This window comes from Pleurodeles waltl, chromosome 11 (assembly GCF_031143425.1).
Source record: "Pleurodeles waltl isolate 20211129_DDA chromosome 11, aPleWal1.hap1.20221129, whole genome shotgun sequence".
Classification (NCBI taxonomy): Eukaryota; Metazoa; Chordata; class Amphibia; order Caudata; family Salamandridae; genus Pleurodeles; species Pleurodeles waltl.
In genome coordinates, this window is record NC_090450.1 from 555,337,491 (window position 1) to 555,409,579 (window position 72,089).

Here is a 72,089-nt window from a genome sequence, read left to right on the forward strand (position 1 = left end):
GGTAGATATGCTCACTCAGTTCGAGGAATCGCTTTGTACGGCATACTCGGACACCCCCAACTTGCATCCACAAACTGGAAGGAGTTGAATTTAGCACAGTGAGTGCATTAAAGGCACATGAAAAACATGTCTTCCTGAGCCTCAGGTTGCTGTCATGGGAGTCATTAGTAAAGGTTCGTTACGCAAGCATTCGGTAATGTTAAGGAAGAAGGAGGCAGTTACTTGACAGGTGGTAAAATGTAGTTAAACTTATTCCGTTCTGTGGCGTGTGAATGTGATGGGCCCTTGTCTGGGAGCGGTAAGTTAATGTGAGTGCAGTGATTGGTTGGATTGGGTCCGTGGCCGGTGGTATGAAAGGGTTGTTTGTTGTGCGTGAATGGTGTGTGAATGGACCATAAACAGGTTGGTGCCTGGACGTGGCTTTATGGCCCATCTTCGGAAGGGTTGGTTTCAATATTCAGATACTTTGATAAGTATTCATACTTTGAAACCATACTTTCTGGAGGTGCTAAAACCAACCAGTGTGAATGGTGGGTTAACTTTAACAAACTACAGGGGAGTCCAAGGGTGCACAACTTGCGTGGCTCTCACCAGTTTTCCTTCACCCAGAATCCCCTTGAAATCACAAAATTGGGCTTTAAAAACACTTTTGCCTTGCATTTCAATGAGCAGAAGTCCAGGGGTCTGCAGGCAGCCACAAATTTTCTACCACTCAGTGTTCCACTAAGTCTCCAGCGAAAAACTGCCTCACTTTAGTGAGTGGGCAAATGACCACAACAGGGAAGTACCCAAAACGGATTGTGGAGACATCGAAATTAGCTACCAAAAAACAGACTCGTTTGTCACCTAAGTATTTGGTCCTGGGCTCAGCAGCCATGTAGGGAAACCGACCAAACCCAGACATTTCTGAAAGCTAGACACCCAATGCAGTCCACGGAAGTGTGGCTTGTTTGGATTTCACAAAGTTTTCTTACCCAGACTACCCTGCAAAAGTGAAACGTTGATTAAAAACACTATTTTTCTTTTCTTTTTCATCACAGAAACTACAGGAATGTGCAGGGATCCTCAAAATTCCTACCACCCAATGTTTCTCCACTTGTCCTGATAATAACACAACCCCACTTGTGTGCCTGCGCCTAGTGCTGCGTCAGGAATGGATCACTCCAGGGTTAACAGTAGCCCTCATGCAAGGACTACTATTGACCCTTGTGTGATCCATTCCTGTCGTGGGCACTAGCCTACCCACACAAGTGAGGTACCATTTTTATTGGGAGTCCTGGGGTAACTCTGTGTATGAGGAAATATGTAGCTCCTCTCAGATTCCAGAACTTTCTTTCACCAAAATGTGATGGAAAAGTGTTTTTTTTGTGCCAAATTTTGAGGTTTGCAAAGTATTCTGGGTAACAGAACTTGGGGAGAGCCCCACAAGTCACCCCATCTTGGATTCCCCTAGGTGTCTAGTTTACAAAAATGCACAGGTTTGGTAGGTTTCCCTACGTGCTTGCCGAGCTAGAGGACAAAATCCGCAGCTAAGCACTTTGCAGAAAACAGATCAGTTTTCTTTTGGAAAATGTGATGAGTCCACATTGTGTTTTGGGGCATTTCCTGTTACGGGCAACAGGCCTACCCACACAAGGGAGAAACCATTTTTATGGCGAGATGTTGTGGAACACTGGGCAGGAGGAAATTGGTGGCTCCTCTCAGATTCCAGAACTTTCTGTCACCGAAATGTGATGAAGAAGTGTTTTTTTTGACAAATGTTGAGGTTTTCAAAGGATTCTGGGTAACAGAACTTGATGAGAGCCCCACAAGTCACCCCATCGTGGATTCCCCTAGGAGACTAGTTTTCAAAAATGCACAGGTTTGGTAGGTTTCTTTAGGTGCTGGCTGAGCTAGAGGCCAAAATCCACAGCTAGCACTTTGCAAAAAACAGATCAGTTTTCTTTCGGAAAATGTGATGTGTCCACGTTGTGTTTTGGGGCATTTCCTGTTGCTGGCACTAGGCCTACCCACACAAGTGAGGTACCATTTTTATTGGGAGACTTGGGGGAATGCTGGGTAGGAGGAAAGGTGTTGCTCCTCTCAGATTCCAGAACTTTCTGTCACCGAAATGTGATGAACAAGTGTTTTTTTTGCTAAATGTGAGGTTCGCAAAGGATTCTGGGTAACAGAACTTGGTGAGAGCCTCACACGTCACCCCATCCTGGATTCCCCTAGGTGTCTATTGTTAAAAAATGCACAGGTTTGGTAGATTTCCTTAGGTGCCGGCCAAGCTAGAGACCAAAATCCACAGCTAGGCACATTGCAAAAAAACAGCTCTGTTTTCTGTTGGAAAATGTGATGTGTCCACATTGTGTTTTGGGGCATTTCTTGTCGCAGGCACTAGGCCTACCCACACAAGTGAGGTGCCATTTTATCGGGAGACTTGGTGGAATGCTGGGTAGGAGGAAATTTGTTGCTCCTCTCAGATTCCAGAACTTTCTGTCACCGAAATGTGAGGAAAAGTGTGTTTTTTGGCCAAATTTTGAGGTTTGCAAAGGATTCTGGACAACAGAACCTGGTGAAAGCCCCACAAGTCACCACATCTTGGATTCCCCTAGGTGTCTAGTTTTCACAAATACGCAGGTTTGGTAGGTTTCCCTAGGTGTCGGCTGAGCTAGAGGCCAAAATCTACAGCTAGGCACTTTGCAAAAAACTGGTCAGTTGTCTTTCGGAAAATGTGATGTGTCCACGTTGTGTTTTGAGGCATTTCCTATGGTGGGCACTAGGCCTACCCACAAAAGTGAGGTACCATTTTTATTGGGAGACTTAGGAGAACGCTGGGAAGGAGGAAATTTGTGGCTCCTCTCAGATTCCAGAACTTTCTGTCACCGAAATGTGATGAAAAAGTGTTGTTTTTTTTGCCAAATTTTGAGGTTTGCAAAGTATTCTGGGTAACAGAACTTGGGGAGAGCCCCACAAGTCACCCCATCTTGGATTCCCCTAGGTATCTAGTTTACAGAAATGCACAGGTTTGGTAGGTTTCCCTACGTGCTTGCCGAGCTAGAGGACAAAATCCACAGCTAAAAACTTTGCAGAAAACAGATCAGTTTTCTTTCGGAAAATGTGATGAGTCCACATTGTGTTTTGGGGCATTTCCTGTCACGGGCACTAGCCCTACCCACACAAGTGAGGTACTATTTTTATGGCGAGATGTTGGGGAACACTGGGCAGGAGGAAATTGGTGGCTCCTCTAAGATTCCAGAACTTTCTGTCACCGAAAAGTGATGAAGAAGTGTTTTTTTTTGCCAAATGTTGAGGTTTGCAAAGGGTTCTGGGTAACAGAACTTGATGAGAGCCCCACAAGTCACCCTATCGTGGATTCCCCTAGGAGTCTAGTTTTAAAAATGCACAGGTTTGGTAGGTTTCTTTAGGTGCTGGCTGAGCTAGAGGCCAAAATCCACAGCTCGGCACTTTGCAGAAAACATGCCAGTTTTCTTTCGGAAAATGTGATGTGTCCACGTTGTGTTTTGGGGCATTTCCTGTCATGGGCACTAGGCCTACCCACACAAGTGAGGTACCTTTTTTATCGGGAGACTTGGGGGAACACTGGGTAGCAGGAAATTTGTGGCTCCTCTCAGATTCCAGGACTTTCTTTCACCAAATGTGATGAAAACGTGTTTTTTTGGCCAAATTCTGAGGTTTGCAAAGGATTCTGGGTAACAGAACTTGGTGAGAGTCCCACAAGTCACACCATGTTAGATTCCCCTAGGTGTCTAGTTTTAAAAAATGCAGAGGTTTGGTAGGTTTGCTTAGGTGCCGGCTAAGCTAGAGGCCAAAATCCACAGATTGCCACTTTGCAAAAAAACAGCTCTGTTTTCTTTGGGAAAATGTGATGTGTCCACATTGTGTTTTGAGGCATTTCCTGTCCCAGGCACTAGGCCTACCCACATAAGTGAGGTGCCATTTTATAGGGAGACTTGGGGGAATGCTGGGTAGGAGGAAATTTGTTGCTCCTCTCAGATTACAGACCTTTCTGTCACCGAAATGTGGGGAAAAGTGTTTTTTGGCTAAAGTTTGAGGTTTGCAAAGGATTCTGGACAACAGAACCTGGTGAAAGTCCCACAAGTCACCCCATCTTGGATTCCCCTACGTGTCTAGTTTTACAAATGCGCTGGTTTGGTAGGTTTCCCTAGGTGCCGGCCAAGCTAGAGGCCAAAATCTACAGCTAGGCACTTTGCAAAAAACATGTCAGTTTTCTTTTGGAAAATGTGATGTGTCCACATTGTGTTTTGGGGCATTTCTTGTCGCAGGCACTAGGCCTACCCACACAAGTGAGGTGCCATTTTATAGGGAGACTTGGGGAAATGCTGGGTAGGAGGAAATTTGTTGCTCCTCTCAGATTCCAGAACTTTCTGTCACCGAAATGTGAGGAAAAGTGTGTTTTTTGGCCAAATTTTGAGGTTTGCAAAGGATTCTGGACAACAGAACCTGGTGAAAGCCCCACAAGTCACCCCATCTTGGATTCCCTTAGGTGTCTAGTTTTCAGAAATGCACAGGTTTGGTAGGTTTCCCTAGGTGCCGGCTGAGCTAGAGGCCAAAATCTACAGCTAGGCACTTTGCAAAAAACGGGTCAGTTTTCTTTCGGAAAATGTGATGTGTCCACATTGTGTTTTGAGGCATTTCCTGTTGTGGGCACTAGGCCTACCCACACAACTGAGGTACCATTTTTATTGGGAGACTTGGGAGAACGCTGGGTAGGAGGAAATTTGTGGCTCCTCTCAGATTCCAGAACTTTCTGTCACCGAAATGTGATGAAAAAGTGTTTTTTTTTTTTGCCAAATTTTGAGGTTTACAAAGTATTCTGGGTAACAGAACTTGGGGAGAACCCCACAAGTCACCCGATCTTGGAGTCCCCTAGGTGTCTAGTTTACAGAAATGCACAGGTTTGGTAGGTTTCCCTACGTGCTTGCCGAGCTAGAGGACAAAATCCGCAGCTAAAAACTTTGCAGAAAACAGATCAGTTTTCTTTCGGAAAATGTGATGAGTCCACATTGTGTTTTGGGGCATTTCCTGTCACGGGCACTAGGCCTACCCACACAAGTGAGGTACCATTTTTATGTCGAAATGTTGGGGAACACTGGGCAGGAGGAAATTGGTGGCTCCTCTCAGATTCCAGAACTTTCTGTCACCGAAATGTGATGAAGAAGTGTTTTTTTTGCCAAATGTTGAGGTTTGCAAAGGGTTCTGGGTAACAGAACTTGATGAGAGCCCCACAAGTCACCCTATCGTGGATTCCCCTAGGAGTCTAGTTTTAAAAATGCACAGGTTTGGTAGGTTTCTTTAGGTGCTGGCTGAGCTAGAGGCCATAATCCACAGCTCGGCACTTTGCAGAAAACAGGTCAGTTTTCTTTCGGAAAATGTGATGTGTCCACGTTGTGTTTTGGGGCATTTCCTGTCATGGGCACTAGGCCTACCCATACAACTGAGGTACCTTTTTTATCGGGAGACTTGGGGGAATACTGGGTAGCAGGAAATTTGTGGCTCGTCTCAGATTCCAGGACTTTCTTTCACCAAATGTGATGATAACGTGTTTTTTTGGCCAAAATTTGAGGTTTGCAAAGGATTCTGGGTAACAGAACTTGGTGAGAGTCCCACAAGTCACGCCATCTTAGATTCCCGTAGGTGTCTAGTTTTAAAAAATGCAGAGGTTTGGTAGGTTTCCTTAGGTGCCGGCTGACCTAGAGGCCAAAATCCACAGCTAGCCACTTTGCAAAAAAATCAGCTCTGTTTTCTTTGGGAAAATGTGATGTGTCCACATTGTGTTTTGGGACATTTCCTGTCCCAGGCACTAGGCCTACCCACATAAGTGAGGTGCCTTTTTATCTGGAGACTTGGGGGAATGCTGGGTAGGAGGAAATTTGTTGCTCCTCTCAGATTACAGACCTTTCTGTCACCGAAATGTGGGGAAAAGTGTTTTTTGGCTAAATTTTGAGGTTTGCAAAGGATTCTGGACAACAGAACCTGGTGAAAGTCCCACAAGTCACCCCATCTTGGATTCCCCTAGGTGTCTAGCTTTACAAATGCGCTGGTTTGGTAGGTTTCCCTAGGTGCCGGCCAAGCTAGAGGCCAAAATCTACAGCTAGGCACTTTGTAAAAAACATGTCAGTTTTCTTTTGGAAAATGTGATGTGTCCACATTGTGTTTTGGGGCATTTCTTGTCGCGGGCACTAGGCCTACCCACACAAGTGAGGTGCCATTTTATAGGGAGACTTGGGGGAATGCTGGGTAGGAGGAAATTTGTTGCTCCTCTCAGATTCCAGAACTTTCTGTCACCGAAATGTGAGGAAAAGTGTGTTTTTTAGCCAAATTTTGAGGTTTGTAAAGGATTCTGGACAACAGAACCGGGGGAAAGCCCCACAAGTCACCCCATCTTGGATTCCCCTAGGTGTCTAGTTTTCACAAATACGCAGGTTTGGTAGGTTTCCCTAGGTGCCGGCTGAGCTAGAGGCAATATCTATAGCTAGTCACTTTGCAAAAAACAGGTCAGCTTTCTTTCGGAAAATATGATGTGTCCACGTTGTGTTTTGAGGCATTTCCTGTCGCGGGCAATAGGCCTACCCATACAAGTGAGGTATCATTTTTATTGGGAGACTTGGGAGAACGCTGGGTAGGAGGAAATATGTGGCTCCTCTCAGATTCCAGAACTTTCTGTCACCGAAATGTGATGAAAAAGTGTTTTTGTTTTGCCAAATTTTGAGGTTTGCAAAGTATTCTGGGTAACAGAACTTGGGGAGAGCCCCACAAGTCACCCCATCTTGGATTCCCCTAGGTGTGTAGTTTACAAATATGCACAGGTTTGGTAGGTTTCCCTACGTGCTTGCCGAGCTAGAGGACAAAATCCGCAGCTAAGCACTTTGCAGAAAACACATCAGTTTTCTTTCGGAAAATGTGATGAGTCCACATTGTGTTTTGGGGCATTTCCTGTCACAGGCACTAGGCCTACCCACACAAGCGAGGTACCATTTTTATGGCGAGATGTTTGGGAACGCTGGGCAGGAGAAAATTGGTGGCTCCTCTCAGATTCCAGAACTTTCTGTCACCGAAATGTGATGAAGAAGTGTTTTTTTTGCCAAATGTTGAGGTTTGCAAAGGATTCTGGGTAACAGAACTTGATGAGAGCCCCACAAGTCACCCTATCGTGGATTCCCCTAGGTGTCTAGTTTTCAAAAATGCACAGGTTTGGTAGGTCTCTTTAGGTGCTGGCAGGCTAGAGGCCAAAATCCACAGCTAGGCACTTTGCAGAAAACAGGTCAGTTTTCTTTCGGAAAATGTGATGTGTCCACGTTGTGTTTTGGGGCATTTCCTGTCCCAGGCACTAGGCCTACCCACACAAGTGAGGAACCATTTTTATCGGGAGACTTGGGGGAACGCTGGGTAGGAGGAAATTCGTGGCCCCTCTCAGATTCCAGAACTTTCTTTCACCAAATGTAATGAAAACGTGTTTTTTGGCCATATTTTGAGGTTTGCAAAGGATTCTGGGTAACAGAACTTGGTGAGAGTCCCACAGTTCACCCCATCTTAGATTCCCCTAGGTGTGTAGTTTAAAAAAAATGCAGAGGTTTGGTAGGTTTCCCTAGGTGCCGGCTGAGCTAGAGGCCAAAACCCACAGCTAGCCACTTTGCAAAAAAACAGCTCTGTTTTCTTTGGGAAAATGTGATGTGTCCACATTGTGTTTTGGGGCATTTCCTGTCCCAGGCACTAGGCCTGCCCACACAAGTGAGGTGCCATTTTATCGGGAGACTTGGGGGAATGCTTGGTAGGAGGAAATTTGTTGCTCCTCTCAGATTCCAGAACTTTCTGTCACCGAAATGAGAAGAAAAGTGTTTTTTTGGCCAAATTTTGAGGTTTTCAAAGGATTCTGGACAACAGAACCTGGTGAAAGCCCCACAAGTCACCCCATTTTGGATTCCCCTAGGTGTCTCGTTTTCACAAATGCGCTGGTTTGGTAGGTTTCCCTAGGTGCCGGCTGAGCTAGAGGCAAAATCTATAGCTAGTCCCTTTGCAAAAAACAGGTCAGCTTTCTTTCGGAAAATATGATGTGTCCACGTTGTGTTTTGAGGCATTTCCTGTCGCGGGCAATAGGCCTACCCATACAAGTGAGGTATCATTTTTATTGGGAGACTTGGGAGAACGCTGGGTAGGAGGAAATATGTGGCTCCTCTCAGATTCCAGAACTTTCTGTCACCGAAATGTGATGAAAAAGTGTTTTTGTTTTGCCAAATTCTGAGGTTTACAAAGTATTCTGGGTAACAGAACTTGGGGAGAGCCCCACAAGTCACCCCATCTTGGATTCCCCTAGGTGTGTAGTTTACAAATATGCACAGGTTTGATAGGTTTCCCTACGTGCTTGCCGAGCTAGAGGACAAAATCCGCAGCTAAGCACTTTGCAGAAAACACATCAGTTTTCTTTCGGAAAATGTGATGAGTCCACATTGTGTTTTGGGGCATTTCCTGTCACAGGCACTAGGCCTACCCACACAAGCGAGGTACCATTTTTATGGCAAGATGTTGGGGAACGCTGGGCAGGAGGAAATTGGTGGCTCCTCTCAGATTCCAGAACTTTCTGTCACCGAAATGTGATGAAGAAGTGTTTTTTTTGCCAAATGTTGAGGTTTGCAAAGGATTCTGGGTAACAGAACTTGGTGAGAGTCCCACAGTTCACCCCATCTTAGATTCCCCTAGGTGTCTAGTTTTAAAAAAATGCAGAGGTTTAGTAGGTTTCCCTAGGTGCCGGCTGAGCTAGAGGCCAAAACCCACAGCTAGCCACTTTGCAAAAAAACAGCTCTGTTTTCTTTGGGAAAATGTGATGAGTCCACATTGTGTTTTGGGGCATTTCCTGTCACAGGCACTAGGCCTACCCACACAAGCGAGGTACCATTTTTATGGCGAGATGTTGGGGAACGCTGGGCAGGAGGAAATTGGTGGCTCCTCTCAGATTCCAGAACTTTCTGTCACCGAAATGTGATGAAGAAGTGTTTTTTTTGCCAAATGTTGAGGTTTGCAAAGGATTCTGGGTAACAGAACTTGATGAGAGCCCCACAAGTCACCCTACCGTCGATTCCCCTAGGTGTCTAGTTTTCAAAAATGCACAGGTTTGGTAGGTCTCTTTAGGTGCTGGCAGGCTAGAGGCCAAAATCCACAGCTAGGCACTTTGCAGAAAACAGGTCAGTTTTCTTTCGGAAAATGTGATGTGTCCACGTTGTGTTTTGGGGCATTTCCTGTCCCAGGCACTAGGCCTACCCACACAAGTGAGGAACCATTTTTATCGGGAGACTTGGGGGAACGCTGGGTAGGAGGAAATTTGTGGCCCCTCTCAGATTCCAGAACTTTCTTTCACCAAATGTGATGAAAATGTGTTTTTTGGCCTTATTTTGAGGTTTGCAAAGGATTCTGGGTAACAGAACTTGGTGAGAGTCCCACAGTTCACCCCATCTTAGATTCCCCTAGGTGTCTAGTTTAAAAACAATGCAGAGGTTTGATAGGTTTCCCTAGGTGCCGGCTGAGCTAGAGGCCAAAACCCACAGCTAGCCACTTTGCAAAAAAACAGCTCTGTTTTCTTTGGGAAAATGTGATGTGTCCACATTGTGTTTTGGGGCATTTTCTGTCCCAGGCACTAGGCCTACCCACACAAGTGAGGTGCCATTTTATCGGGAGACTTGGGGGAATGCTTGGTAGGAGGAAATTTGTTGCTCCTCTCAGATTCCAGAACTTTCTGTCACCGAAATGTGAAGAAAAGTGTTTTTTTGGCCAAATTTTGAGGTTTTCAAAGGATTCTGGACAACAGAACCTGGTGAAAGCCCCACAAGTCACCCCATCTTGGATTCCCCTAGGTGTCTAGTTTTCACAAATGCGCTGGTTTGGTAGCTTTCCCTAGGTGCCGGCTGAGCTAGAGGCCAAAATCTAGAGCTAGGCACTTTGCAAAAAACAGGTCAATTTTCTTTTGGAAAATATGATGTGTCCACGTTGTGTTTTGAGGCATTTCCTGTCGCGGGCACTAGGCCTACCCACACAACTGAGGTACCATCTTTATCGGGAGACTTGGGAGAACGCTGGGTAGGAGGAAATCTGTGGCTCCTCTCAGATTCCAGAACTTTCTGTCACCGAAATGTGATGAAAAAGTGTTTTGTTTTCCAAATTTTGAGGTTTGCAAAGTATTCTGGGTTACAGAACTTGGTGAGAGCCCCACAAGTCACCCCATCTTGGATTCCCCTAGGTGTCTAGTTTACAAAAATGCAGATGTTTGGTAGGTTTGCCTACATGCTTACCGAGCTAGAGAACAAAATCCGCAGCTAGGCACTTTGAAAAAAACAGGCCAGTTTTCTTTCCGAAAATGTGATGTGCCCACGTTGTGTTTTGGAGCATTTCCAGTTGCGGGCACTAAGCCCACTCACACAAGTGAGGTACCATTTTTATCAGTAGACTAAGAGGAATGCTGGGTAGAAGGACATTTGTGACTCCTCTCAGATTCCAGCACCTTCTGTCAATGAAATGTGTGGAAAAATTGTTTTTTTGTTTGCCAAATGGTGAGGTTTGCAAAGGATTCTGGGTAACAGAACTTGGCGAGAGTCCCACAAGTCACCCCATCTTGAATTTCCCTAGGTGTCTAGTTTTTAAAAATGCACAGGTTTGGTAGGTTTTCCTAGGTGCCGGCCGAGCTAGAGGCCAAAATCCACAGCTGGGCACTTTGCAAAAAACAGGTCAGTTTTCTTTCGGAAAATGTGATGTGTCCCCATTGTGTTTTGGGCCATTTCCTGTTGCGGGCACCAGGCCTACCCACACAAGTGAGGTACCATTTTTATCAGGAGACTTGGGGGAACGCTGGGTAGGAGGAAATTTGTGGTTGCTCTCAGATTCCAGAACTTTCTGTCACCGAAATGTGAGGAAAAAGTGTTTTTTTGGCCAAATTTTGAGGATTGCAAAGGATTCTAGGTAACAAAACCTGGTGAGAGCCCCGCAAGTCACCCCATCATGGATTCCCCTAGGTGTCTAGTTTTAAAAAATGCACCTATGTTTCCCTAGGTGCTGACTGAGCTACAGGCCAAAATCTACAGCTAGGCACTTTACAAAAAACACATCAGATATCAATGTAAAAATGTGATGTGTCTCTGTTGCTTTTTTGGGGCGTTTCCTGTCACGAACATTAGGCCTATCCATGCAAGTGAGGTACCATTTTTATAAGGAGACTTGGGGAAACACAGAATAGCAAAACAAGTGTTATTGCCCCTTGTCTTTCTCTACATTTTTTTCTTCCAAATGTAAAACTGTGTGTAAAAAAAGACGTCTATTTGAGAAATGCCCTGTAATTCACTTGCCAGTATGGGCACCTCGGAATTCAGAGATGTGCAAAAAACCACTGCTTCTCAACACCTTATCTTGTGCCCATTTTGGAAATACAAAGATTTTCTTGATACCCATTTTTCACTCTTTATATTTCAGCAAATGAATAGCTGTGTACTCGGTATAAAATGAAAACCCATTGCAAGGTGCAGCTCTTCCTTGGCTCTGGGTAGCTAGGGTTCTTGATGAACCTACAAGACCTTTATAATCCCGCAACCAGAAGAGTCCAGAAGATGTAACAATGTATTGCTTTCTGAAATATGACATCGCAGGAAAACGTTATAGTGTAAAATGTGGGGAAAAATGGCTGTTTTTTTTTTACCTCAATGTCAATATTCTTTTATTTCAGCTGTTATTGTCAGTAGGAAAACCTTGTAGGATCTACACAAATGACCCCTTGCTGAATTCCGAATTTAGTTTATTTTTCAAACATATTTAGCTTTCCAGGATCCAGCATTGATTTCATACCCATTTCTGTCACTAACTGGAAGGAGGCAGAAAGCACAAAATATAGTAAAAATGGGGTGTGTCCCAGTAAATTGCCAAAATTGTGTTGAAAAATGTGTTTTTCTGATTCCAGTCTGCCTGTTCCTGAAAGCTGGGAAGCTGGTGATTTTAGTACAGCAAACCCTTTGTTGATGCCATTTTCAGATAAAAAAATCACAAACCTTCTTCGGCAGCCCTTTTTTCCCATTTAAAAAAAATACGAAATTTTCGATGTATTTGGGCTAATTTCTTGGTCTCCTCCAGGGGAACCCACAAACTCTGGGTACCTTTAGAATCAGTAGGATGTTGGAAAACAAGGACGCAAATTTAGAGTGGCTAGCTTATGTGGACAAGAAGTCATGAAGGCCTAAGCACAAACTACCCCAAAAAGGCAGAGAAGGGCTCAGCACTGGGGGTGGGAGGGAGTCCCAGCAGCTAAGAGGTTAAAAGCAAACACAAACATGGTGTGTGCTGACCCCAGCAGGCCACCACCCTTGGCATGACAGCTAATCTTAGTGGGACACAACTTGTCACCTACTTCATTCATGTTCATGAAGGAGGTTGAACTACAACCCACTGCGATTCAGTATTCTGTGATCTGACATTAGTTTATAGCTCTGATTGCAAAATATCGTAGGTTTTGCAAAAAGTTAGTGAATATGTTATGACAACCTTTTGCAAATCCTATCTTACTACGTCTGGCCCCATGTTCTTTCTATCCATGCACGCGGTCTGGTGAGTTGATTCTTTTGGTGAGCCCAGAATAGGGTGTACATTTACTGTGATTTTTAGACTGTGAATTAAGAATGTATAGCTGGGGTAAATTTTGACATTGCCCACATAGTTGTGCAAAGTCGGGAAACGTTCCCTCAGTGAAGGCAGCTGAAGATTCATGCCTCTGCCTAGCTTTTCTCAAGTTGAATGCACCAAGCCTACCTGCAGGCTGGGTTTCCGGGTGCAGGATGGGCCAAGGACAGGACATCCTGTACAAACACTGAGATGGTTGATAGCCATGACTCCCTGAGCAAACATAATTTGCATGAAGGGTTATAGGAATTGGCGTCTTTATGAGGGCATAGAGGAGACAGTGGGCGCCATCACAGAAAATGACAGTTGGGATTCAAGAGGACCAGATTTAAAGTGACAGACAGTGGCTGTGTTGGGGGTCGGGGCAGTCGGGACTTTGTCCAGAAAGCAGGATGCAAAACGGGACTTTTCATCACCTGCCCTACACATCCGTTTGCTGATATCGAAGCTTTTTACCTTTTGAGTTAAGGGCCAGAGAAACTGTCATTTTAAACAAAAGAAATCACAAGTTCTCACTTAACAAACAAGCATTTGCAATTCAATGACTCTCGAGGTTTGTTCGAGTTACAGTTATTAGTCTTGTAAAACGGCCTCCATGAGCTTGCGCACAAAGGAAAGGAAAGGCACAAAAAAGAAAAAGAAGTTAGCTCGCAGTCAAACGTTTCAGCAGTCTTTCTATTATCCATGTAACAGGGTCGCTGGCCAAAGCAGTACCAAACTGCCCCAAGGAGGGACAAACGTAAAGCATTTACCAATGATAGCAAAGGATTTTTGAAAGGCAAGTCCATGAACAAGTGATAGTGATGGGCGTGCAGTGGGTGGGATTAAAAGCCCAGTGAAAGATTGCAACAGGCCAGAGCGCTTGCACACTCGCCCTAAAAGCAACACACAGCCTAAAAAGAAATCATGGAAGATGAAGTTCATCTGGGATGAAATTTAACTTAATAAGCTTATTCAATAAACTCAAAAGGATAGTTTAAAATGAATATGCATGAACATTTATTTATGTGCAAGTAGAAGTCCCACAAGTGTGTATATGGAACTGTGGTCATTATCAAGAGTGAAGTATCTGTGTAAGGGAATGGGACAGTGAACTAGGTCGTTGGTGAATCATAAGCACGGAAAGCTGAGCGATTGATGCATGAGTTGATGGATGAGTGGCAATGTGTTAACAAACAAAAGCAAATAGTGAGAGGGTCCATGGATTGATGTTCAACATTTGCAATTAGATGAATGGACCAGAGGAAGTGACATTTTGTGGGTGTGTGGTTGGGTGGATGTTTGGAGTCTATTTGGGTAGATGGATTAGATATGTGTCTGGAACTTGGAAGATTGAATTCACATAGTTTGGGTATGGTAAGGATACATTGATGGATGGATGGATGGACTGACAGACAGATATATGTATGGATGGATGGACAGCAAGACAAATGAAAGGATGGATGATGCATTTGTGTGTTACATAGTTGGATATGGAAGGATGGATGTGTTTGTGTGTGGAGAGTGTGAATGTAGGTGAGTGTGCCAACCAGCCTTAAGATATTTCATACTGCTTCCTCTCTCATGTTGCCTCCTGATTGTGGTCTGTTAACAAGGCCCAAATACCTCCTTCTTAGCTGCATTACCACCTGCTGTCCCCTTTCAAAGTGCTTATTTTCTAATTGGCCTTCATTTGTTTTGTTTAAACGTCTTTTTTAGGGTCGAGCCTGTGAGTGCATGTGCTTGCGCATGTGTCTCGTATGCAAGACACTCTTGTGTTCAGTGAAGGGCTTGGAGCCCGCCTGTAGCTTACTGTTTGTTGGCTTCCCCAGTCGCCTTTACAACCTCCTTAATTGGCCAGGTCTGATGTAACGTAATTTTCGGTCACTTCTGTGGAGCACCGACTAAGTACAGATTAATTGAAGACGATTCTGTGCCCGTCCGCTTCTCTCGCTGTGATTGAGGTACTATTTGTCGCCTACTCTGGCTGCCTGATCTTCCCTTATTTTTTTTTTTCTTGGACTTCATAAGTTCGCCCTTTAAAAAAGTCATTTTCATCCGTGCACCTAACTTTTATCTATATGGCGAAAGGAAGGTAAAAATTAGCCTTCAAATAAGTGGATACATTCGTCTTTCAGCTTTTCTTTATTTCTGGATGCCGGCAGCAGTTTGTCTTCCCTTTCCATGCTTGTTTTGGTCTTCAGCCAGTAGGTAAAGCCTGGGGCCAGGAGCCTACGCACATGTGCCTCCTCTTAACATTTGGTCTGTTTATTTTCATGATGGGTGCAGAGGCTAAAAGCTGCTCAGGTTACAGCAACAATATGGATCCCAACACGCAACCCGACCCCGCCCACCAGCGGCTGACTCAAATGTCAGTGAGGCTAGTCCTGACCGAGTCGCAGTAATTCAGTGACAGTCACTTCTAGCAAGATTTATCCTTCAGTGATGCATTCAGGAGTGCACTGAGGTTAGCGGTGATTTGCTAAAAGTCTGCTTTCCAGGGAAGATTAAAGCTTTTCAACCCCAGATCTTGCCGTCTAGGCATCCATGGTGGCAGTTGTGTATTATCTCATAGATCCCTGTATATACTGCCCTAAATTGAAATTCTATGTCAGGACCGGAGTCTCCGATTATGCTTTCACTTTCTTTTACTGTCTCAACACAGCAGCCAATCAAATAACAGTAAAACAAAAAACATCAATACCCATGATGCTTTACATTAGATCACATGTAGCAATCACCTATCACGACCCCTATCCATATAAACTATGACCCCTTAGGTCACTTCCTCTTTCTTTGCTGCTCCGCAGCAGATAAGTACTTGATTGCTTCTATTCTCATACACAATTGTATTGTTGTTTTTTCATGTATTATTGTGATTTCCTTCACATTTAGCAAAGCAATTCAGCTTGCTTTTACAGTCTTTATCTTCAGCACTTTTTGCGCTCTGTTTTTTCATTGTCGGCTTTCTTGTCGAAGTTGGGCCATCAGTGGAGAGGGAGCGGGAACAGGCTATGCAGATCTCGCATAGTCCTGTTTTTATTTCTACTTGTTTCCCCTCTCTGTGTCTCGCTGCGTTTTTGTGAGCCGATCTTTATCGGAGTGTTTCCCCTGAGAGATCGGCTCATTTCTCTGTAGCGCGAACACATGGAGGCCCCGTTTGCAACCAGTGTGCTCCCAATACACCCTGATGCTTGGAACTCGTAAGCTGTAATAAATTAAAAGGCTTTGCCTAGAGTGTCTATTTACACAGGCTGCTCCCTCCACATTTTATTGGCCTGTTAAGCCTGTCTGGGAGGTTTACACTCCCCCTACATTGTTATCTCCTGCCTATCTTTTTTTATATCAAAATAAATATATATCTCAGGAGAAAGGCTCAATGAGATAAGCATGAATCAGGGTATTTCCATGAAAATACTGGTAGTCAGTTGGGGATGAACCTGGTTGAAAACCCTTATTGCAGGGTACAAAAATCTGTCAACAATGCCCTTGTTAGGGCTTTGGGACCTTTTTCTGGTCAATCACTTGACTATGCTCTCACCCAGGGTTGTATGCAAGAACCCCAGACTCAGGGCGAAGGGGCAAAATCTACCTCAGAGTCGAAGGGCAGAGGACAGAGTTAGGATTCTGCATCTGTGGACGCACATCCTGACGCTTTTGAAAAACTTTGCCGCAAACGAGCCAGTGAACATAACTATAGTGTCAAAAAAGACTCTGGCTTTTCCCTTTCTTCTTCAGACAAAAATACCTCATCTGAGGATTCTGATGACTCTGATGTCCCGGGTCCCAGTAAGAAGCTTAAAAAACAAGTTTCCCCTCCTAAGGTACTAGATTTTGATCCCACCGAGATTATCACCCCAGGGCGTCCAACTGGATTCCTCCTCCGGAGGTAGCTAAGTATGTACAGTCCCACATTCACAAGAGTTTTAATAAGGAGGAGCGGTCACGCCCTCCGAGCGGAATGCCCTAGCCCTGATCTAGATGGCAAGATTGCAGAAACTCCAGAAATTGACCCCGCTATGATGACCTTTATGAAACAATTCTCCAGGAACCCCAAAAAAGGTCTGGACAGGTCCTGGTGTAACTGCCAGGACAAATTGTTAGACATGTCTAGTCCTTTGACAAAATTTCTGGAATTGGCCTTCCACGCCAAGGAATCAGGGACACTGGTGGACACTGATGTTATAATAGGTTGGGCACAAAGAGCCATTTGTCAACTTGGCAACACTAACTGTGCGATCTCATCCAAACAAAGGAAGTCCATACTTTTGCGTATCAACCCTAAACTAAATGATTTGACCACCTCAGAAGCTGGTCCTTCGGCTGACGTATTGCTCTTTGGGGCCTCAGTCATCAAAGAACTGGCTAAATTCTGTTCTACTTATTCCTCACTCGACAAGACACAGGTGTTCCTCAAAAAAGGTTTCAAAAGAGGTCTTTTTCGCAGGGCCGTTCGTTACAGAGGATGAATGTCCGGCCGAGGATCTTTCTCAAGTCCTCAGAACTAATAATCAAGAGGAAGAGGAGGTAGGTACGGAGAACAGTCTGCAGACGCCACCTTCTACCCCACTCGCGCCAGAGGAGGGCGTTCCAGATTCCATAGAGGGTCCCGCCGAGGTCAACAGGGAGCAATTCAAGATGATGGATATTCCTGTAAATATTATTCCACACTCTCAAGTTCTACTGGGGGGCAGAGTGGGATTATTCCTGGACAATTTGAAACAGATTTCTGGGGATCTTTGGGTTCTTCAGACAGTATTAGGCTTCAGGTTGGAGTTCCTCAGTACTCCGAAACAATTGCATCCCCTTCCTCAGATGTATTTTTCCCTTGCAGATCAGTCCTTTATAGACATAGAGGTTCAAGCTCTGATTCACAAAGGGGCAGTAAGTTTTTCCCTCCCCCACCCGTACGGTTTTATCAGCCCCATTTTCTTAGTAGACAAGAAAGGTGGGGTTCATCGACTTGCGTTAAACCGAAAAGATTTCAATTTTTTGGATCCTGTACGAACACTTCAAAATGAAAGGAATACACATGTTGAGAGATATTCTATTAGAAGGAGACTGAATGGTCTGCTTGGAACTCAAGGACACCTATCTTTTGATTCCGATTTTCCCTCAACACAGGAAATACTTACAATTCCTGTGTAGGGGTCACTGCCTGGAGTTCAATGCTCTCCTCTTCGGTCTGCCATCAGCCCCCTGGTGCTTCACCAAACTGATGAGACTAGTGGTGGAATCACTTAGAGCCAAAGGGGTGCGACTGATCATATATTTGGATGACATATTGTTGATGGCTCAAGATGCACAGACTCTCCTAAACTATTTAGAATGGAGTATTCATTTCTTACAGGATCTGGACTTCATTATCAATGTGCAAACGTCTCTATTGAGTCCGTCTCAGGAGATAGATTTCCTGGGATTCAAGATAGATTCAGTTTGATCCCAGCTTCTTCTGCCCTCTCAGAAAATTTGCAACATCAAGAGAGAATTGAAGTCTGCTTTAGTCAGTCCGACTCTGTCGTTGAGGACGATTGCCAGGTTAGTTGGTCTTCTGGCCTTGTTATTCAGGCCATATTTCCGGTTCCCCTTCACTATTGCGCTCTGCAAAGATTCAAAATACAACATGTGCGGAAGGGTCTGAATTATTCAGAACATTCCGTTATCAGACGAAGTGAGATCGGAAATTCATTGGTGGCTACAGCATATGGAGACTTGGAACGGCAGAGCCATTTTCAGTTCTTACCCAGAAGTAGTGATCGAATTAGATGCCAGTCATTGGGGCTGGCGGGTTCGTTGCATTTCTTTGGTGACAGTGGCCCGATGATCAAGATCGAAACAGAATCTCCACATCAATTGCTTGTAGCTTCTAGCGGGCTCATTTGCCATAAAGACCCTCTCCCCTCTGAAGACGGACTGTTGCATAATACTGAATATGGACAATATATCAACAGTCCTGTATGTCAACAAATTGGGAAGAAGAAGTCCAGGATTCTGGCAGAAATTGCCAAGGAATTATGGCATTATTGCCTTAGCCATCGTCTGGTTGTCTTCCTGGTTCCCAGAATACCGTAGCATACTGAAACTCCAGATTTCTGAGGGATTCCAGTGATTGGAAACTAGATCCAATGATTTTTTTCCAGATAATCAGAAAGTGGGGCCCTTGAGACGTGGATCTTTTTGCTTCATGCCACAACTCTCGGATATCGCCATTTTTCAGCTGGCGTTCGGACCCTCTAGTTCTAACGACAGATGCTTTTCTTCAGGATTGGATGCACTTTCGGGGTATGCTTTTCCACCATTCCTGATGATTTCCAGGTTTCTGTCTCACATATGGCTACAGAAGGTAGATGTTGTTCTGGTGACCCCATTCTGGAGAGCTCAACCATGTTTCCCGGTAGCTCTGCAATTAGCTTGCACTCCTCTGCTTCTCACCCCCCCTTCTCAGAATGTTCTGATGAGTCTGGAGGACCTTCAACATCCACTGGTCTTGTCAGAGAAACTGATATTGATGGCTTGGATGGTTTTAGGTCAAGATGGAATTCCCCAGGCATTTTGCAGCAAGTTGCGGACTTCATCAAACAGGCTTGGGCTGCAGGCACTCATAAGCGGTGTACCTCAGCCTCGCACAGATGGAGTAGTTGGTGTGACGTGTGGGGTTTTTATCCAGTGGGGTCAGACATTGAGTTGATTGTAAATTTCCTAGCTGAACTCGCAGGTTCAGGATTGGCGTATAGAACCGTCAATAACTTCAGATTCGCCATCTCTGCTGGTCATGAACCTATTCAAGGTAAGCCTGTAGGGGAACATCCTTTGGTTTGTAAGGTTATGAAAGGTATCCACATGTCAAATCCCCCACAGGCCAGGTATGTGCTTCTTTACAGGATGTGGATATTGTATTGAGATTTTTAGACAATTAGCCTTCTAATAGGTATCTTTCTAGAAAACAGATTTTGGCTAAACTAACTATGTTGCTCTGCCTTATTTTCTGTAAAAGAGTGTCAGATGTTGGGGTATTGGATTTAGCAGGGAGAGTTTATTCTCCTGAGGGTGTTACCTTTACCATCACGAGAAGGACAAAAACTAATTGCAGCTCAGTAACTTATTCAATGTTTCCTGATAATCCACAATTGTGTGTAGCTAGAAAATGTATTAGTTTCCTGCACGACGTCCTGAAGTAATTCCTGTAACGTATTAATAAACTGGTAGCTACGTTCATGCCATATTTGGACTACAAAATAAATCTGTTTTTAGCTCCCGGTATGTTATTCAGTTGACAACATTCTGACTAGAACGTTACTTCCGGCAGGCACAACTCGTGACTCAGCTTGGCAAGATGTATTTTTTAATCAGATTTCTTAAGTACCTCTAGTTGTTAAAATTACTCTGTGCCCTGAAGGAGTGGTTGCCCAGCTCCGGACTTACAGCAAGTAGAGTCTTAAACTTGAATTAGAGTGGTTGTTCCTAAATACAGGCTCTGCGATAGGAGGCCCAGTGTCTCACTGTGTAGCTATCCATCGAAAGCACCTCAGCATGTGGAGGTGTGGTGATGATGAATCTTATCGGAATAATGATGGCTATTATCTGCCAGTTTTCGGGAACAGTCTGGAACTATGGTAGGAAGATGAGGGGATTGGGTAAATGGACTTGAATGAGCGACATATGATACGAATGGAGCAGTAACAGACCTCTGAGCTCATGTTAACTTAAACTGTCTGGTCACAATGACTTGTGTAGTGCTGGCTGGAGAAATGACTGTCAAACCAGCTTTTCTTTTTTATTGACCTCGATTATTTCCGTCTATTGTGCTATTGAGCAGAATGTGCATAATGCATTTATTTCACATGACTGTATGGTTATATGTATGTATTTCTTCCAAATGCTATTTTTATTGTGGGGGCTGTTTTCTGCATTACAGTCAAATGCCAAAAGGGTATTGCTGATAAAGGTTTACCTGATAATTGTATATGTTTTAATATTTTTTCCTCATTGCAATTATCACCATGATTCAGGCCAACGTAACATCCTTATTACACTGTGTCTGTTTGAACACTCTTGATAACTTTGGGGGAACCTTCTACTTTATTTCTCCTCCGTGGCTGTCTTGTGTCTATATTTGGGCAATTGTGCTAGCCAGCCATCAACTCTGATTGTGGGGTAGTGAAAGTGGTATTCTATTGGAATTAGCATGGCAGATTTAAATTAGGATACTAAATGGCAACATTTTCAGTTTTTGCTGCAGATAGAGGAAGAAGGTAAATGGAAGTGATTTAGTTACATGCAGGGCCACTGGAATTATGTGGCAGCAAAAGACCAAATTATGAGGCAGGGTTGACCAATTTATGTGGCAAGAAAAGTCCAACTAATCATTTACAATGCCAATACCTGCAACTCTAGAAAATGCTAGACATATTGCATTTCATGGACCAGCTCTCACATTATGTTCAGTTTGTCAAGGTGGCTGTAACGCTGTTGTTGGGGAAGTGTAGTAGTTTCTCAGACTTTGTAACTCTCGTCACCCCAATCCAAGAATGTGTCACAAAAAGCACACACAACATCACAACTCATTGATGTTCTGTACTCTGTAAATGTATTTTTCAACTGCATGTCCAGTACCTAACATTTTTCAGGGACAACTACTAACTAATGAAAGGCTGATTTACCATCACATATTGCCTTTTCTGCTCCAACACCACATTTCCTTATCATGCCACTTTTCCTGTCTAAATTTGAGTGGTTTACCAAGCAGTGGCCATGTCCATTCTAATAAGCTTTAGAAACCTCTCGAGCAAGGCCAGGTGTTGAGGAAGAAAAACTCACCTATGGCCTTCTTCAATACAAGACTGAAATTGTTAATTTTTTTATTTGCAGTTCTTGAAACTCGATCACTTGTACTATTCACATGGAGCTGTAAAGCATCTATTCTCTGTGAGCTCAAGGTGCAATGACTGATAGATTAGACTGTTGAGTCAGCATGCTTTCAACAGTTGCTACAGTGATTATGTTTAACATGTCGCTCTGTGCTGGACTTTCTGTGGGTTCCCTGACAAAAGCCCCAGAAGTGAAGAGCCCATGATCATGTTCAAGTGCTGATGAAGACCCCGCCAAAATGCAAATCTAAAGGAACACAATGAGTAGACCACAATCAGAGGAGAACAAAGTTCACAAAACGGACGCACATTAACCTCCTTTACACAGAAGATGTGTGCAAGTTAGAACACAAAACTGGGAATAGTTGCCTTGCACATTTGGCCAAAAAGACACATATATCGAAATAACACATATAGGCCCTCATTCTGACCCTGGCGGTTCTCTACCGCCAGGGCCAACGGGGGCGGGAGCACCGCCGACAGGCCGGCGGTGCTCCCTTGGTCATTCTGACCGCGGCGCTTTGGCCGAAAATCAGCGGTCTCCCGCCGGTTTTCCACTGACCCTTAGAATCCTCCAAGGCGGCGCAGCTCGCTGCGCCGCCGAGGGGATTCTGACCCCCCCTACCGCCATCCTGTTCATGGCGGGAAAGCCGCCATGAACAGGATGGCGGTAGGGGGTGTCGCGGGGCCCCTGGGGGCCCCTGCCGTGCCCATGCCCATGGCATGGGCACGGCAGGGGCCCCCTAACAGGGCCCAACTAGGCTTTTCAGTGTCTGCGATGCAGACACTGAAAAGCGCGACGGGTGCTGCTGCACCCGTCGCACGCCTTCCACTCCGCCGGCTCGATTCCGAGCCGGCTTCCTTGTGGAAGGCGCTTTCCCGCTGGGCCGGCGGGCGATCTGAATCAGATCGCCCGCCGGCCCAGCGGGAAAGTCAGAATACCCCTCGCGGTCTATTGACCGCGGGGCGGTATTCAGGCGGCTTCCGACGGGCGGGCGGCAACCGCCGCCCGCCTAGGTCGGAATGACCACCATAGAGTTAAAACACAAAAGTGCTAATTATCTGACGTGCACCTGGAGGTGCTACTACAGTTAATAATTAGCAACCCCCAATCGTTGTTTAATATTAATATTTTCTAGGTCTATTTGTAACAGTTGTGAAGCCTTGCATTTTATTGATTGAATACGCAAGCTCACTAATCACAGAGTTGATCCTTGCAGAGAAATGTTCTACCGTCTGTGTAAAGTAAATGTAATCATTCTACTCAATCTCAGTGTCCAAAGTAATGATATTTATCATATTCTTGTCTTGCTTCAAGTGTCTTTTCGACACTGACGCCCGAGAGAGCCATTTCAAAGCTCAGGCAAACATTTAAAGTTCATGTACCAGAACTGAGAATACTTCAGACTTTCAGAGACTCTATACATACAAATAATGGCACCAAATTGAGAGCAGTTTCGAAGGCACCCCACTTTTGAATATGGATTAGTGTAGTGGATGTCACCCACTGCAGTCACATGTCAGAGTCAATCTCTCTCCGCTCTACCTTTTGGTCTTCACTCATTCTCCACCTAAACTCTTCATTTTGCTAGTTCGAAACTGTTTTCATTACCTCTTTTTTTAAAGAGTGGTTCACTCCACTCTGGGACCATCTCTCAGTACATGCTAGCTAAGATGAAACATTTTGATGTCCACAATTTTATGTTTGTGGGCACGTTTGGTGTCCTTGCTTTTTCTTTTTTCTCTTCTGCCACATCTCCTTTGCATCCATTCTCCATGTTTAGTTATTGAGATACATTCATAATCCCCTCCTTCACCACCAATAGGTTTTCAATGGTGGACATCATTATATGTTCAACCACTGGTTTAGTAATATCCCTACATCACAATTTATCTTCCATAATATCTACCTTATCTTCTTCTACTACTTATTGTTCTCCTTTTCTTCCCCTTTGTAGCTGTAGTCTGTTCCTGTCTACCGCCTGAAAGTATTATAAGGATAACTGATGCACTATGTGGCAACCTCTCGATGTCTTATTTGGCAGTCTATATCATCATTCTCTTACTCTTGTTTTTTTGTTGACTTTTCCATATTATTATGCCTCAGAGACTCCTTCCTTTAATGTCCAAATATTTGCCCCAGATGGCACACCTGACTATTTGAAATTTCCAGTGCGTCCCCTCATCTATTGTGTCATTCACACTTCATACTGTTACCTTTGCAGATTTGTCACCAATTTACACACTCTGAAGTGTCTCACCAGTTTACATTGTAATCACAAGATGATACAACAGCTTGTCTTGCGATCTCCATGCCTGCCTTAGGGCCCGATTTAGAGCTTGACATTCTCGATACTTTGTCAAAACGTGATGCATATGATGGATATCTCTTCAGCTGTATTATAAGTGTCATAGGCTATAATACACTTGTAATACGGAGTACAGGACATCAGCCATGTTTTTGATGAGGTACCAGATTGCCCTCAAACTGTACATAAAGCCCTATGTGTCTTACTTCTGGGTGATTTGCTGCTGCCTCTTTCCCTAACTCTGGAAACTGTTTCTGTCTTATGGAATCCCCCATCTATTTAGCTTACACCTGAGCCCACAACAACACACCCTTCTTTTTTATACCCACTGGGCTTTCTCTTTCCTATTTTCCATTCATCTCCTTATAGAGAAACTGCTTGCTCTTTGATTTCTCAGTATATTAAAAATGCTGTGTTCCTGAGGATTTCTATCTTACCTTGAAGTCCCATTTTTTATTGTTTTTCTGCTTCTATTATCCACCTCTCCTTACCCCAGGCTACCAGTACTATAGTTTCCCTTGCTCAGGCTTTCTTGGCTTTGCTTCCCTCTACAGCACATTCCAATAGTGTATTCTTTCATGTTGTTTCTCTGTTCCTCTTTCTTCCATACCTGTTGGTGACACTTGTAGAGTCCCAACTGGGTCACTGTGACAATTCTCTCCTAAGGTTGTAATTTCTATTGACTCTGTATATTTTCTTATGGGGGATGTCTGTGTCATAAGTCTACCAAGTACCCAACACCAATTTGATGTTGTGCAGTAACAGAGTAGTAGACTATGTTGGGTAACAATGACACACACACAGAATTGCTTCTTTCACATAGCTGCCTATGACACTGTTAATAGGCCAGTGCACCAGTAGCCATTGGTGATAGCTGATTCATTATTAGTGCAGAACAAGTCTTTTTACCTACACCCCAATAAGATGATTGCCTACTGACTCCCTTTGTGTTTCTGCATGTAGTATGGCATGTCTATGAACTTTGACTATTTGTGATCGTGTTAGAATTTGCAGTTTGGCTGCCTGCCTATGCTCTACACTAAGGGCCATATGTACGAAAGCTTTTTCCCATAGACACAGAATGGGTAAAATCCTTTGGTACATCTGGCCCTAAGTCCTTTTTCTCCTGGAGACGCAAGAGCCCATTAACAGCCCCTGATAGGCAGAGATTGGCCAATAAACACTTGAAAGCGACATTACCACTGTTGCTGGTTGCCAAAGAACTGCACACCCTGGAGGGAAGATGCACTTGAAATGATTGCCACTTTCTATGAAAATACTAGGGGTATGCAGTGAAGGAAAGGTTTACCTCCATTCATTTCTTGAAGTAATTTAAATATAATTTTGCAAACTTTGTCAACTTCACAGAGCCTTCTCATTTTTAAAATGAAAAAGCCAAAAAAATGCACAAAAATATTTTGCAGCAGAAAAACAAGGTAGAGTCACTGATATTTGGTATACAACCACACAAATATAGGCGTTTTGCTATTTCTTTGATCGTCATCCAAATAGTACGTATATTACATTTAACTTGCATCTAGGTAAATAATGTTTTTGATATTTGCCTGAAGCACATCCCTAAGCGAATATAATTTCTGCTATTCATCCGGCAGCCTGGTAAATACTGACTTTTCGTTGCTATTGATTAATCTGTGAGAAAATAGTACATAGTCTGCTTTTAAATAAACTGCCTTGTAAATCATGAACACATACTATTTGTCATGTCGCCGGCTAACTATAGCATTATTAGTATTATTTAGCTTGTGGATGCATAACCATGTAAGCTTCTTTTCTCTTTCCCAGGTCACCAGCCAAAGAATAGAACATTTTATGATTTAAAAATCAGCCGGTTAAACAGTGAAGTGTCCTTGAAATTTACTTGGCTACGATGCAAACAGAATATATTCTGCTGTTTAGCCATCCTCCTGGCATAAGGTGATGTTTACGTGCTATTTGCTGGGTCACTGTTGTAGGAAAGTACCATATTTCTTGGCATGTAACCCCCAATTTTACATGTATGTCAGTATGTTTTTGCCTGTCTCACTGGGATCCTGCTAGCCAGGACACCAGTGCTCATAATTTGTGGCCTAAATGTGTATGCCTGTGTAGTGCCTAACTGTGTCTCTGAGGCTCTGCTAATCAGAACCTCAGTGCTCATGCTCTCTCTGCCTTTAAATTTGTCACTATAAGCTAGTGACTACAATTACCAATTCTAATTGTCACATCGGAACCCCCTTATAAGTCCCGAGTATATGGTACCTAGGTACCCAGGGCAATTGGGGTTCCAAGAGAACCATTACTTTTGCCACCCGTAAGGAGCTCAGACAAAACCTTCACAGGACTGCCACTGCAGCCTGGGTAAAATAATGTCCACACTATTTTACAGCCATTTTACACTGCACTTAAGTAACTTATAAGTCACCTATATGTCCGACTCTGGATAGGTGCAAAGTTACTAAGTTTGAGGGTATCCTTGCACTAGCAGGGGTGCCCCCACATTGTTCAGGGCCATTTCCCCGAACTTTGTGAGTGTGGGGACACTATTCTACGCGTGCACGACATATAGTTCCCCACCTATATGTAGCTGCACAATGGTGACTCCGGATATGGCCATGTGCGGTGTCTAAGATCATGGACTTGTCCCCTCATTCCAGATCTGGTATGGGGGGCAATCCCATGCACCCTGGGGGCTCCACTATGGACCCCCAGTACTCCCAAAACAGCTTTCTGGGGTTTTCTCTGCAGGATACAGTTGCTGCCACCCCACAGACAGGGTTCTGCCCTCCTGGGATCTGAGCAGCTCAGTCCCAGGAAGGCAGAACAATGTATTTCCTTTGGGAGGAGTTTGTTGCCCCCTCTCCCTTTGGAAATAAGTGTTACAGACTTGGGAGGGGTAGCCTCCCAGAGCCTCTGGAAATGCTTTAAAGGGCACAGATGGTGCCCTCCTTGCATAAACCAGTCTACACCTGTTTAGGGAACCCAAGTCCCTGCTCTGGCATGAAACTGGACAAAGGAAAAGGGAGTGACCACTCCCCTGTCCATCACCACCCCTGGGGTTGTGCCCAGAGCTCCTCCAGTGTGTCTCAGACCTCTGCCATCATATTTTCAGAGGTGTGGGGACACTCTGTAGTCTGAGTGACCAGTGCTAGCAAGTGACATCAGAGACCCCTCCTGATAGGTGCATACCTGGGTAGGTAGCCAATCCTCCTCTCAGGGCTAATTAGGGTCTCTCCTGTGGGCTTCTCTTCAGATTTTGACTTGCAAGAATCCACCAGGACTCCTCTGCACTTCTCTCTTCGATGTCTGCCAAGGATCGACCGTTGACTGCTCCAGGACGCCTGCAAAACTGCAACAAAGTAGCCAGAAGACTACCAGTGACATTGTAGCGCCGGCTTTCTCGACTGTTTCCTTGTGGTGCATGCTCTGGGGGCTGTCTGCCTTCACCCTGCACTGGAAGCCATAAAGAAATCTCCCGTGGGTTGACGGAGTCGTCCCCCTGCTCTAGCAGGCACCAAATGCCTCACTGGTACTCTGGGTCCCCTCTCATCCTGACGAGCATGGTCCCTGGAACACAGGTGGTGGACCCAAGTGACCCCGACTGTCCAGAGGTCCAACTGTCCAAATTTGCCTCCCCTCCCCAGACAGTATTCCTGTGCACCATTTGATCTGCAGCTACAAGGGCTTCTATGCACATTTCCAAGAAACCCTGCATGCACAGCTGAGCCTAAGTCCCCAGCACTCTGTCCTGCGATGCTCAGCTCCCTGAGTTGACCTCTGGCGTTGTGGGACCCCTTTGTGCAGTGTTGAGACGACTGCCGTGTTCAGTCTTCTTGAACCCATGTACAAGGACTCCTGCGGGTGCTTCTCTTCTTCCAGTGGGCTCTCTACATTGCTGAGGGCCCCCTCTGTCTCCCCATCCTGAGTGGTGACACCCTGGTCCTTTCTGGGCCCGGGCAGCACCCTTTTTCTCCAACCGCGACTCTTGGATGTGGCAAGGCTTGTTTGCAGTACTTTGCCAAGGAAACCACCCTGCATCTGCCAGCACGTCGTGGGACATCTTCTGCTCAAAACAGAACCTCCTACCTCACTCTGTTGGTGCAGAACCAGCATCTTCCAATCAAAGGCAGCCATTATGCACCTTCATCTGGGGTTTAGTGGCCCCCTGCCCCCACCTGGACACTTTAGCGACTCTTGGACATGATCCCCTTCCTTTACAGGTCTTCAGGTCCAGGAACCCGTCTTCAGTGCTTTGCAGTCTTGTGTGGTCCTTGCAAAATTCTTTATCACGACTTTAGTGTGTTTTGGGGGAAATAGTAGTACTTTACTTCTGCTTTCCTGGGTCCTAGGGTGGGGTCTCCTCTGTACCCTTGGTGTATTCTGACACTCCCAGCGTCCCTCTACACACTACACTTGCCTAGGGACGCATTTGTGGTTCGCATTCCACCTACTTAGTATGTGGTTTGTGTTGCCCCTAGGCCTATTGCAATCTATTGTATTCTACAGTGTTGCACTATCTTCTGACTGTTTTACTTACCTGATTTGGTTATTTGTGTATATTTTGTGCATGTTACTTACCTCCCAAGGGAGTATATCCACTGAGATATTTTTGGCACATTGTCACTAAAATAAAGTACCTTTATTTTTAATAACTCTGAGTATTGTCTATCTGATGGAATTGTACCTCTGTGATATAGTGGTATTGCAGGAGCTTTGCATATCTTCTAGTTCACCTTGGCTGCTCCGCTATAGCTACCGCTATCAGCCTAAGCTGCTAGAACACTTCTACACTCTACTATTAAGGGATAACTGGACCTGGTATAAGGTGTAAGTACCATTGGTACTGATAGAGCGTTCCGTACTAATAATTTACCTGTACTTGGACGCTCTTTAGGCCGATGAATCTTTTGGCTAAGTGGGACTCTCTTCACCCGAGACCAGTCAATTTAATCAAATCAATAATCAATAACGAACATAAGCAATACCCTGATCAACATAACACTTAACAATTAACCCAGAATACATTTCGGCGAACCCTGACCTTTCGGTCAGGAATAACCACACCAGTTTATTCAAAGTTAGTGAATTTATTTCCCTATATTAACAAAGCTAGCACAATATAGATGTGTCTCAACACCAAATGATAAACGTAAATGAACATTAATAGCTGTCCATAACCGCGAAACAGATGCAATCTATGCAGCATTTGAATAACAAGGCATTCGATGATAGCAATGCAAATCACTAAAACTATAATCTGTAATGAGCTAATTGCATACATTTAGTCAGCATAACAAGGTCTCAAATTGCATCGTGCAACAAAAGGAATCCTCATCTAACCTCAAATTAGAATCGGCATGTGGGACTTCATGCAAAAACAATTTAGCAACATTAATTTGGAAAACTCCTAACTAGGGATCTTGTCAAAAATCAGCAGTTGGTCACCTAAAAGAAACACAATGCAATTGTACAATTTCCTTTCATATTTACCAATTACAATCAGCATTCAAGGAAGTCTTCGTCCAACAGGTACCGTTTCTCGATCAGCATGGGACGGGGCAAAGGGGCAGGGGTGGACGGGGCAGTTGCCTCACGGCGGCAAGATAAAACTACTACTTCATGCAAAGGGATCAAAGTTAAAGTCTCTAGGGCAAGAATCATTTAAAGTCTCTTTCTCTCGATTAGAGAAAGCATCAGAGTCTCTTTCAAAATGGCGTCGCAGCAAGGTGGGCCATAGTAGCTGCAAAGTCTACAAAATGGCGGGATGTCCAATAATGGCTATAATGTCCGGGTAATAGCTATTTTCTTCTTGTGCACCTGGTTTAAATAGACAACAGTTCAAATCCAGTAGGGTCTTCCATTGGAGGGTTCATAGGTTGGCTTCAAATTGTCCAATCAAAAACAACAGTTCTCAAGCCTTTACTTAAGCATACATTATCCTTGGAGACGGGTACGCAAGTTGCAACATTTTATACCAATTAACTCACTTTCAGAGCTTCCATTGTCCGCACCTGCAGATTGACCTTGGAGCAAAGAGAAAAATGCCAGGCTGGCACGAAACCTTAAGATAAGCATGTGAACGATCTGGGTGGAAAAGTACAGCTTCAAGCAGAAATACACGTTTATTAGCACATTGGAAAAAATACGAGCATCTAAACCGTGAGACCAGGCAACTAGGCCAAAGCCTCCACTAAAGTAATGCTAAGCTAAAGCATCTCAAACAAGCAAATCATAGCACACGTTTACGATTATGTCAGATTTGTGCAATTCTAATACATCACGTTATATAAAGCACGCTTATAAATGTTGGCAAACTACTCTAAGGGCACATTTTGTCCCCGTACAATCTTTATTAGTTCAGTTAAAGTCACACATGATTATTTCACACTACGTTTAAGCGCTAATAAATGTAAAACCTTCATTTCTGCGTCATCAATCCCTCCTCTGATGACTACTTGTCATCACACAAACTATTCCCACAAATTTTATTCCATTAAAATTCTGTCAGTTCTCTTTTCCTTTTAATTCCCCTAGTTTTCGCTTTGTATTCTTCTGCCATTCTTTTCATCATTTTCTCTTCCTTCCTTCTTTTAATTCTTGCCATGATCATTATTATTCCCCTTTTTATTCCCCAAATTCCAAATATGCAAATCAGTACTATTAATATTCCCTGTATTATTTTTAGCAATATTCCGTTCCAAATTCCCCCAATCCAATTTCCCACTGAAGCAAGTCCTTTTCCAACCTTCTCCCACACTCCTGGTTCTTTCAATTCCTTCAAATCTGCACTCTCTTTTGTTAGATTAGCAAGCATAGTTTTAATTTTCACACTGTTGTCGGGAATATACGTGCAACAGTGGCGCGCACCAAGCATTTTGCAAACGCCGCCATCCTTTGCTAAAAGAATGTCTAAGGCAAGCCTATTTTGAAGAGTCATAGCTCTTTCCGCTGCAAGTTCAGCATCTATCAGGATTATAGCACCTGAAAACTTTGTCAACATGTTATCCACTATAGTAGACAACTTTCTTATTTTGATGGAATTCAACACAACTCCCAATGAAGGAATCATGGTTCCAAATATATCTCCTACCACAGCAGCTGCGGTCTCTCTTTTCTGGATACGATGGGATCCAGATGTCTTTTGAATCATCGATAGGTCATCCAGTTGGTAAACCTTTGGGAACACTATACCCAAATAACATCTCCCCTACCATCCTTTCGGAAGACGATAATAGGCATTATACCCACAAATGTAATATACACCTGGTATGACAGGGTCAAGTCCGTCCATCATGAATGTCCATTTGGCCTTAAAGATAAACGTATGTTTACACTCACTCGCTCCTACGAAAATGTTGTCATAATAAGATTCACCTCGATATATACAAAATTTCCCTACATGCCAAGCATCTAAAGCTATTCTCCCTTGTGTTTTTATTGCGGCAAAATCATAATGATCTACTGAAGTCCTCTTACTTAGCTCTTTTTCTAATTTCGCATTCATTTGTGCCCTTCTATCATCTGTGCGATCTAAAAAGCTTATCTCTACTGCAGAGAGCGAGCAGGTAAGGTTTTCCCTATGAGCGTGAGCCGTTTCAAAAGGTTGCATTGGCTCGAAAAATTCCCTCATTATTTTTGCGTCCCAATCTTTAGCAATCTGGCTTAGCTGCGCTATTATAGGAACATATGCAAAGGTAACATCATAATTCGAGTAAAAATACTGTATGTTAGTTTGACCATAAAATCTAGACATTACTATACTACATGTGATCCCGTATGTAAGAGGCATGTGGTGATAAGTCACCACTTCCTTTACTGATGTCGGTATCTGTGTACACACATAACAATCTTTCGCATCCATAGTCTCAACATATTCTGTTAGCAAGCGATAGAAAACGTTATACGAAAGTTCCTTCTTATCATGCAAGTGTCTCTCATCTAATTCTAGTCTTTTCAATGCGGTTAGTTCAGTGACAGTAACAGGAGCAAAAGTAGAAGCATCAATTTTCTCCTTCTCACCCTTTCCATGCATTGCAAGCACTATTGCCATTATTATTAGTACGCATGCAATTATCAAGCCTATACACGCATATTTACAATATTTCACTCTACTGTTTTGTGTAGCCATGATCTGTATAGAATCAGAGAGCTAGAAGCACCTATAGAGAAACTATTTAGCAATTCAGTTACAAAGCTGAACGAGCGCAATGTTCACACAGTTTTCTTCAAGAGGCCAGTCACTTATCGGTTAGCAGCATTTGTCTCAATTCGGCAATAACTCAGTCCCTTTTTTTTTTTTTTTTTTTCAAAGTTCAATCAATAACTCAGTCTTTTATCGGTTCAGCAAATGTCTCATCCGGTTTAGCAATGTCTCAGCTGGTTGTATCACGTTAGATTGTAGCAAGCAATGTCATTTATCACCCTTTCAATCAACACTGTCCATAAAACTTTTCTTTTCTATTGGTATCTCTTCTTCTTCGTTCTCGAGGCTTAGAGATACAAATTCGTCAGCCCAATCGTCATTGACTACATATGCCCATTCTGGACCGGAATATCTCCTGTTTGGTATCCTTTTCCTTTTCAATTTTGCTTCTCTTTTTGATTCTGCCTCACTGGTACTTTCCTCTTTGGCCAAGTCTTTTCCTTCACTTGAGGTTGGTACCACGACAGACACTTCCTTTCTTTTCTCTTTCACTTTTGGCCTTTCTCCGTCGTTCAAATTTTCTCTAGTTCTTTGTTTTACTGGTGATATACTTAGTCTCCTCTTTGCACCGTGTCCACTTGATGGACCTGCGATCTTTTCTGTGGAAGCTTGAACAGTTTCGTTCTGTTTTGCCTTGTCCCCTCCTTCTGGGGAATCAATCACGTTCTCTTTTTCTTTTTCTGTATCGTCTGCTTCTGGGAAAGCCCTCCTCTGATCAGGCTCTCCTGCTTTTTCACCTCTTTCGAGCCCTTCGTCACCGTTACTTTCGTCAGGCTCTTTATCACTTTCAGCTGCTTCAGGCTCTTTGTCACCTTCAGCTGCTTCAGGCTCTTTGCTACCCTCAGCTGCTTCAGGTTCTTTGTCACCTTCAGCTGCTTCGTCGCTGTCTGAGGTTTCTCCTTGGTCTTCCCCAAGTGAGTCTGTTGCTTCGTCCTCAGAGAATATTTCTCTCTCTCCTGTTTCTGCCTGTTCGCTTTCAGTTCGGGTTTGCTCTGTCTCAGCACTCAGCACTGTTTTATCAGGCACTGGCAGTTTCAGCGCTTCAACTTCCTCATCTGTGGGACACAACACTTTCTTTGTGTGACTGGCGTGAATCCAGTTGGGAACTCCCGCACACTTCACAGCGGTAGTTGTCGTCAGGATCACTTGGAAAGGGCCTTTCCAACGGGGTTCCAGGCACGACTTCCTCAGGTGCTTCTTTACCACGACCCAGTCACCTGCTTTCAGTGTGTGTCCTGGACCTTGGATCGGTGGCAAGGTGGTCGCTTCCACCTGGTGAGAGAAAGAGCGAACCACGTCAGCCAGACCTTTGCAGTAGTCTATCACCATATCATCTGTAATATTCAAAAGCGCGTTTGCGGGAACTGCAGGAAGTCTCATAGCCCTGCCCATGAGAATTTCGTGCGGGGACAATCCAGTCTTTCTGTCAGGGGTGTTTCTCATTGACATTAACACCAAAGGCAACGCGTCAGGCCATTTCAAATTTGTCGATGCACATATTTTCGCCATTCTTGATTTCAATGTACCATTCATCTCCTCCACCAGTCCTGATGCTTCAGGGCGATAGCTACAATGCAGTTTTTGCTCAATGTTCAGCGCTTCGCAAAGTAACTTTATCACCTCGTTATTGAAGTGACTTCCTCTATCTGATTCTAAAGAGATCGGGAATCCGAAACGTGGTATCAACTCCCTCAACAATAGTTTTGCAACTGTGAGGCTGTCATTTCTACGTGTAGGGTATGCTTCAATCCAGTGACTAAAAATGCACACAATCACCAACACATACTTCAGACCTCCATGCAAAGGCATCTCAATGAAGTCTATCTGCATTCTACTAAACGGGCCACTCGCCTTACCAATGTGGCTCGCGTTCACAACCGTTCCCTTCCCTGGGTTCATCTGCTGGCAAGTGACACATCGATGGCAAACTGCTTCTGCAGCTTGACGGAATCTGGGGTTAAACCAATCAGTTTTGAACAATCTTATCATGGCATCTCTCCCTAGGTGAGCCTGCCCATGATAGAACCGCGCAAGCTGCGATAAGAGACTATTTGGCAAAACAAATTTTCCCTCATTTGAAACCCAGAACTCATCTGGTCTCTTTATACATTGTGATTTAATCCAGGAATCTCTTTCATCCTCCCTGACGTTATTCTGTAATGCTTTTAGTTCATCTATTGTATCTACGACCTTCAAGGCAAATGCTTCAGCTGGTTCGAGTTCTGGTTCACTTATTGAATTCCATTCATCTCTGAGTAATATACAGTTCAAGGCACAAAATCTTGCGACTTGATCCCCATATGCATTTCCCAGAAAGACATAGTCCTGTCCTTTTGTATGAGCACTACACTTTACCACTGCAACTTCGGCTGGCATTTGAATGGCGTGTAACAATTCCCTTATTCTCTCCCCGTTTTTCACTGGGGATCCTGAAGAAGTCAGGAAACCTCTCTGTGACCATAGTTGTCCAAAGTCATGCACAATTCCGAACCCGTACTGACTATCAGTGTAAATGGTGACTTTCATCAATGCAGACAGTTGACATGCTCTTGTAAGGGCTACAAGTTCTGCTACTTGTGCAGAATAGACTCCTTGGAGCCAGGATGCTTCTAAGACACCTGTTACAGTACATACAGCATATCCTGCTTTCAAAATTCCCATCCCATCTCTTAAACATGAACCATCAACGAAAACAATTTGGTCATTTTCATCAAGCTTAGTATCCTTAATGTCAGGTCGAGGTTTTGTGCAAAATTCAGTCACCTGAAGGCAGTCATGCTCGACGTCTTCAGCGTTCTCAATTTCAGCATTTTCACCAGGAAGCAAGGTTGCTTGATTCAACGTAGTGCACCTTTTCAGCTGCACATTCGGTGAGCCCAGAATTACCGTTTCATACCTTGTGAGTCTTGCTCCAGTCATGTGTTGCGTTCGGGAGCGGGTCAAAAGTATCTCAACTGAGTGAGGGACCATGACTGTTACTGGGTGTCCCATCACTATTCCTTCACTCTGAGTGAGGCTGATACCAACTGCTGCTACGGCGCGCAAACACCCTGGAAGTGCTGCTGCGACCGGATCCAAAGTAGCTGAAAAATACGCTACTGGTCTGTTTATGCCACCATGGGCTTGAGTCAAGACAGACAAAGAACATGCATCACGTTCATGACAAAACAATGTGAAAGGCTTTGTGTAATCAGGCATACCTAAAGCTGGAGCCCTGCACATGCATTCTTTCAATTCAATAAAAGCATCCATCTCATCTCCTTTCAGCTCAATTTGATCCAAGGCATCCTTCTGGGTCAGTTTCAGTAAAGGCTTCGCTAAAGTTGAAAAGTTGGGAATCCACTGACGACAGTAGCTCACCATCCCCAAAAACTTCCTCACCTCCCTCCTTGTCTTTGGTGGACTCATTTGAAGTACACTTGTTATTCTTTCCTTCATTATTCTCCGTGACCCTTTCTCTATCTGGTGACCCAAGTATTTCACTTTCTTCTGACAAAACTGCAATTTCGAAGGAGACACCTTGTGTCCATTCCTTCCCAAATGGTTCAACAGAGCAATGGTATCGGCTGTGCAGCCGCTTTCTGTCTTCGATGCAATCAATAAGTCATCGATGTACTGTACTAGGGTTGACTCGGATGGCAATTCTAACGCTTCCAAGTCTTTCTTTAGAATCTGATTGAATATTGACGGTGACTCAGAAAACCCTTGAGGAATTCGACACCAACTGTACACTCTGTCTAGGAATTTGAAACAAAAGAGAAATTGGCTGTCCTCATGAAGAGGCACAGAAAAGAATGCTTGTGACAAGTCGATGACTGAGAACCACTCAGCATCGCAAGGGACTTGAAACATTATCACAGCTGGATTTGGTACGACAGGGCAACATTTAATTATGATGTCATTTATTTTTCTCAAGTCCTGCACTATTCGGACCTTTCCACTTGGCTTTATTAGTCCCATGATTGGTGAATTACATGGACTGCTTAACACTTCTTTCAGTACTCCCTGCTTTACAAATTCGTCAATGAGTTGGGCAACTTTCATGAGGGTGTCTTGTGCCATGTGGTATTGTGGGGTCTGGGGAAAGATTGCATTGGGTTTTACAGTCACTTTCACTGGTTCCACTCCTTTCATCAATCCCACCTCTTTCCCTGTCATATCCCACACTTCCTTTCCGACTGTTTCCCGTAATTCAGCTGGAATATCTTCTTCAGTTATCATCGGGAAAAGACAAATCAGACGATACTCTTCATCGACAGTTTCCATCTCGTCCCCTTCTACACTGTCCTCTTCTTCCCCATCACTGCTCGTCTGAATTTTAATTCCCTCGTTCGAACACATAATCGAACATCCCAATTTGCACAATAGGTCTCTCCCTAACAGTGCTATCGGGCTTGAGTCACATACCACAAATTTGTGTAACCCTTGATAGTTACCAATGCTGACGGGTACCGGATCTGTAATTGGGTTTGTCAGGTGCCTGTTTGCTACTCCCACCACTTGAACTGTTCTCCCTGAGAGTGGCAAATTTGGTATTTCAATGCTCTTAACAGTTGAACGTGTGGCTCCTGTATCAACCAAGAATGAGACACGATGACCCATTACTCTTCCCTCCACGTACAGACCCTTTTGATCAACTTCCAAGGATGCTGCAAGCACACAATCTCCTTCCTCTCCTGAACTTTCACTCTCCCATACATTGTTTATTCCACTCTCACTGTGTAATGGGAACTGTTGTACGGTGCCATTTGTATTCATTACCTGACCCGAGACCTGTGGAGGAACCATCACTTGTTGCTGACTCATTGGTGCCAAAGGTATTTGCATTTGCTGATTAGGTACCATGGGTAACTGCTGTTGCATTGGCTGCATTTGCGTCATCTGCATACGGGGCATCTGCATCTGCTGCGGCTGCATAGGTTGTAATCCCTGCAACTGATTTATGGTCTGAAAATTTGGGTTTGGACCTCTCATTTTCGGTCCCCTCATTGTCTGAAATGCATTGACATCATTGTTTTGCTGACCAACACCTGCACCTTCCTGCACCACCATCGGGCACTCGCGTTTCCAATGTCCGACTATTCCGCACACGTGACACGGCATCACCTTTTTCAATGCCTGCACACCATTCGGAGTCACAACAGTGTTCAAATCCGGACCATTATTCCCAAAACCTCCTCTGCCTCTGCCTCTCGCCTGTGGCTGAAACATCATATTTCCCTGCAACTGCGGCTGCGGTTGCGGTACCTGCTGTTGGAACCCTTGTAACCCTTGCAAACCTTGCAGACCTGTCTGAGCTGCTTTAAGTTGCATCATCATCACTTTCTCTTTCAACTTTTTCTGTTTCACTTCAATTTCGTCGCTACAATATTTCGCATAATTCAACACCTCATCAATAGGTTTCGACTGCCAACAAATCAAATGCGACTTTATCATCTGAGTTATCTCTGGTCTCAGCCCTTCCACAAATCTAAACACAAAATGAAGCATGTCCTTCGCCTCTATTGTTTCCGTGCCACTGTAGTTCTTGAACGCCTTCAACAATCTCTCATAGTAACTATGAATCAACTCTTTAGCCTCTTGGGCAGTTCGATCGATCTTCTGCCAATCCACATTTTTCGCGGCAACCTTCGTCTTCAAATGCTCAATCACCTTATAGTACAAGCTCATCACCATAGGTGATGGTGCACCCGTATCCCTGTCTCTCTCCGGTTCACTTGTCGGCCAACCTACAGCTCTTTTGCAATCCTCCCACAAATCTGCCGGAACCACAATCTCAAAGAGAGTGTTCAGGTCTTCCCAGAGACATTTTGCAAGCTTCACAAACCTATCAGTCTGTTGATACCATTCAATCGGTTTCTCTCTCAGCTTGGGAAAATCATCCGTAAAAGACTGAATGTCGCTTCTGTGCCATGGTACATGTATTAATTTTCCCACTGCTGTCTCCCTCATTGGTAACATGGTTACTGCATCACTGCTCTGTGGTCTTTTCTCGTTGAGCTCTGGGACACTGTCTTTCCTCTTTTCCTTTCTCTTTACCCATCTGCTTTCCCATTTGTCTAAGCACCTCCACACTTGTGCACTCTGCAGCAATTCTCTAAGGTGCGCCTTCATGCCTGCTGACCTCATGTGTTCAAAGTCTGTGGTCCCGAAATCCAATCTGTAGCTCCTGCTCAAGTGTTTCATCTTGTCTATATCAACCCCGTTTTTGTCAGCTATTTCTTGCAAGCTTCTATGTACCTTGTTCACTTCTCTTGTTATCCTGGGACATAGATACCTCAGCTCTTCTTCCGAGTAGGACTCTAACCTATTCACACCCATAGTCCCTTCCACCAATTCTTGTGCTTCCATGTTCAACCTGACCCTATTCAGATAGTCTTCTCCCTTCCCACTGGCTGAGTTTTGTGTGGAATTCAGACTGTTGAACCACTGTGTCAGCTGTTGTGCATTCAACCCCATCAGTGTAGCATTCACATCGACTGCCATCGATGGTTGCGGCAACTTTTCAGTGTTCGATGACAGCGGTATCACCAGTGGGGGACTCGACCTCACCACTGTTGACTGAGCACATATGGGACTAAACTCCATCAAGGACCCAGATCCAGTTGGCTGAGCCGCTATCGGAGTTATCCCTGGAGTGTTTTGAATGCACCTCCTTTCCATTCCACTCTGCACCATTGATCCTTGACTGCTCATACCTGAATTAGGCTGACTGTACAAAGGTACCGGTGGACCTACAGTAATGGGTAGTGATATCGCATCTGGGTTCTGTCCATTTCCCATGTTCTGAGACATGTTCATTCCCACACTATGGGTCATCATTGCCGGCATGCCCATTTGACTCCCCGTCATCTGAGCATGTGCGGTTCCCCCCTGCATCTGCTTTTGAGGCATCAAAAACTGAGTTGATTCAGCTTGTGCCAATGTTGGGTTGTGACCATTCTGTCCTCCCATTACGGTTGGATCTAGAATCATTCCCGTACTGTTGTCACTGCTGTAGTACCTTGGGACCTGCGGCTGATAATTTTCTGCTGGTTTCAACATGGGCACATCTGGATATATTCTCCTAACCTGCGGTATCTGCGAGTTGAACAGTAAACTCGGGTCCTTAGATCCCGATGATGCTCCTGAACTCTGAGTTTCACCGTTCTGTACCGATGACGGAGGGGCAGAACTGGTACTTGGACCTTGTCCACTCTCTGCATAAGGTGGTGGACGGTCGTTCAGCAATTGCATGATTAACTCCTCATCCTCTAACTCCTCTTCTCTTCTCAACTTTTCCTCGTCCTCTCTATCCTTGGAACACCTCCTGTTTGTCTTACAGGTAGCTTTCTGAATCATAAGCACGGAAAGCTAAGCGATTGATGCATGAGTTGATGGATGAGTGGCAATGTGTTAGCAAACAAAAGCAAATAGTGAGAGGGTCCATGGATTGATGTTCAACATTTGCAATTAGATGAATGGACCAGAGGAAGTGACATTTTGTGGGTGTGTGGTTGGGTGGATGTTTGGAGTCTATTTGGGTAGATGGATTAGATGTGTGTCTGGAACTTGGAAGATTGAATTCACATAGTTTGGGTATGGTAAGGATACATTGATGGATGGATGGATGGACTGACAGACAGATATATGTATGGATGGATGGACAGCAAGACAAATGAAAGGATGGATGATGCATTTGTGTGTTACATAGTTGGATATGGAAGGATGGATGTGTTTGTGTGTGGAGAGTGTGAATGTAGGTGAGTGTGCCAACCAGCCTTAAGATATTTCATACTGCTTCCTCTCTCATGTTGCCTCCTGATTGTGGTCTGTTAACAAGGCCCAAATACCTCCTTCTTAGCTGCATTACCACCTGCTGTCCCCTTTCAAAATGCTTATTGTCTAATTGGCCTTCATTTGTTTTGTTTAAACGTCTTTTTTAGGGTCGAGCCTGTGAGTGCATGTGCTTGCGCATGTGTCTCGTATGCAAGACACTCTTGTGTTCAGTGAAGGGCTTGGAGCCCGCCTGTAGCTTACTGTTTGTTGGCTTCCCCAGTCGCCTTTACAACCTCCTTAATTGGCCAGGTCTGATGTAACGTAATTTTCGGTCACTTCTGTGGAGCACCGACTAAGTACAGATTAATTGAAGACGATTCTGTGCCCGTCCGCTTCTCTCGCTGTGATTGAGGTACTATTTGTCGCCTACTCTGGCTGCCTGATCTTCCCTTATTTTTTTTTTTCTTGGACTTCATAAGTTCGCCCTTTAAAAAAGTCATTTTCATCCGTGCACCTAACTTTTATCTATATGGCGAAAGGAAGGTAAAAATTAGCCTTCAAATAAGTGGATACATTCGTCTTTCAGCTTTTCTTTATTTCTGGATGCCGGCAGCAGTTTGTCTTCCCTTTCCATGCTTGTTTTGGTCTTCAGCCAGTAGGTAAAGCCTGGGGCCAGGAGCCTACGCACATGTGCCTCCTCTTAACATTTGGTCTGTTTATTTTCATGATGGGTGCAGAGGCTAAAAGCTGCTCAGGTTACAGCAACAATATGGATCCCAACACGCAACCCGACCCCGGCCACCAGCGGCTGACTCAAATGTCAGTGAGGCTAGTCCTGACCGAGTCGCAGTAATTCAGTGACAGTCACTTCTAGCAAGATTTATCCTTCAGTGATGCATTCAGGAGTGCACTGAGGTTAGCGGTGATTTGCTAAAAGTCTGCTTTCCAGGGAAGATTAAAGCTTTTCAACCCCAGATCTTGCCGTCTAGGCATCCGTGGTGGCAGTTGTGTATTATCTCATAGATCCCTGTATACACTGCCCTAAATTGAAATTCTATGTCAGGACCGGAGTCTCCGATTATGCTTTCACTTTCTTTTACTGTCTCAACACAGCAGCCAATCAAATAACAGTAAAACAAAAAACATCAATACCCATGATGCTTTACATTAGATCACATGTAGCAATCACCTATCACGACCCCTTTCCATATAAACTATGACCCCTTAGGTCACTTCCTCTTTCTTTGCTGCTCCGCAGCAGATAAGTACTTGATTGCTTCTATTCTCATACACAATTGTATTGTTGTTTTTTCATGTATTATTGTGATTTCCTTCACATTTAGCAAAGCAATTCAGCTTGCTTTTACAGTCTTTATCTTCAGCACTTTTTGCGCTCTGTTTTTTCATTGTCGGCTTTCTTGTCGAAGTTGGGCCATCAGTGGAGAGGGAGCGGGAACAGGCTATGCAGATCTCGCATAGTCCTGTTTTTATTTCTACTTGTTTCCCCTCTCTGTGTCTCGCAGCGTTTTTATGAGCTGATCTTTATCGGAGTGTTTCCCCTGAGAGATCGGCTCATTTCTCTGTAGCGCGAACACATGGAGGCCCCGTTTGCAACCAGTGTGCTCCCAATACACCCTGATGCTTGGAACTCGTAAGCTGTAATAAATTAAAAGGCTTTGCCTAGAGTGTCTATTTACACAGGCTGCTCCCTCCACATTTTATTGGCCTGTTAAGCCTGTCTGGGAGGTTTACACTCCCCCTACATTGTTATCTCCTGCCTATCTTTTTTTATATCAAAATAAATATATATCTCAGGAGAATGGCTCAATGAGATAAGCATGAATCAGGGTATTTCCATGAAAATACTGGTAGTCAGTTGGGGATGAACCTGGTTGAAAACCCTTATTGCAGGGTACAAAAATCTGTCAACAATGCCCTTGTTAGGGCTTTGGGACCTTTTTCTGGTCAATCACTTGACTATGCTCTCACCCAGGGTTGTATGCAAGAACCCCAGACTCAGGGCGAAGGGGCAAAATCTACCTCAGAGTCGAAGGGCAGAGGACAGAGTTAGGATTCTGCATCTGTGGACGCACATCCTGACGCTTTTGAAAAACTTTGCCGCAAACGAGCCAGTGAACATAACTATAGTGTCAAAAAAGACTCTGGCTTTTCCCTTTCTTCTTCAGACAAAAATACCTCATCTGAGGATTCTGATGACTCTGATGTCCCGGGTCCCAGTAAGAAGCTTAAAAAACAAGTTTCCCCTCCTAAGGTACTAGATTTTGATCCCACCGAGATTATCACCCCAGGGCGTCCAACTGGATTCCTCCTCCGGAGGTAGCTAAGTATGTACAGTCCCACATTCACAAGAGTTTTAATAAGGAGGAGCGGTCACGCCCTCCGAGAGGAATGCCCTAGCCCTGATCTAGATGGCAAGATTGCAGAAACTCCAGAAATTGACCCCACTATGATGACCTTTATGAAACAATTCTCCAGGAACCCCAAAAAAGGTCTGGACAGGTCCTGGTGTAACTGCCAGGACAAATTGTTAGACATGTCTAGTCCTTTGACAAAATTTCTGGAATTGGCCTTCCACGCCAAGGAATCAGGGACACTGGTGGACACTGATGTTATAATAGGTTGGGCACAAAGAGCCATTTGTCAACTTGGCAACACTAACTGTGCGATCTCATCCAAACAAAGGAAGTCCATACTTTTGCGTATCAACCCTAAACTAAATGATTTGACCACCTCAGAAGCTGGTCCTTCGGCTGACGGATTGCTCTTTGGGGCCTCAGTCATCAAAGAACTGGCTAAATTCTGTTCTACTTATTCCTCACTCGACAAGACACAGGTGTTCCTCAAAAAAGGTTTCAAAAGAGGTCTTTTTCGCAGGGCCGTTCGTTACAGAGGATGAATGTCCGGCCGAGGATCTTTCTCAAGTCCTCAGAACTAATAATCAAGAGGAAGAGGAGGTAGGTACGGAGAACAGTCTGCAGACGCCACCTTCTACCCCACTCGCGCCAGAGGAGGGCATTCCAGATTCCATAGAGGGTCCCGCCGAGGTCAACAGGGAGCAATTCAAGATGATGGATATTCCTGTAAATATTATTCCACACTCTCAAGTTCTACTGGGGGGCAGAGTGGGATTATTCCTGGACAATTTGAAACAGATTTCTGGGGATCTTTGGGTTCTTCAGACAGTATTAGGCTTCAGGTTGGAGTTTCTCAGTACTCCGAAACAATTGCATCCCCTTCCTCAGATGTATTTTTCCCTTGCAGATCAGTCCTTTATAGACATAGAGGTTCAAGCTCTGATTCACAAAGGGGCAGTAAGTTTTTCCTTCCCCCACCCGTACGGTTTTATCAGCCCCATTTTCTTAGTAGACAAGAAAGGTGGGGTTCATCGACTTGCGTTAAACCGAAAAGATTTCAATTTTTTGGATCCTGTACGAACACTTCAAAATGAAAGGAATACACATGTTGAGAGATATTCTATTAGAAGGAGACTGAATGGTCTGCTTGGAACTCAAGGACACCTATCTTTTGATTCCCATTTTCCCTCAACACAGGAAATACTTACAATTCCTGTGTAGGGGTCACTGCCTGGAGTTCAATGCTCTCCTCTTCGGTCTGCCATCAGCCCCCTGGTGCTTCACCAAACTGATGAGACTAGTGGTGGAATCACTTAGAGCCAAAGGGGTGCGACTGATCATATATTTGGATGACATATTGTTGATGGCTCAAGATGCACAGACTCTCCTAAACTATTTAGAATGGAGTATTCATCTCTTACAGGAGCTGGACTTCATTATCAATGTGCAAACGTCTCTATTGAGTCCGTCTCAGGAGATAGATTTCCTGGGATTCAAGATAGATTCAGTTTGATCCCAGCTTCTTCTGCCCTCTCAGAAAATTTGCAACATCAAGAGAGAATTGAAGTCTGCTTTAGTCAGTCCGACTCTGTCGTTGAGGACGATTGCCAGGTTAGTTGGTCTTCTGGCCTTGTCTATTCAGGCCATATTTCCGGTTCCCCTTCACTATTGCGCTCTGCAAAGATTCAAAATACAACATGTGCGGAAGGGTCTGAATTATTCAGAACATTCCGTTATCAAACGAAGTGAGATCGGAAATTCATTGGTGGCTACAGCATATGGAGACTTGGAACGGCAGAGCCATTTTCAGTTCTTACCCAGAAGTAGTGATCGAATTAGATGCCAGTCATTGGGGCTGGCGGGTTCGTTGCATTTCTTTGGTGACAGTGGCCCGATGATCAAGATCGAAACAGAATCTCCACATCAATTGCTTGTAGCTTCTAGCGGGCTCATTTGCCATAAAGACCCTCTCCCCTCTGAAGACGGACTGTTGCATAATACTGAATATGGACAATATATCAACAGTCCTGTATGTCAACAAATTGGGAAGAAGAAGTCCAGGATTCTGGCAGAAATTGCCAAGGAATTATGGCATTATTGCCTTAGCCATCGTCTGGTTGTCTTCCTGGTTCCCAGAATACCGTAGCATACTGAAACTCCAGATTTCTGAGGGATTCCACTGATTGGAAACTAGATCCAATGATTTTTTTCCAGATAATCAGAAAGTGGGGCCCTTGAGACGTGGATCTTTTTGCTTCATGCCACAACTCTCGGATATCGCCATTTTTCAGCTGGCGTTCGGACCCTCTAGTTCTAACGACAGATGCTTTTCTTCAGGATTGGATGCACTTTCGGGGTATGCTTTTCCACCATTCCTGATGATTTCCAGGTTTCTGTCTCACATATGGCTACAGAAGGTAGAGGTTGTTCTGGTGACCCCATTCTGGAGAGCTCAACCATGTTTCCCGGTAGCTCTGCAATTAGCTTGCACTCCTCTGCTTCTCACCCCCCCTTCTCAGAATGTTCTGATGAGTCTGGAGGACCTTCAACATCCACTGGTCTTGTCAGAGAAACTGATATTGATGGCTTGGATGGTTTTAGGTCAAGATGGAATTCCCCAGGCATTTTGCAGCAAGTTGCGGACTTCATCAAACAGGCTTGGGCTGCAGGCACTCATAAGCGGTGTACCTCAGCCTCGCACAGATGGAGTAGTTGGTGTGACGTGTGGGGTTTTTATCCAGTGGGGTCAGACGTTGAGTTGATTGTAAATTTCCTAGCTGAACTCGCAGGTTCAGGATTGGCGTATAGAACCATCAATAACTTCAGATTCGCCATCTCTGCTGGTCATGAACCTATTCAAGGTAAGCCTGTAGGGGAACATCCTTTGGTTTGTAAGGTTATGAAAGGTATCCACATGTCAAATCCCCCACAGGCCAGGTATGTGCTTCTTTACAGGATGTGGATATTGTATTGAGATTTTTAGACAATTGGCCTTCTAATAGGTATCTTTCTAGAAAACAGATTTTGGCTAAACTAACTATGCTGCTCTGCCTTATTTTCTGTAAAAGAGTGTCAGATGTTGGGGTATTGGATTTAGCAGGGAGAGTTTATTCTCCTGAGGGTGTTACCTTTGCCATCACGAGAAGGACAAAAACTAATTGCAGCTCAGTAACTTATTCAATGTTTCCTGATAATCCACAATTGTGTGTAGCTAGAAAATGTATTAGTTTCCTGCACGACGTCCTGAAGTAATTCCTGTAACGTGTTAATAAACTGGTAGCTACGTTCATGCCATATTTGGACTACAAAATAAATCTGTTTTTAGCTCCCGGTATGTTATTCAGTTGACAACATTCTGACTAGAACGTTACTTCCGGCAGGCACAACTCGTGACTCAGCTTGGCAAGATGTATTTTTTAATCAGATTTCTTAAGTACCTCTAGTTGTTAAAATGACTCTGTGCCCTGAAGGAGTGGTTGCCCAGCTCCGGACTTACAGCAAGTAGAGTCTTAAACTTGAATTAGAGTGGTTGTTCCTAAATACAGGCTCTGCGATAGGAGGCCCAGTGTCTCACTGTGTAGCTATCCATCGAAAGCACCTCAGCATGTGGAGGTGTGGTGATGATGAATCTTATCGGAATAATGATGGCTATTATCTGCCAGTTTTCGGGAACAGTCTGGAACTATGGTAGGAAGATGAGGGGATTGGGTAAATGGACTTGAATGAGCGACATATGATACGAATGGAGCAGTAACAGACCTCTGAGCTCATGTTAACTTAAACTGTCTGGTCACAATGACTTGTGTAGTGCTGGCTGGAGAAATGACTGTTGAACCAGCTTTTCTTTTTTATTGACCTCGATTATTTCCGTCTATTGTGCTATTGAGCAGAATGTGCATAATGCATTTATTTCACATGACTGTATGGTTATATGTATGTATTTCTTCCAAATGCTATTTTTATTGTGGGGGCTGTTTTCTGCATTACAGTCAAATGCCAAAAGGGTATTGCTGATAAAGGTTTACCTGATAATTGTATATGTTTTAATATTTTTTCCTCATTGCAATTATCACCATGATTCAGGCCAACGTAACATCCTTATTACACTGTGTTTGTTTGAACACTCTTGATAACTTTGGGGGACCCTTCTACTTTATTTCTCCTCCGTGGCTGTCTTGTGTCTATATTTGGGCAATTGTGCTAGCCAGCCATCAACTCTGATTGTGGGTTAGTGAAAGTGGTATTCTATTGGAATTAGCATGGCAGATTTAAATTAGGATACTAAATGGCAACATTTTCAGTTTTTGCTGCAGATAGAGGAAGAAGGTAAATGGAAGTGATTTAGTTACATGCAGGGCCACTGGAATTATGTGGCAGCAAAAGACCAAATTATGAGGCAGGGTTGACCAATTTATGTGGCAAGAAAAGTCCAACTAATCATTTACAATGCCAATACCTGCAACTCTAGAAAATGCGAGACATATTGCATTTCATGGACCAGCTCTCACATTATGTTCAGTTTGTCAAGGGGGCTGTAACGCTGTTGTTGGGGAAGTGTAGTAGTTTCTCAGACTTTGTAACTCTCGTCACCCCAATCCAAGAATGTGTCACAAAAAGCACACACAACATCACAACTCATTGATGTTCTGTACTCTGTAAATGTATTTTTCAACTGCATGTCCAGTACCTAACATTTTTCAGGGACAACTACTAACTACTGAAAGGCTGATTTACCATCACATATTGCCTTTTCTGCTCCAACACCACATTTCCTTATCATGCCACTTTTCCTGTCTAAATTTGAGTGGTTTACCAAGCAGTGGCCATGTCCATTCTAATAAGCTTTAGAAACCTCTCGAGCAAGGCCAGGTGTTGAGGAAGAAAAACTCACCTATGGCCTTCTTCAATACAAGACTGAAATTGTTAATTTTTTTATTTGCAGTTCTTGAAACTCGATCACTTGTACTATTCACATGGAGCTGTAAAGCATCTGTTCTCTGTGAGCTCAAGGTGCAATGACTGATAGATTAGACTGTTGAGTCAGCATGCTTTCAACAGTTGCTACAGTGATTATGTTTAACATGTCGCTCTGTGCTGGACTTTCTGTGGGTTCCCTGACAAAAGCCTCAGAAGTGAAGAGCCCATGATCATGTTCAAGTGCTGATGAAGACCCCGCCAAAATGCAAATCTAAAGGAACACAATGAGTAGACCACAATCAGAGGAGAACCAAGTTCACAAAACGGACGCACATTAACCTCCTTTACACAGAAGATGTGTGCAAGTTAGAACACAAAACTGGGAATAGTTGCCTTGCACATTTGGCCAAAAAGACACATATATCGAAATAACACATATAGAGTTAAAACACAAAAGTGCTAATTATCTGACGTGCACCTGGAGGTGCTACTACAGTTAATAATTAGCAACCCCCAATCGTTGTTTAATATTAATATTTTCTAGGTCTATTTGTAACAGTTGTGAAGCCTTGCATTTTATTGATTGAATACGCAAGCTCACTAATCACAGAGTTGATCCTTGCAGAGAAATGTTCTACCGTCTGTGTAAAGTAAATGTAATCATTCTACTCAATCTCAGTGTCCAAAGTAATGATATTTATCATATTCTTGTCTTGCAGTAAGTGTCTTTTCGACACTGACGCCCGAGAGAGCCATTTCAAAGCTCAGGCAAACATTTAAAGTTCATGTACCAGAACTGAGAATACTTCAGACTTTCAGAGACTCTATACATACAAATAATGGCACCAAATTGAGAGCAGTTTCGAAGGCACCCCACTTTTGAATATGGATTAGTGTAGTGGATGTCACCCACTGCAGTCACATGTCAGAGTCAATCTCTCTCCGCTCTACCTTTTGGTCTTCACTCATTCTCCACCTAAACTCTTCATTTTGCTAGTTCGAAACTGTTTTCATTACCTCTTTTTTTAAAGAGTGGTTCACTCCACTCTGGGACCATCTCTCAGTACATGCTAGCTAAGATGAAACATTTTGATGTCCACAATTTTATGTTTGTGGGCACGTTTGGTGTCCTTGCTTTTTCTTTTTTCTCTTCTGCCACATCTCCTTTGCATCCATTCTCCATGTTTAGTTATTGAGATACATTCATAATCCCCTCCTTCACCACCAATAGGTTTTCAATGGTGGACATCATTATATGTTCAACCACTGGTTTAGTAATATCCCTACATCACAATTTATCTTCCATAATATCTACCTTATCTTCTTCTACTACTTATTGTTCTCCTTTTCTTCCCCTTTGTAGCTGTAGTCTGTTCCTGTCTACCGCCTGAAAGTATTATAGGGATAACTGATGCACTATGTGGCAACCTCTCGATGTCTTATTTGGCAGTCTATATCATCATTCTCTTACTCTTGTTTTTTTGTTGACTTTTCCATATTATTATGCCTCAGAGACTCCTTCCTTTAATGTCCAAATATTTGCCCCAGATGGCACACCTGACTATATGAAATTTCCAGTGCGTCCCCTCATCTATTGTGTCATTCACACTTCATACTGTTACCTTTGCAGATTTGTCACCAATTTACACACTCTGAAGTGTCTCACCAGTTTACATTGTAATCACAAGATGATACAACAGCTTGTCTTGCGATCTCCATGCCTGCCTTAGGGCCTGATTTAGAGCTTGACATTCTCGATACTTTGTCAAAACGTGATGCATATGATGGATATCTCTTCAGCTGTATTAGAAGTGTCATAGGCTATAATACACTTGTAATACGGAGTACAGGACATCAGCCATGTTTTTGATGAGGTACCAGATTGCCCTCAAACTGTACATAAAGCCCTATGTGTCTTATTTCTGGGTGATTTGCTGCTGCCTCTTTCCCTAACTCTGGAAACTGTTTCTGTCTCATGGAATCCCCCATCTATTTAGCTTACACCTGAGCCCACAACAACACACCCTTCTTTTTTATACCCACTGGGCTTTCTCTTTCCTATTTTCCATTCATCTCCTTATAGAGAAACTGCTTGCTCTTTGATTTCTCAGTATATTAAAAATGCTGTGTTCCTGAGGATTTCTATCTTACCTTGAAGTCCCATTTTTTATTGTTTTTCTGCTTCTATTATCCACCTCTCCTTACCCCAGGCTACCAGTACTATAGTTTCCCTTGCTCAGGCTTTCTTGGCTTTGCTTCCCTCTACAGCACATTCCAATAGTGTATTCTTTCATGTTGTTTCTCTGTTCCTCTTTCTTCCATACCTGTTGGTGACACTTGTAGAGTCCCAACTGGGTCACTGTGACAATTCTCTCCTAAGGTTGTAATTTCTATTGACTCTGTATATTTTCTTATGGGGGATGTCTGTGTCATAAGTCTACCAAGTACCCAACACCAATTTGATGTTGTGCAGTAACAGAGTAGTAGACTATGTTGGGTAACAATGACACACACACAGAATTGCTTCTTTCACATAGCTGCCTATGACACTGTTAATAGGTCAGTGCACCAGTAGCCATTGGTGATAGCTGATTCATTATTAGTGCAGAACAAGTCTATTTACCTACACCCCAATAAGATGATTGCCTACTGACTCCCTTTGTGTTTCTGCATGTAGTATGGCATGTCTATGAACTTTGACTATTTGTGATCGTGTTAGAATTTGCAGTTTGGCTGCCTGCCTATGCTCTACACTAAGGGCCATATGTACGAAAGCTTTTTCCCATAGACACAGAATGGGTAAAATCCTTTGGTACATCTGGCCCTAAGTCCTTTTTCTCCTGGAGACGCAAGAGCCCATTAACAGCCCCTGATAGGCAGAGATTGGCCAATAAACACTTGAAAGCGACATTACCACTGTTGCTGGTTGCCAAAGAACTGCACACCCTGGAGGGAAGATGCACTTGAAATGATTGCCACTTTCTATGAAAATACTAGGGGTATGCAGTGAAGGAAAGGTTTACCTCCATTCATTTCTTGAAGTAATTTAAATATAATTTTGCAAACTTTGTCAACTTCACAGAGCCTTCTCATTTTTAAAATGAAAAAGCAAAAAAAATGCACAAAAATATTTTGCAGCAGAAAAACAAGGTAGAGTCACTGATATTCGGTATACAACCACACAAATATAGGCGTTTTGCTATTTCTTTGATCGTCATCCAAATAGTACGTATATTACATTTAACTTGCATCTAGGTAAATAATGTTTTTGATATTTGCCTGAAGCACATCCCTAAGCGAATATAATTTCTGCTATTCATCCGGCAGCCTGGTAAATACTGACTTTTCGTTGCTATTGATTAATCTGTGAGAAAATAGTACATAGTCTGCTTTTAAATAAACTGCCTTGTAAATCATGAACACATACTATTTGTCATGTCGCCGGCTAAATATAGCATTATTAGTATTATTTAGCTTGTGGATGCATAACCATGTAAGCTTCTTTTCTCTTTCCCAGGTCACCAGCCAAAGAATAGAACATTTTATGATTTAAAAATCAGCCGGTTAAACAGTGAAGTGTCCTTGAAATTTACTTGGCTACGATGCAAACAGAATATATTCTGCTGTTTAGCCATCCTCCTGGCATAAGGTGATGTTTACGTGCTATTTGCTGGGTCACTGTTGTAGGAAAGTACCATATTTCTTGGCATGTAACCCCCAATTTTACATGTATGTCAGTATGTTTTTGCCTGTCTCACTGGGATCCTGCTAGCCAGGACACCAGTGCTCATAATTTGTGGCCTAAATGTGTATGCCTGTGTAGTGCCTAACTGTGTCTCTGAGGCTCTGCTAATCAGAACCTCAGTGCTCATGCTCTCTCTGCCTTTAAATTTGTCACTATAAGCTAGTGACTACAATTACCAATTCTAATTGTCACATCGGAACCCCCTTATAAGTCCCGAGTATATGGTACCTAGGTACCCAGGGCAATTGGGGTTCCAAGAGAACCATTACTTTTGCCACCCGTAAGGAGCTCAGACAAAACCTTCACAGGACTGCCACTGCAGCCTGGGTAAAATAATGTCCACACTATTTTACAGCCATTTTACACTGCACTTAAGTAACTTATAAGTCACCTATATGTCCGACTCTGGATAGGTGCAAAGTTACTAAGTTTGAGGGTATCCTTGCACTAGCAGGGGTGCCCCCACATTGTTCAGGGCCATTTCCCCGAACTTTGTGAGTGTGGGGACACTATTCTACGCGTGCACGACATATAGTTCCCCACCTATATGTAGCTGCACAATGGTGACTCCGGATATGGCCATGTGCGGTGTCTAAGATCATGGACTTGTCCCCTCATTCCAGATCTGGTATGGGGGGCAATCCCATGCACCCTGGGGGCTCCACTATGGACCCCCAGTACTCCCAAAACAGCTTTCTGGGGTTTTCTCTGCAGGATACAGTTGCTGCCACCCCACAGACAGGGTTCTGCCCTCCTGGGATCTGAGCAGCTCAGTCCCAGGAAGGCAGAACAATGTATTTCCTTTGGGAGGAGTTTGTTGCACCCTCTCCCTTTGGAAATAAGTGTTACAGACTTGGGAGGGGTAGCCTCCCAGAGCCTCTGGAAATGCTTTGAAGGGCACAGATGGTGCCCTCCTTGCATAAACCAGTCTACACCAGTTTAGGGAACCCAAGTCCCTGCTCTGGCATGAAACTGGACAAAGGAAAAGGGAGTGACCACTCCCCTGTCCATCAGTCCATCACCACCCCTGGGGTTGTGCCCAGAGCTCCTCCAGTGTGTCTCAGACCTCTGCCATCATATTTTCAGAGGTGTGGGGACACTCTGGAGGCCTCTGAGTGACCAGTGCTAGCAAGTGACATCAGAGACCCCTCCGGATAGGTGCATACCTGGGTAGGTAGCCAATCCTCCTCTCAGGGCTAATTAGGGTCTCTCCTGTGGGCTTCTCTTCAGATTTTGACTTGCAAGAATCCACCAGGACTCCTCTGCACTTCTCTCTTCGATGTCTGCCAAGGATCGACCGTTGACTGCTCCAGGACGACTGCAAAACTGCAACAAAGTAGCCAGAAGACTACCAGTGACATTGTAGCGCCGGCTTTCTCGACTGTTTCCTTGTGGTGCATGCTCTGGGGGCTGTCTGCCTTCACCCTGCACTGGAAGCCATAAAGAAATCTCCCGTGGGTTGACGGAGTCGTCCCCCTGCTCTAGCAGGCACCAAATGCCTCACTGGTACTCTGGGTCCCCTCTCATCCTGACGAGCATGGTCCCTGGAACACAGGTGGTGGACCCAAGTGACCCCGACTGTCCAGAGGTCCAACTGTCCAAATTTGCCTCCCCTCCCCAGACAGTATTCCTGTGCACCATTTGATCTGCAGCTACAAGGGCTTCTATGCACATTTCCAAGAAACCCTGCATGCACAGCTGAGCCTAGGTCCCCAGCACTCTGTCCTGCGATGCTCAGCTCCCTGAGTTGACCTCTGGCGTTGTGGGACCCCTTTGTGCAGTGTTGAGACGACTGCCGTGTTCAGTCTTCTTGAACCCATGTACAAGGACTCCTGCGGGTGCTTCTCTTCTTCCAGTGGGCTCTCTACATTGCTGAGGGCCCCCTCTGTCTCCCCATCCTGAGTGGTGACACCCTGGTCCTTTCTGGGCCCGGGCAGCACCCTTTTTCTCCAACCGCGACTCTTGGATGTGGCAAGGCTTGTTTGCAGTACTTTGCCAAGGAAACCACCCTGCATCTGCCAGCACGTCGTGGGACATCTTCTGCTCAAAACAGAACCTCCTACCTCACTCTGTTGGTGCAGAACCAGCATCTTCCAATCAAAGGCAGCCATTATGCACCTTCATCCGGGGTTTAGTGGCCCCCTGCCCCCACCTGGACACTTTAGCGACTCTTGGACATGATCCCCTTCCTTTACAGGTCTTCAGGTCCAGGAACCCGTCTTCAGTGCTTTGCAGTCTTGTGTGGTCCTTGCAAAATTCTTTATCACGACTTTAGTGTGTTTTGGGGGAAATAGTAGTACTTTACTTCTGCTTTCCTGGGTCCTAGGGTGGGGTCTCCTCTGTACCCTTGGTGTATTCTGACACTCCCAGCGTCCCTCTACACACTACACTTGCCTAGGGACGCATTTGTGGTTCGCATTCCACCTACTTAGTATGTGGTTTGTGTTGCCCCTAGGCCTATTGCAATCTATTGTATTCTACAGTGTTGCACTATCTTCTGACTGTTTTACTTACCTGATTTGGTTATTTGTGTATATTTTGTGCATGTTACTTACCTCCCAAGGGAGTATATCCACTGAGATATTTTTGGCACATTGTCACTAAAATAAAGTACCTTTATTTTTAATAACTCTGAGTATTGTCTTTCTGATGGAATTGTACCTCTGTGATATAGTGGTATTGCAGGAGCTTTGCATATCTTCTAGTTCACCTTGGCTGCTCCGCTATAGCTACCGCTATCAGCCTAAGCTGCTAGAACACTTCTACACTCTACTATTAAGGGATAACTGGACCTGGTATAAGGTGTAAGTACCATTGGTACCCACTACAAACCAGGCCAGCCTCCTACAACTGTCATGAAGCACATAGTCGTTTATATTTAGACAGTTTCAAGCAAACATGAGGTTCTTAGCTATTTGCACGGACGACGTTCACGTAGAGTTCAATCTCTGTCCCAAGACGTCGGGGTTGAAAAGGCCAGTTAAAGGCAAATCTTAGCAGCAGCATCATTTACCCGCTGAGACGTTTTACTGATTGAACCGGTCCTGCGCTTGAGCAGCCAGAGGTGCAAATTGCACACCACCTTACTGCGGAAAGCAGGGATCAAACCAACTCCGGGTCTGGCTCTAATTTAGAGCCTCATACATTCTGTCAGTTCATCAAAATGTTAGGAAAAGAAAGCTCTTTTATTTCAGAAGGCCACGCTTCCAGTGCAGACACATAATCCCCTCATCATGGTTTATAATATCAAATTTAATAGTGTTCCGAAGATGTCATTTGTAATGTATTATTGGACACAAGCAGCCCTCGGTTCTTCAAGATTACTGGCTCATGCTAATTTTTTTAATGAACATGAAGACAGATAGTTCTGCAATACGTTCGGGCGAAGAATTGGATTTTTTTAAAGCTGCCTGGGAGACAAGCATGGTAAGCTTTCTCGGTTTTAGCTGGGATTAGCGGCATTTGCATGTGCAGAATTTGAATATAAGGAGCTCGGGCATTTACGCAGGGCTGTATTTTGATCATGCTGTCCAGGGACCCAGCTGCCTCTATGCAGACGTTTTACAGCCTCTACAAGAGAAAGTAGCGCGCGCGCCGAAGACTGCATGGTGGGTAGAGCAGCTGCCGCGGGGATCTAGTTGTATTTTACAACGCACAGTTTTCTTTCAATCTGTTAGGGTGTCCATCGCCTTCCATTTTAATATTATTCATTTCATGCCGATTGAAATCCTTATTTGAAACACATTTATGCATACAAGACAGTGGCATAACGCAATATGACTGTTACCCTCCCCTGCAGAATGAGATTAGGGGCCCCAAGTCTCCAGTGTTTTATAGTTATTCATTGGCCCTTCAATGAATAGGGTCCCCCTGAAGGGCTTTACCCCTGCATTACAGGTTTTCACATTATGCCTTTGTTTTACAAAATGAAAAGGTGAGAACAGTGGCAAAAGAGTCCTATTAGAGAATTAGGTTCCCAAAATGTCACATCATTGGCACTGCCAGAATTATGTTTACCAGTACAAAGATGTAATAGATGGAAAAGTGCTATCTGAAACAGAAGATCAATAAACTGGAAGATAAAGCATGCTGGAACAATGACTCCTCCTATGGAATTCCAGAAAAAAATGGAAAGGAAGATGTGAAAGCCTTTCTTGCAAACTTGCTCCCGTCCTTATTGAACATAGCCTTTGTCCCCACACTGGAGCTGCAAAGAACACAAAGGATAAATCCTCGTATCTCCTCCAACAGAGAACTGAAACAATAGAGACCCATTATAATGTGCCTTTTCAGCTACAAACAATCTAGACTGCTATTATAAGCCTCACAAAAAGCTAGATCAGTAATGTTGGAGGGGCACAAGATCCAGATTTTTTCAGATTACTCGTCAGAAATGTATGCAAAACAAAAAACATTCCTCACACTGAGCCCCAGACTATGTAAATAGGACATTAGATTTGGCCTGTTATAAGCGACCACAGTGTGTAGACACATTGGTTGAAGAATCCTCAGAATACACAGATCTGGAAAACTTAGAAGATTTTTTAGACCGACCTGCAAATGACATCTGTGGAACTAACGACTATGGGTGAGTCATCTCAGAAAGACACAAAAAGATCATTGTCTCCCATAGCATGAGATCAATGCTGTGGTCACTTTGACAGTTGTCCCATCCTGAAAAATATTGGAGAAAGATAGCTCACCTGAAATGGCTGATGAACACTTGACTGATAAGGACATAAGGGCCTAGAAAAACTGAGATCACTTCTGGAACCAGTCAAGGTGAGCCAATTGACTTTTCATACTTAGACCAAAGACCCTGCGTACAGAGATGAGTATTCATATTGAATGTAACTTACGTAATTAACTGAATTGGTGAATGATCAGAGAGGCAGCTCTTGAGTATGTCACACTTGAACATCAGTTGAGCAAGTTTATGGAATGTGCAAAAGAAATCTATCCTCGATTGTGTGTTATGTGAAGTGGTAAAGAACATGTATTCGATGTCATTGGGATGCTTGAGGTGTCATGTGTCGAAGCGTTCATAGTCCTCTGACATATATCTCAACATCGATCTATCAGCATTGTTTGTAGTATCTAGGGCACTCATTCTGCCAACCTTTCCCTGGCGGGGGAAACTGCCAGGGAAAGGCTGGTGGAACACAGGTTCTTTATCCAGCGGGCAGCGCTGCTTGTAGCTCTGCCGTGTAGGATAAGGAACTCCGCCATAGTCAGGGTGCCTGGTGGCGGTAGCCTGGCGGTGGCGGAGTTCCACATGTGGCGGTCTCTATGTGAACATTATATGGCATTATATTGCAGACCGGACCACCATGCTGGTCCGGACCTCCTGTGTTCATAATGACCACCTAAGTCTGGTCCTAGGTTACAATGTCTTCACAGTATCAAGCCAAATTCAGACAGTTATCATTGTAGGCAGAAAGAAAGTCTGCCCTTGCAAAGTTGGAAATATAAATTGAACCTACTACTAAAGAGTGTTGTCAGTTCATGTCTAGCAAATAGTACAGAGTATTGTGTTTCATATTATTATGGGCACTATATACTTCTTGGAACTGTGAGTAGTTGTTGGTTGTTCTTGTCTAGATGGGACTTTGCTGCTGCTAAATATTACCCTTCCTACCCAGTCTCACTTAAGACAATGGAGTCCAGTAATTTTATGAGAGATGGGGTGGGGGTGGAGGAGGTCACACATGCACGCATACACCTCACTCACACCCATGCATTCACAAGCACACACACACCCATTCACAACACTCACTAACAAATAAACATACATTCATACATCATGCACACATACACAAAAATAAAAAACCTTAAGAGCAGCAGCTCCGACAAGGAAGCCTCAGAGGTGCCAGGAGGGTTGAGACTGCTGCCTTCCCTCATTGGCTGACCTAAGGCTCGGCAATGAGGGAAGGCAGCAGTCCCAAGCCTTGGAGACAGCAGGAGGGTTGGGACTGCTACCGTCCCTCATTGGCTGACCTAAGATCAACCAATGAGGGAAGGCAGCAGTCCCAATCTCGTCACAGAATGGGGATGGGGTCAGTGAGACTGCTGACCCCACCCCACTCTGTGACGAGGTGTTACTGATTGACACTTGGCCCTGGGCACTTCAGGGGTTAAAACTGAATCACTCAAGTCCGAAGCAATCAGTGACACTCCCCCTTGTCATGAAGGGGAGGGCCTGGAGTCACCTTTGCCAGGCTGAAGAGGTCACACCCAACGAGCTGTGACTTCTCCAGCCCAGCAAAGTTCAGACCAGGCAGCCAGGAGTCTACGCATTTAGTGCATGCCCAGCTCCTGGCTGCCTGGCCTGAACCAGAAGAGTGTCTCTCAGGCTGACATTTGTTCAGCCTGACAGATACTCTTCACATCAGCAAAAAGGTGGTGGGGTGCGGCTCCTCAGCCTGTGCACTTGGCCGCCGCTGACTAAAGTTTCTCAGATTCTATTTCTGACAGATGGGTCTCCTGTGGGAGTGCAATATCTGTGTGTTTAGAGTTTAGGTGCCAAGTATTTTCTTTCTATATTTATAACTTGATAACCTGTTCATATTTAATAAAGTTATTTTTAGGACAGTGAAAGTCATCATTAATATGTTTAGAGAACAATATAGGGTGCGTGATTGGTGAAGAGGACTTTGTCTGCAGAAATAGGGGTCACTTGCAGATATGGCATATATTTCAGGGCAAAAGCAATTCCACCTTTTATTGCTATGGTAAGAAGAACGAAAGAGGAGGGGTAGGTTATGTGATGACGATTTCTGGGTAACATTACCTATTACTAGAATTCAGTTGAAGACGAAGTAATAATGAAACAGGGAAAAAGAAAATGGGGGAGTGAGTAGTGATTAATTGAGGCATTAGTGTTTTGATCCAACACTTCTCATGCAGTGAATCTTCATAAGGTGCACAAGTGGAGGTGTGGTTTTACAGGTTAGTATTCAAACTTTTCTTTCATGGGTGAGCTTTCTCTCAACTCTCTTGTGGAGCAGGAGCATTTCTGATGTTCTTTCATGTTCAATGCATAGAGCTTTTAATTGAAACAATTTGGTGGTTAATTTGGTATAGTTCTCATTATGATAAAAATGCATAATGGGTAACGAGAATGAAAGTGGGTAGCAAATGGAGTGTGAAGGATTTAAATGAACATCTGATGTGGTATGGATTTCTTTAGTAGGCATTTGTAGCCCATTAGGATTGCATGATATATTTAAGAATATACTAATTTGAACTCTATGTTAGCATAGTAGGTTTGAACTGATTTTTGTGGGTTGTATTGCCATGGACTTGGGTGAGTAATCACTTCATTATGTATCTTTTTTTGTACTGTTTTATTTTCATTTCAGGTATACATATACAGAAAAAAAAATGCATTAATCTTTAGTAGCATCCATTCCTAACACTCTATTTTCTTTGGCTGGTGAGATCAAGACAGCCTTGCTATTAGTCTTCATTCAATGAAATATTAATTCAAGTCACTTTTTCGATTATAGTCACATCGAGATTTCTGTTATTATATATATTGCATATATTATATTCACGAGCCTTAGTTTCATGTACCTGTCCGCCTCCTTTATTCATGACTCATTGCTTCTCTAAACACTGCCACATAGCTGAGAAGCTTTTCATACTCCCAACAAGTTCTGAATAAGCCTCCTCGTAGGTTTTAGTTGTTAGCATTTTATTCCACCAGATTTGCATAGTGGGAATCGTCTGTGTACTCCATAACTGAAGTATTAATGATCGAGCTACTGCAAAGATAATTGCTATAAAATATTGTTGCTACTTTGCTAGCTGAAGTGTTTTCTCAGAGACTCCAAACAGTACTAGATTTGAATCAAGCTCAATCCTAGAGGGGGAGGTGTGATTCATTACCTCCTCTATTCCCAACCAGAAAGTAGTTAATTTGGGGCAGTCAAAAAATACATGAAGCCAATTCCCACTCGCATCCTGATGGCAGTGGAAGCATTGGTCAGGATTTGACAGAGACATTTTGTGTATTTTATCAGGAGTGTAGTAGGCCATCCATCTAGAGAGAAAGGACATTCTTTTATAAATAGCTGCCCTCAAGGATTTATAACCTGTTTCAGAAATAATTCTCCACTCTTCATCAGATATTAGACATTGTGTTGTTCAAAGAATATTATCTCTGAATTCTGTAATTATTGCTGAAGTGGATCGTTCTGCTAACAATCTCTACCAATTTCCTGTACCAAGTACTTTACTTCAAATTAGAGCCCTCCATATTGGGTGTTCTTGGGTGCTTTCCTGGGGTGAAATAGTATTAAGAAATAGTATTAAGAAAATGGGAGGTCTGAAAAAAGCTCAGAAAGAGTCTAGTTACCATATTGCCAAGTCTGGTTTCAACCTCCTCCCAAGTGATGTATCTATTTCCTAATATAAAATCCCCTATCTCTTTAAACCCTTTGCTTTTCCATAGGGCTATCGCTGCTTGTGGAAGGTGTAAGCCGATGTATTTACACTCCTGTAATTGTAGATAAATATAACCTGGCGGTATTTTCTATGTTTTACGTAAGATTTCAAGTCTTTTGCTAAAGTTGTGTATATATTTATATCAAGTGTTTTGGGGGGAGTTTATAAATGCTGGGAGACCTATTGCTGATTCTATCATCATTCTATTGATAAGAAAATTATCTATAGTTGCTACGATAGCTAAATGTTGTGCCAATATATCCTGCAATGCAGCCTAATAATAAACTCAAAAATTAGGAAGTGCCAAACCCCCTAGGCTTCTATCTAGCTGAATAACTGAAAGTCTCACCCTTGTTTTTTTTCCCCTCCATATAAAACGTTGTATCATGGTATCTAGTTCATGAAATTAGGAGCTGTTTATTCTTATTGGAACATTATTAAATAGAAAAACAAAGAGTGGGAGAATTGACATTTTGATTAAGGAGATTCTCGCTGTCAGAGTCAACGGTAGAACTACCCATCTATCGAGAAGTGCTTGCACTTTTACAAGCATCCTAACATAATTAGGATTAAACAAGGATCCATAATTCTTCGTAACATAAATCCCTAAGTACCTAACAGGTTCAGATGAATTATCTTTCTGTTGCAAAACATAGGGAAGACTCTCTGTTCCTGCATCAAATAGGAAAACCTCTGTTTTGTTTTCATTAATCTTATATCCCCATATTTCCGTGAACTCATTAATCTTATCAAGAACTCTTTGTACATTATCAATCCCTAGTTTTTAAATATAGAAAGATGTTGTTGGCAAAGAGTTTAATTTTAGGCATCTCCGGTACTGGTGCAGTAATTTCCTTTAAACTGCATATTATCTGTGCAAGAGGCTCAATGAAAAAGGCAAAAAATATAGGGGAGAGGGGACATCCCTTTCTACTACCTCTTTTAATCTGAATTGTTCCTCTAATTTTTGAATTGAGAACAATTCTAGCCTGAGTACCCTGATACAACCGCCTTATCATTGTAGTAAATTGCGAAGGGAAGCCAAATTTAGTTAGGCTGTATAACAAGGCTTCCCAATTAACTAGGTCAAATGCTTTCTCTGCATCTAGCATTATTACTACTGCAGGAGATATGTTGACCGTAAAGTAATCAATTTCCTGTAACAAAAAATGTGTATTGGATGTCATCAACCTACTGGCTACCAAACCGTTCTGATCTTTATGTATTAATTCCTGTGCAACTGGTGCGATCCTGATAGCCCAGACCTTTGTTAAGATTTTATAATCAGCATTTAGCAGACTAATTGGGCGATATGCATCAGGTTTCAATGGATTTTTATCTTTTTTCAAAAAGCTGACTATTATTGCTTCTTTAAACGTTAAAGGTATTTCTGCTCCCTCAAGTATCGCATTACAGAATTCTGTCAAGAACGGTGTGAGCTCTTCGCAGAAAGTTTTATAAAATTCTATTAGAAAACCATCGCCACCACAAGCTTTTGCACTTGGTATTCTCTGAATAGCTCCCTTGATCTCTGACGGCATAATCCTCTGTACTACATTGATCTGAATCTTTAACAACATTTTAGGTAGCGTGATAGAGTTATAATACTGATTTAGCTGCGAAAGCGAAACTGTATAGTCTATCTCATAAATTCTAGAATAATGTGACATAAACACTCAAGCTTTTTCCTTGTCTTCATTGACAGTTGTACTAGTCTCAGGATCCTGGATTTGGTGAATTGTCTCCTTTTCATGTTTTATATGAGTGGTCCAAGCTAAGTGTTTACCTATCAGTTGACTTTCTTCATAAACTTGGTGCTGATAAGCCTTTGAGCTAGCTACTTCTTCCAAAATAAAAAAATCTTTAAACTGAGCCTCTTTTGGTTAAGATTATGCCTTGCCACCTCATGCTCCCCTGATCTGATATATTCTTCTGACGCCTTGTCTATTGCCTTCTGTGGTTTTTTAATTTGTAATTCTCTTTGATGTGTCTGTGCTGCTTTAATAGAAATAATTTGGCCCCTGGCTGTTGCTTTAAATGCCTCCCATACATTAAACAGGGAAGCAGAATATTGATTAAACTGGAAGAATTCCTGTATGAATTTTCTCATATCTGAGATCCACTGCTGATTAGTTAGCAAAGATATGTCAAACTGCCATCTGGGTCTCTCTTTGTTAGCCAAGTCCAATTCCACTGTCACTATGACCACGGAATGATCCGCAAAGTATTTGCCCAAATATCTGAATCTAGCTTCTTCAGCGAGCGGGATACTAAAAAGAAATCTATTCGGGAGGCAGTCTTATAACGGTGTGAAAAGCAGGTATATTGAGTGGCACAGGGTGTCCTTCTCACCGAGGATCTGTTATCTGGAAATCACTTTTCATTACATTGGTAAGCCTTTTAGTTTTAGGTTTAAGTTGCCTTTTCGCCTGGTTGGAAGAATCTAGTGTTGTGTCTTCAATATAATTAAAATCACCTCCCATAATAAAGGGCCTGTGACACTCATTGCTATATTATAAAGTTGCAATAATGGCTCTACTTCATCCGTAACTGGACCATAGTAATTAACCAGATGAACCTGAGCACCTGATTGTATAACTTTGATCCAGATCCACCGCCCTTGGGGTCTCTAATGATGTCTTTTATTGCCCAGTCTAGTCTGTTATTGAGATATATTCCCACCCCTCTAACTGCCAACCCAGATGACACAAACAAAGCTGCTGAGAACTGTTTTGGAATATATATTTTGGGACTATTACTTTTTTAGATGAGTTTCGTGAAAGTAAAGAACATAAGGACTGAATGATCTTAACCATCTTAACATTGCCTTATATTTCCTCCTATTTGAGATGCCAATCGCATTGCAGGAAATGACTTCAAGCTTGACCATTCTTATTGGTTAGTTTGCTAATCATCCTTCTCCAGCCAAAGCCAATATATGCTACTTCTTGAAAAAACCTGAATTTTCTCAACTTAAAGGACCTCGTTCCCTTTCCTCCCCTTTAACCCAACTTTCCCACCCCCTCTTCCCTGAGCACTCTGGCCTTGAAGCCCTCCCGCCTAGGGATTCTCAAAGCGCTGCCCTCCCCTGAAGCCACCCCATATCCCTCCCAGACTCTCCTTCCCATCCCCCCCTTTTACCCCAACATGGGTGCCCTGGCATGGCACCTGGTTGTCAGTAGCGTGAGAGGGTGAACAGCATATAATAACAAGGTGCGCTGTGTGCCTGTATATAAAAAAAAAAGTTCTCTTTTTTTCCCCTTTTTTTCTTTCTTTCCACCCTTTGAAACTCAACCCAATAAATGCTGCTCTCCTCAACCCACTCCTACCCCATTACTTATACCATGCAACAAAGTTCTAGCCGCATCCACTGTGTAAACTATATTTGACCGGCCCTTGAAAAAGACTTTTAGCTTTGATTGCTGTGTGAGCCCGGCCAGAGCTCCCGCCTTTTGAAATGCACAAATCATTTATTTCAGTTCCCTCTTCCTACGTGCAGCAGCAACCGACATGTCAGGAAAGATTCTGAAAGTATAGTCGCCAGGAATCTGATGTACTCTGCTCTTAATTGCCTGCTGCAAAATACATTCTTTAATACAAAAATCCCCTAAGTTCACCAGTATTGTGTGAAGATATTTAGCATTAGGTCTTTGCACCGCTGGTACTCGAAGAGCTCGCATTATAGAAAGATCCTGGTGGCTATCTGCCAGTTCCGGAAGTACATGTTGTTTAACAAGGTCTGTAATCAATTCAGTAATATTCTGCCCATTCTCACGGCCTTCAGGAACCCGTATGAATCTTAGATTTGATCTGTGTGAGCGATTCTCTGCATCGTCCATCTTAATCTGCAGCTGCAGCAGATCGTCTTGACATTTGGAGATTGCAGGGGCAAGGTGGACATGTCCATCTTTCAAGTCCAAGGCTCGTTGTCCGACCTCCCTGATCGAGTGTTAAGCTGCTGGATGTTGGCATTTATCAAATTTAACTGTGTTTCTGTTTTTTGGTTTGCTTCCGCTTGTGAAATTTTTAGAGACTTTAGTTCATTTAATATTTGAAAAAGCAGGGATCACGGATCAATAGTGTCTCCTCCTTCAAGTCCTTCAAGTCACCGGGCTGTTCCACCTAGGGTTGGGAGTCTGCCGGGTGTCTCTTGTGGCTAGACTTGGGGCCAGATGTATCAAGCGTTTTGCATGGTGCAAACAGCGAATTTTGCTGTTTGCACCATGCAAAACGCACATCGCGATGCTCATTCCCATTTTCCGTGTCGGTAACCTGGTTACCGACTCACAAAATGGGAATGTGACTCGCAAATAGGAAGGGGTGTTCCCCTTCCTGTTTGCAATTCGCATCGCGATGTAGAATTGCTTTGTGACCGCGGTCGCAAAGCAATTCGCAGTTAGCACCCATTTCAAATGAAATACCAGGCTAGATGTCTTCCGTTGGTTGCAAGAGCTATTTAGATTGTCTTGCATCTCATGCTCTTTGTCATGTGTCCCAATGGGGCCTCTTTCTTTAGGAAAATTCCCACAGGGGGAGGCGGGCCTGAATCTTTCGAACTAGGAGGCATAGGTAGGCGAGATCTAGAGCCATTGATCGCGATCTGTTGAAGACCACCGATATTCGTGCTCAACTCAGCATTCGCCATCGTACCTGAAGGTACTGGACGCTTATTTGTTATGCTTCGTGCTGATCTGAGAGTCTTTAGTGAGAACCGGCCCTTACTCTGAAGGTCTCGGGGGGAACACTGCATTGCTGGGAGGAGATGGCTCCCCCGCGCTTAATAATCCAGTACTGAGTAGTTGGATATAGCTGGGGGGGAGTGTCGCCCCTCCACCTGCACAAGTCACTTCCGTGGCCCTCTCCTGTGTTGCTATATTCTGGCAGGTAGGTTTGATGTCCCCTCCTACCAGTGGAGATATAATTTATTGTGCAGTCATTCTTTCTGTCTCTTTTTCTTTTCTCTTTGCTTCTTTCTTTCTTCTGCTTTTCCTTTATTCCCAAATGGGAGGAAGGATTTTCCTTATTTTCTTTACAGGTGCTTCTGCAGAATACCTCCTTCACACCCCCGTCTTTTCTTGCCTCTCTTTTGCCTTTTTGTGGCTTTTCATTAATGTCCTGCTTATGTTGCTTATATTAGCTTGATTATTATCATATTTCCCCTTCTTTTTTTCCTCCTTTTCCTGTAGTATTTTAATAATTAGTATTAGTACTTTAGTATTTTAGGGTGGGGGGACAGTATCTTAATCCTCCCTGCAAATTTGACTAGTCAGAGTCCACTCCTTCTATGGACCAAGCGGGAGCTTCTGCTAGTGGGTGCTTTTTACCCCCCAACTCTCCTCACCCTGTGTACCTTTGTGCACCTTCGTGCACTCGAAATGTTGGGCGAATCCGCGGTAATTCCAAGGCCGCCTCCTGCCTTCGAGCAGTTTCCTCCAATGCACGCCGATATTGATGCAGCGTTTACAGAGTAAAACATGGTGATTGCAGAGCCGCATCCTGCCTCCGATCTGCCTCCATGCTAGTTCCGTGGCTAAGGCGGCAACCACGGCATACACAGCACGAACGCCACCATGGATCATGTCTCCCTCCGGCCGACTGACGTCTCAGCCACAGAGCATGGTGGGAGCTCCTACAGGCCCACACTTGTTCGGTTGACTGACCAACGTCATTATGTATCTGAATGGGTTTTGGAATTGAGGTATCTGATGCGGATTAATATAGTGGGCTCTTAACTTCCAATGTTTTATGTGCCAAGAACATTTAAAAAAAACATAAATGATGGGTGGTGTCAGAAAGCATATAAACGTCATACAGGATCCCTTTTGGATCTATGCTGAGTCTCTCCTAGCCATAGAAGGTCCATAGAGAAGACATAGAAGGGAGAAAAGATTATAATACTGGGCCTTTTTTGCGTAGGAGGGAAGCAGTAGGGAGGAGGACAATGTGTGTTAATCTTTAGCAATATCACAAGTCTTAACTGAAAACAAAAAAGGATACAAAACCATTCAGTCATTAAATATTCAAAATAATGCCAATGCTCAACCCATTAAATGCCTACATGAAGCAAAGACACGCAAGACAGTGCTATGCGCTGTGTTAATGTTTATTTATTAAAACACGTAAAGCCAGGCAAAGTAGCTTTGCATGACTTTGTAAATCTCAGGCAAGGACTTGTGTTGCCGTGTGACAATTTGCACCAGGCAAAGACAGCACAAGTCCTTAGAAAATGTGACCCCCTTATGCTTTACTGTGTTTGTACATGCTCAAATAAGTTCCCATGTTGAAGTTTGCTTAAATATGCTTGATTGTAATATTTTGACTAAAAATTTAAAAGAGTAAAACAAAAAAAGCTAATACTAACCCTGTTAAAATTGTAGGTATTGGAGGAACACCACAACTACGAAATTTGACCTGATGCAAACAGGTGAAGTCTCCTTGTGCAGTACTGGGAAGAACATGAAGTCAGCAAGTCTGATACAAACTGTCATTCCCTCAAAACTCAGAATTACCATTATTACCCCACTCCTGGAGCTACCAGGACTCTGGTAATGGTAATTGTTTGGTGGAGAATTCATTGGCATTATTACAGGCAACTCATGATGAGGGTTCCAGTCTCTCCAAAGTAATACTCAGTTTCTTGATCAGTGTATATAGGTAAGCCAAAGCACAAAAAGACAACTTTTACTACGGCCTATATCCAGGTGGGTGTCATCTTGCAACACCTCAAGAAGCAAAGTTCAAGATATCTAGTTGACTCCCTTGGATTATTTGATATGACTGTATGAAGGTGAGTAAACAGACTGGACAGATGCCAGTGTAGCTCTAGGCTCTGGATGGTTGGGGAGGCAAACAAAGTGTACCATTCTGGAATTTCACAGGAATTTTCTTGCCTATTGGTGGAATGAGTGCTTTCTCTCACACTATATTTATGATAGTTTGAAACAACCTTATTTTTTTCAGGTAAGTAGGTCTATTGACTTCATGGGTATAATCTATGCACTACCAATAGGTGGACATTCATCCCAACCATAAGTGTGTAGTATGAGTCTTTCAATCTATTGATTCCATTCCCATTTGTGAGATGGATGCTTCAGCTCAGGCCCATGATCGCAGATGGGGCATTTATCACTCACTGTTAACACCCTACGCAGAGGATGTAGGAAAGTCTCCCTTTTTGCCCTGGTCACCCTCAAACTTTGTGGACAAATACTTGTAGTTACTGACTCTTGGCTGTGCCCTGGGTACTGCTAACCAGGCCCAGGGTCAGTGCTCTGTGTCAAGTTGATATGCAAATTAGGCTAATTAGAATTGGCAGAATCAACCTACCTATAAGTATCTAGTACAAGGTAAGGCATGTAGGTTTAGGGACCCCAGCATAGGTAGTGCACCCACAGGTGCACTGCCGAGGTGCCAGCGTCATTCTAAAGGCATGCCTGTCTTTCTGTCTGCCTTTAAACTAAAGTTACATGCAAATTCGACTTTGGAATTAAAAGTACTTTCAAAGTAAGTTGTGAACTTCTTTTTTATATATAACTCACCCCTAAGGTGTTCCCTAAGTGCCCCTAGGGCTTGGTGCTGTGTAACTATAAAGAGGGACCTCAAAAAAGTGTTTTATAAACCCTGGTTGGGAAAAATAGCCACATTAGTTTCTCCCTCACTGTATTGAATGGGTTCCATAGGCTAAAATGGGGATGCTTTATTTTAAATTCCCATAAGGAGCTAACTATTTCAAGTTTGGTATCAAGCTATTTGTTATAATAAATCCAACAGCTGGCCGTTTTTTGAATTAAATATAACTAGTTCAGGGAGGGGGTTTTAGAACTCTACCTGAAAGTTGCCAACTTCAGCTCTATAGTGCCCTTCTCTGATTGATCAGCCTCTGACAGCCTGGCCAGGCTGCCATAATGAGATGTGAAGTGGCCTTAGCTGAAGATAAAGACAGTGCCTGATGGAGGAGATCTGCCTCAGCAGATGGTGAAAACAGGATGGGGAGGGGAGAGCAGCCAACCTAGTCTTCAAATGAGGAAAGGACATTTGGAGCAGCTCGGGACCCCCCCCCCCCCACCCATTTCCTGCAAACCCAGACAACCAGGTGCCTTCTTGATTAGATTAGGAGGGGGCATGAAAGCAAAGTGTTAAGGATTTTTAGCCACACCAGTAGGGGGACTGAGCCAGACCTAACTTCCAAAATTCAGTTTCTACCATTTTGGATTTTTTAGCTTTAAATCTTTTTTTATTGTTTTTATCCAAATTTGTTTCACAATACAAAACACTCACCTACAACTGTAGGCTGGTGAGGAACAATAAGAAATGAGGAACACTAGTGAGGAATAGAAAAGGAGGAGGAGAGCGTGTCTATGCTGTTGAGCTGATGTCTATTGCTGTGTGGATAGTGTGTAAGTCATAGTATTTGGATATCCAGGGTCCTTGTCTGATACATGTGGAGCTAAGCTGATACTGGATTTGTAGGAGTAAGTCGGAGTACCCATAGGTAAGAGGGGCATGTAAGTTCTACAAATTCTTGTGAGAGGTATGACAAACAATGTCCCCATGTTTTATCAAATTGGGGGTGGCTTTTTTCAGCTGTGGCTGTTAATTTCTCCATGCTTAAGAGGTCCCACAGTCTGTGAAGCCAGTCTGTGTGTGTGTAGGTATGATGTCTGTGCTCCCTCGTGCTAGTGGCACTTTCTTAGCTGCACAGAGGGCTAGCGTGATGGCCCGTCCCTATAATAATTTCAATGGGTAGTGTAAGACATCTGGTAAGCCCAGGAGGATATACCTTGGAAACCTAGGAATCTGTATACTATACATCTTGTCAAGGGCATCAAGGACCTCATTCCAGTAGCGATGGGGCTTCGGGCATCTACAAAGGACGTGGATCAGTGTCCCTTTCTGTGTGCATCGCCGCCTACAGCATACCTCCCCATTCCTCCTCCATCTGGACATTCTTGCTGGCATGTAATACCAATAATGCAGAACTTTTAGTAAGGTTCCCTGCCCCGCAACACTTTGGGCTGAGGAAGCAGCCTATTGAAAAATATCTGACCACTCCCAAGTTGTAAAGGAGCGCTCGCATTTCTCCTCCCATCTGCATTGTGCTGATGATTTTGAGGAGGGGTGTATGTTATTGAGGAAGGTGTATATATCGAAAAGAATATGCTTGTCAGGGCTTATAGTTAGAAACCATTTCTCAAATGGGAGCAGGGGAGGCTCATGTGAGGCTTAACAGAGGGATGTGTAACCCAATGACCAATAGCGAGGTACTGCCATGAGGCACTTTCCAGCAGACCATAGTGTTGTTGAAGTTGGCCAAAAGTCAGTAAGCCTGATTCATCTAACAAATCCCCAATTCTTTTACACTTTGCTCGAACCCTTACATGTAGTGGGAATGTCTGGATTATTCATAATTGGAGTGAGAGGGGAGATGTGAGTGGATAGCCTGTCTGTATTCTGTCCCACACACCCATGGTGGCTCTCAAAATAGGGGAGAAATAAACTCCTGGTGGCTTATGGGATTTAGGGAGCCATGGTATCTTCCATATATATATGCCCGCGGTTGCTTGATCTATGAAGCACCAATGTTTTTTTTTGTGTGGGATCTGTTCCATTCCACTAGGCATTGCAGTTGGGCTGCCTTGTAGTAGTGGGTTAGGTGAGGAAGCCCCAAACCTCACATCCCCAACAGTAGGTAGGTCTCCTTCTTGGCTATACGCACTTTCTTCCCTTCCCATATGAACTCTTCTATCTGTCGTTATAGTTTAACTAAAATTTGGGGAGGAGGGGCCAGGGGCAACGTCTGCATTACATAGAGAATTTTGGGTAAGACGGTCATTTTGACTACTGTGTTGTGGCCTAACTAGGAAAGTGCGTAAGCTTTCCAATTGTTTAGATCTGGACGTGTTTTCGCTAATAAGGCACCATAAGTGGAGACGGCAGTCTGAACTGTAGTGGAGTGAGTGCGTAATCCCAAGTATTGCACTCCCCCTGTGGCCCAGGTGAACGGAAATTGTTGTTGTAGAACTGTCTCTATTGCCACCATAATTGTTAAATGTAGGATCTGTGATTTTTGTGGATTTACCTTAAACCCAGAAGCCTTCCAAAAGACCTCTAGTTCTTCCATCAGTGAAGGCAAGGACCAAAGCGGATGTGTCAGAGTTGCCATGAAGTCATCTGTCATGTTAATTTATGTACCCGTCCTCCCATTCGGATACCCACTACTAGGGGGTTTCGTCTAATTCGTTCTGCCATGGGTTCCATGTACAGTGCAAAAAGTAGTGAGGACAGAGGGGAGCCCTGTTGAGTGCCTCTAGTCACCAGAAAGGGAGATGACACTAGCCCATTAACCCCAACCATTGCTTTAGGACCATTGTAACTGGACTGTATCCAAGCAATGAATCGCCCTCCCAGGCCCACCTTCTGCAACACTGCAAACGGGTAGGGCCAATGTACCCTGTCGAACACCTTCTTGGATAGCATTAGTGCTGGTATACAGGAACGCTGGGTTTTATCTAGCAAGTGGCATATACGTCTCGTGTTGTTGCTGAAATTGCATTCAGAAATGAACCCGGCTTGGTCTGGGTCTACAATGCCTTGCATATAAGGGGCCAGTCAATTTTCCAGGATAGAGGCGAACATCTTGGTGTCTACGTTGATTAACGAAATTGGCTTGTATGATGAGCAGTACAGTGGATCCTTACCCGTCTTGGGTAGGACCGTAATCGTGGCAAGTTTCATTGAGTCTGTGAGGGAACCCGTGTCACCAAAGGAATTATAAAAACATGTAAGGATTGGGGCCAATTGGTTAGCAAATAGTTTATAAAACTCAGGAGGGTATCCATCGCACCCAGGGGCCTTGCCAGGTTGGAGGCGTGAGATCGCTGAGAGTACCTCATCCAATTTTATGTCCTGATCCAATTGCCAAGCATCTATTGTAGGAAGTCTCTCTGATGGTACTCGTTCCAAGTAGGACGTATAATCCTCTTCTACTAAGTGGTCAGTGGTGTAAAGCTGGACATAGAATTGTTCAAATGCTTGAACTATTTGGTCATCAAGGTCGATGTGCCCTCCTCGCTGTCCCATCAATGGCTTCACCCTTTGTCGTGTTGTCTGGACCCGTAAGCGATGTGCCGAAAGATGGCCCGCTTTGTTGCTCCCCACATAGTACCTCTTTTTAGTGCAGATCAGAGCTTATGTTGCTCTATCCATGTCCAGTGCCCATAGTTGTTTGCATGCTGTGTTCAATTGTCTGCGTATTTAGTGGGATCCAGATTGTTTGTGCTCCACTTCTAGTCCTTTTATCTGCTGTTCAAGTACCGCCCTTTTGTCTCTCCGGTCTCTGTAAAGACGGGTCACGATTGCAATTAGCCGACCGCGAAGGACTGATTTTAACATGTGCTAGTGCCCTCCTATTGGTGTGTCAGGGGAATCATTGTGCTCTAAATATTCGGTGATGGCAACAGCAAATACGGAGGTGTGTGCTTCCCTAGTGAGGAGTCGGAAGTTGAGATACCAAGGGCCATATTTATACTTTTTGACGCAAAACTGCGCTAACGCAGTTTTGCGCCAAAAAAATTAGCGCCGGCTAACGCCATTCTGAAGCGCCATGCGGGCGCCGTATTTATTGAATGGCGTTAGCTGGCGTTAGCCGACCGGCGCTGCCAGGTGTGCGTGAAAAAAAAACGACGTACACCAGGCAGCGCCGGCATAGGGGGAAAATGGTGTTTGGGCGTCCCAAAATGGGGCAAGTCAGGCTGAGGCAAAAAAATCGTCTTAACCCGATTTGCGCCATTTTTTTTGGGTGCCCAGACACCATTAACATGACTCCTGTCTTAGCAAAGACAGGAGTCATGCCCCCTTGCCCAATGGCCATGCCCAGGGGACTTCTGTCCCCTGGGCATGGTCATTGGGCATAGTGGCATGTAGGGGGGCACAAATCAGGCCCCCCTATGCCACAATTTTTTTAAAAAAAAATACTTACCACAACTTACCTTTTCTTCCCTGGGATGGGTCCCTCCTTCCTTGGGTGTCCTCCTGGTGTGGGCGAGGGTGGCAGGTGGTGTCCCTGGGGGCAGGGGAGGGCACCTCTGGGCTCATTCTGAGCCCACAGGTCCCTTAACGCCTGCCCTGACCCAGGTGTTAAAAAGAGGCGCAAATGCAGGGTTTTTAGTCCCGCCCACTCCCGGGCGTCATTTTTACCCGGGAGTATAAATACGACGCATATGCATCGCAGTCATTTTTTAAGACGGGAACGCCTACCTTGCATCTCATTAACGCAAGGAAGGTGTTCACGCCAAAAAATGACGCTAACTCCATGAACTTTGGCGCTAGACGCGTCTAACGCCAAAGTATAAATATGGTGTTAGTTTTGCGTCGAATTTGCGTCGAAAAAAACGACGCAAATTCGGCGCAAACGGAGTATAAATATGCCCCCAAGTGCGCAATTGGGAGGGGAGACAGGAGAGGATGTAGTTATATGGAGTGGGGCGTGGTCCGAGAGTGCTGCTATACCTATGTCTATTTGTGTGACAGATTGAAAAGATTGCGGTGTGGCTAGGTATAGATCAATGCATGCATATGTCTGCCGGGCTGCAGAATAAAAAGTGTAAACCTTCTCTGTGGGATGGTACTGCTGCCAGGCATCCGTTAGCCCATAATCAGCTAATGTCTCCAAACTCTGCTTGAGAATGCCCCTGTCTGTCCCACTCGCTGCACTGACCGATCCAGATTGGTGTCTGGCACTAATTAAAGTCCCCTCCAATAAGCACAGCCTTATCTGCAGTGACTATCAACTTGTCTAAGGCCTCTAATATAAAGGCCTCT